Genomic DNA, 72,089 nt, shown 5'->3' with positions numbered 1-72,089 from the left:
TGCATGGGGCTAAATATCATGTTATTTGGGGTTGCTTCAACCCGCGGCAACAGTGTTAAAGGATTAGTTAACTTCTTAATGAAAATTTCCTGATAATTTACTCACCCCCATGTCATCTAAGATGTTCATGTCTTTCTTTCTTCAGTCGAAAAGAAATTAAGGTTTTTGAGGAAAACATTTTTCTCCATATAGTGGACTTCAGTGTGGTTCAACGGGTTGAAGGTCCAAATTGCATTTTTAGTGCAGCTTCAAAGAGCTCTACACGATCCCAGACGAGGAATAAGGGTCTTATCTAGAGAAATGATCGGTCATTTTCAAAAAAAAAAAAAAAAAGGTAAAACAACGATATCAGACGATTTTGAAGTTGGAAAAGATTATGTTTTTCGCCCTACCGCGGTACTTCCACCTACGTCAACTTTCATCGTAATGTGTGGCGCATCACAGAGCAGTGCAAGACGAGCATTTGTGGTTAAAAAGTATATAATTTTTTTTTTTTTTTTTTTTTTTTTTGAAAATGACTGATCGTTTTGCTAGACAAGACCCTTATTCCTCATCCGGGATCATGTAGAGCCCTTTGAAGCTGCACTGAAACTGCAATTTGGACCTTCCCCCCGTTGAACCCCACTGAAGTCCACTATATGGAGAAAAACCCTGGAATGTTTTCCTCAAAAACCTTAATTTCTTTTTGACTGCAGTTCTTTTTGAGTAAATTATCAGGAAATTTTCATTCAGAAGTGAACTAATCCTTTAAAGTAGCCCAATTCCCTGGGAAAACCGCGGACTTAGCAACAGTGGTACTAAACTATGCCACTGTACTTCGACTCCATTTGGTTGTTAACCGATGAAACTGGATCATTGAGTCAGTGAGTTGAACTCAAGAACCGAATCAGTAAGCAAATCATTTAGATCTGATCCAGAAACCATTGACAAAATCCAACTTAAAAGGTTCGTTCATGAATCAGACATCACTTCTCTTGTAAACGAGCCAAGAAGAGTAAGGTTGGATGTTTTTATTTTCATAATAAGTGAGCGTGTGTGATTGAATCGCTTGAATGAATTAGTCAATTGCTGAATTCAGAACTGCATACTAGCATACTACACTTCCGCCATAGAAAGATATTGTAAAATTAGTAGAGTAGTATGTAAGTATGCATTTCTGATTTTTTTTTTTTCCTGAATGTGTCAGTTTTAAAGGAATCTGTTGTTTGATTCAGTGACTCACTCATAAAAAAAAAAAAAAAAAAAAGTGTCTGTGTCCGAATTCGCATTCTCTCTTGAGTACTTATTTTGAATAAGTAATTACTTCACGACCACAAAAAAAAAGTACATTATAGTAAATGTGTGTATGTAATCCGAACGTACAATCAACATGCTGTCATTATCATGTGATCTACTAGCGATAGTTGCGTCGCTTCACTGACATTCACAAATCCTCTCCCATGGCCTTATGGGATAGTAAAGTGTCCATCGTATGCACACTACAGAATCATGCCGGAAGAAGGTCGTCTGGGTACTTTTGCCTAATCTTTTATGAGTACTGTGAATTTGGACATGATTCTTTCCTCACATACTTTTTTTTTTCACCTACTATAATAGTAGGGAAGTATGCGATTACGGATGCAGTCACTTTCTTTCCTGAATTTAATCTGTGTTTGGAAACGAATCAGTTGATTTAATGAATCAATGAATCATTCATTAGAGAGTTTTCTTTTTTTTTTTTTTTTTTTTTTGTCACTACCTACCTGCGTAACTATGTAGCAGAAAGAGTCACTTTATATAATCTCTCTTGGAACACGGTAACACTTTATTTTACAGTGCCGTAGTTACACATTACTACATGTACTTAATATAGTAATAATAGTAAATTATGCATAATTACAACCCTAAACCAAACCCTAACCCTAACTGTAACTCTATATTAAGTACATGTAGTTAATTAATAGTACTCAGTACTTAGTTGAGTAATTACAATGTAACTACGGCACTGTAAAATAAAGTGTAACCTGGAACACTACTTAACCAATCAGATTCGAGAAGCAGTGATTTATAATAGAAAGGTTGTGTTCCAAATTGGAATGACAAGATGGTCAGTAAATAATGACAGAATTTTATTTGTATTTTGGGTTGAACTATTATTCCATTCAAGGAGAAACGAGAGGTGAAACTAATACTCATAAATATATTTCAGAATGTCTGCTATCAACTGAAATCAGAAACAAATAACATAACTGTATCATTTCAAGTTGTACCAGTTAAAGGGATAAATTCGGTCCTTTACTAGGCTGAACAAACCAAGGCATTATTATTCCACATCCCATCCATCAAGATTGAAGGGATAAATGAAACAATTCTCCTTCTTTCCAGTTCCCAAACTTTGTGAGACTGATGTAGCTTCAGTAACTTTGTGGACATAATGCATTACAATGTATGTATTTGTAAAAAAAAAAAAAAAACACTTTAACAACAAGCATATACACCACAGATATGGTTATTTTACAGTTTCGTTTTGTTTCCAGACCATTAGTAGGCCTATATTCTGACAGCTTTGATTGGGTAGATCAGAATATGATGTATATATGATGTGCTCTTTCTCAGGATGATGTGATCAAAAAAAAGCTTACTTGATTAAAATCTTACCAAACTCTCCCTCTATATGTCCTCTGTATAAATTCTGCTTTCATCACTTGTTTCCTCTGAATCATTCTCAACCCTGAGGGCAGGCAACAAAAGTTGAGGCGCTCTGTCACAGTGTTTCGTCACTCTTAGGCCATGACTTCCTCATCTGATATTCTTCACTGTATTTTATGATACAGAAATACTTGACCCTTCGTCTGCTAGATAAATCATGTCACCTTAGGCAAGGTCTCTCCTGCAGATTTTAGAAGTGTATGTCCTAAAAAAGGACAAAAAATAGAAAACAATAACAAGGATTTGCTTACTTAAGGGAAACAGCAAAAGGTTCCGTTTGAATCGGGATTCAGGATCACAGATTTTTCATTTAAAGCACAGAGGGCCCTTTATCTCTGTCACTGTCTGCCTACACACGCACACTGTTAGACATTAAATAAATCCCACTGTACATTTCAATGGCATTAAATGCATAATTTTTGACATCTAATTTTCCACCACTATGTCTTTAAAGCAAACTCCGCCCTATAGTGACACAACAATCCCATGTGGCCATTCTTTAATCTTTTAATGCCCCCATGCTGTCAATTCTGATATGACACTTGGTGCAGATGCCGCATTCACACAGGGTTTAATGAGAGAAAGCGTGCACACGTATGTATCTGACATCACCAATCTTAGGAATAAGGAGTGTTAGGTGGACTGATTAATTACAGTGTTTGTTAGATACAGTATATTATTTACTTGAAGACACGCTGTCTAAATTAATCTTGTCATTTATTATGCATATGAGAGGGTGTCACTGATACCTTGTTGTGTTTACTAGGTGTTGCACTGCAACGCTAATGCTGCAATCATGTTGCTTGTCATGAAAAATATTTTTCAGACCAGCTCAGTTTTAACTCACGGTGGTGTTTTAAAATGAGGAGGCAAAGTCCTCACACGCACATTTTCACGCATTTTTACATTTACTCCAAAATAATAACTAAACGCAGTAACAATTTAAATAATACAATTTATTTATTAACTAATGCTCAGCTTTTCTTTTTAATAGTCAACTTATTTTCAGCAGTCATCAAGCTTGTACACACTGGTCACAGACACGAAGATGTACTTTTAATTTCCCCAAGCTGATTGCTCACTAAAATCCCCACAGTCATGTTTTCAGGCCATTTCAAGTTTAATTTTGACATGATATAAAGTTGTGATATCTAAGTGGCTGAGTTGTTTCCCATTAACGCCATCATTGTCCTCATTTAGGCCGATTCGAGAATGCGCACAACATCAAAAGGCGGGATTTATCGCACAAACCAATCATATCCAATCATAACCAATCACATCCAAGCGCAATGGAGAAATTGCCTCCTCTCACGTGACTTCCCCCCATTTATTCTCAATTACCCCCCACCAATCCCAGCGCACGCTTTAGGCGGTCTGTTAGAAGTCAATGGGCTCATGGGAGGCAAGCCTCCTGCTGTAACTTTACCTGTGTGCCGCTGTTGGACGGTGTTACTTTATACAAACAAGTGACTTTTTCACTTTTTAATGTCACATTTTTTAATATTTGCATTGTTTTATTTTTGTAATATCAATTAGTTTTTCATCCAGTTTTTTTGAGGAGAAGCTGCCTCCCTTGTCTCCTTGGAGGAAACACACTTGATATTGTTTATTTGGTTGATATATGTTAGATTATTAGAATATAATTTTCATAATTATTTATTTATGTTTTCAGATGCATAACCCTCTTGTGAGGAACTACTTCTTTCCGCCATGGACTCAAATCTCAAGCTGACAGTTTAACAGTTGAGCTCAAGCCTCTGTTGCCAATTCTAAAACGTCACTTTAGAACTAGTAATGAAGGAACGTTGAGTCGCTTCACTGAAAGTCATTGTAATATGTAGAGTGTTATGAGAGAGATTGCCTGGGTGAGCGAGTGTATTACCTGCATCTAGCTGATATTCTTCAGGTCAATCTTATATTCATAATCACAAAATCAGTTTGAATGTCCGCTTGCCTTTGTCCTTTTAACATTTAAGACATTCCCATGACAGCACTAGTCAGTGCATTTGTCAGTTGTGTCTCGTAAGATGTTTAAAGTAAAAACAACGTCCTTGTTTCCTTGTTTCAGTCCATTTCAATATAAAAGTCTTTGCGACTGACTCACTCACTCATAAAGACAGTCTTTTCCACCATCTCATGGTGTATTAATGTAACTTTCACTTAAGCCGAAATCACTAATGGACTCTTTCTCAATACCAAAAAATATGGCATGTTATTTATATAAAATATTATTTATTTAACAATAATATTTAAATTAACAACAATAGCTATTATAAGAAGTAAAAAAGGGAATAAAAACAAGCAAACTGTTCAGTCAAACATACAAAAGCAGCGCTCTAGTTAGTACAGGATTTAATTTCAATGTAAATATAAAGTTATGAAACTTAATATAGCCCTTAAGCCAAATCTATGAGATCTGGAACAAGTAATAGATTAATAAGACTAAAGATTGCCCATTTGATATACCCAAAATGAATTATACCTCATGTTTACACATTATCTACATAAGAGCCAGTGGCAAATTCCTGAAAGACTGGCCAAGATGAATCTGTTCTCTGTGGGTACATGAGCGCTGAATGGTCGCTGACGGCCTGGAAAGTGTTTAAACAAATAGGCACTATGTTTACATATAAATTGCATATCTGAACAACTATATTCTCACCTAAAAAAAAAACAAAACAAAACAAACAAACAAAAAAAACTCTTAAAACTACATTCCATTACAAAATAACAGTAGTATCAATAAAAAAATATGGTGGGTTTGCTTGTCCGCCATGACACTCGCTGTGAGAATGCTGACAGTGGATATTGGTAGAATATCGCATGACTGAAAAGACCTCTCAGCCAATCAGATTTGAGAACCAGAAAGAACTGTTGTATATATATATATATATATATGCATATCCTATTCTTTGTTTTCACTGTTCTGAAATTTAAAAAAAAGAAAAAAAAGAAAAAAAGAAAGAAAGAAAGGGAAAAAAAAGTATGAAATCAATGGCCCAGTCATAGCATTCTCATGAACTCCAAATGTGCATATCCACTGTCTGGGGGGGAGAAAAAATTAATAATGAATGTGTTGCTGCTTGAGAGTGTTAATCGTCTAAAGGATTCTCTTGAAATCACACATTTAATGATAATGGGACTTCATCCTCCCTGGAGCCCATGTTATGTGATGAAGATCAGGAGAAAAATGCACACGATACTGTGTTTAGTGTTTTAAACAGATCAAACTGTGGACACTGTGGCGGAGTTTGTGTTTCCTTTGGGATCGGTGTGTCTCTAACATTTTTCCCTAAGTGCCTCTCATCAATATATGAAAAAGGCTACATGTTCACTAAAGTAATTCAGAGGATCAAGTTATAATTGTGGCATATCTTAACAATCTTATATATGTGTCAGGCTTATGTTTAGTTACGTTCAGTTTCTTTGTGATTTTGTTTCGTTTTCCCTGTGTTGTTAGTTAGTTTCTGTGGTTACAGATTAAATTATGCACCTGTTTCATGTTCTGTTGATAAAAGCCTGGTTGAATCCAAAATCGCCCCCTAAACCCTCAATCATTATTCCCTACATTAGTCCACTAATACAGAACACTTGAAGGAGTGAATGAAAACGAGTGAGTGAATTCAGACAGCCGTTGAGTGTACACTGGTTGTACACTCATTGTTGCGGTGCAATGTGGGATACAATGAGTACACTTGATAACATTCACTATGGTTTTGGACACTACTACAAATGCCTGTCCTCTCAAATAATTGCCCTATTTGAGGGTATAGGGAGCGATTTCGGATTCAGCCCCTCTGTATAAACACTTGGTTCCATTTGTTGAAGTGTTCGGGCTGTCGTTGTTTTAGGTGGTTGTGTTCTATGCTTATTCTAATGACCTTCTTGTGTTCCTTGTTGGATTTATTGATTAAAGACTCTTTTTGTTTATACTCCAGTGTTGTGCAATTATTGCAGCCAATGTATGTGACAATATGTAGATGTTTAAATAATGTTTTAACTGGTCTGCAACATATTTTGCGGTCTTATTTGTTTTGCTTATTATTTATTCATTTACACCCTTTTTATATATAATGTGGCTGAGCTCCAGAGATGCAGTCGGGAGATGGGAGAAAGTTGTAGAAAGTCAACCATCACTGCAGCCCTCCACCAGTCGGGTCTTTATGGCAGAGTGGCCCGACGGAAGCCTCTCCTCAGTGCAAGACACATGAAAGCCCGCATGGAGGACTCCAAGATGGTGAGAAATAAGATTCTCTGGTCTGATGAGACCAAGATAGAACTTTTTGGCCTTAATTCTAAGCGATATGTGTGGAGAAAACCAGGCACTGCTCATCACCTGTCCAATACAGTCCCAACAGTGAAGCATGGTGGTGGCAGCATCATGCTGTGGGGGTGTTTTTCAGCTGCAGGGACAGGACGACTGGTTGCAATCGAGGGAAAGATGAATGCGGCCAAGTACAGGGATATCCTGGATGAAAACCTTCTCCAGAGTGCTCAGGACCTCAGACTGGGCCGAAGGTTTAGCTTCCAACAAGACAATGACCCTAAGCACACAGCTAAAATAACGAAGGAGTTATATATATTTGAGCCATTTATAACAATTCGTCATTGGCAAACAACCATTCGTCCAACATTAATATTCTTCACGGTGGAACCTGGAAAACACATCAAGTTGTCTGACACTTTCTCCAGTAATAAAAGACAGAGGTGTAATTATTACTTAGACAGGACATTTGCTTTAATGTTTTAGTATGCCTTGCTGCCTAAAAATTACATCTCTACCTAAAAACAAACCTCTCTGTCACTACAGATGTGTAAGTGCAGTAGACAAAGATGTTTCAATTCCTCTGAAAATACCCGAAGGCTACAGAAATCATCACTCTTTGCTCAAGAGAAATGGCATTTTAAATATTTTTAGAATAAAATAACAGATTCCTTTTTCTTTTCATTTCATTAAAAGCATTTTATGTTTGATAATCTTTGTTTTCTTCACACATCATGTCTCAGTTAATAGTAAGCGTGCTCTTGAGTGACACTGTCTCCTTGATACTTGTGAAGAAACTTTATTAGGAGCAAAACTGTTGAGTGTGATGGAAATTATGCCACAATTAGTCGTAGGAATTAGTGTAAAAATCAATCTAAACAAATATAGAAAAGGTTGCTGTTTATTTTAGGTTATTAAGAAAGAAGAAACAATAATGGAGTGTCTTTAAAACCCTCTTTTGTGCAGAACTACTTTAAATCTCAAATTGACAGATTAATAGTTGAGCCCAAGCCTCTGTTACAAAGTCTAAAACTGTCATTTTAGAACTAGTAATGAAGGAACGTTGAGTCGCTTCATTGAAGCTTATTGCATCATGTAGAGTATTTTGGTATAATGAGAGAGAGATTGACTAAACGAGGGTAGGCTATTACCTGCATCTGATCTAACATTCATTCTTCAGGTTGATGTCCATAATATTATATCCATTATAAAAAAAATAAAATAAAATAAAATAAAATAAAAATAAAACAGTTTGAATGTCTGCTGAGGAAAGCGATATCTTTGTCTTTGTCCTTTTAAAAGTTAAGGGGATTTCCCACAGCGCTAAAACAACTTCCTTGTTCTGACTCACTCTTTGCCATCATCTAATGGCGTAATAATGTTACTTTCACTGAAGTCCACGAATCACGAATGACGGACCCTTTCTCAATACCAAATACGGCATATTATTTATATAACATAATATTTACTGAACAACAATATTTACATGAGCAACAATATCCATTATAAAAGAAAATAGGAAATAAACACAAGCAAACAATTCAGTCAAACGTACAAAAGCAATGCTCTAGTGCGGGATTTAAATTAAATATAGCCTAAATATAAAGTTATTAAACTTAATTTTCCACTTAACCCAAATCATTTTGCTTTGGAACAAGTAATATATTAATAAGACTAAAGATTGCCCGTTTGATATACCCAAAACAAATTATATCTCATGTTTAACCACTATCTAGAACCAGCTGCAAATTCCAGAAGAACTGGCTGAGATGAAGCTGTTCTCTGCGGGTACATGAGCACTGAATGGCCACTGACAGCCTAGAGCTCACATCTCTGAAAGCGTCTAAACTATGTTTATATATGAGTCACATATTTAAGGTCTAAATTATACATTCTCACCTAAAGAACTCTTAAAACTACATTTCATGACACAACAACAGTATTTTTAAAAAATGTGGTGGATTTGCTCGACAGCCATGACAGTCACCGCAAGCGAAGTGGTACAAATGGTGAAACGGTTCGAGTGCTGATACTGGGGGACTATTTTGCACAGCTCAAGAACCAAAAAGAACTGTTGTATAAAAATACAAATAATATATATATTTATTTATTATTATTATTGTTTTTTATTTTTTTGATGATGAAGATGATTTAATCAAACTTGCATGCTCATTAAAAACAAACATCCCCTCCGGTAATCACTTTTGCCTATTATATAGTGGCCAATATTACAGTACTTTAATTTTGACACAATATTCTTTGAAAATATTCTAAGTGAGAAATCAAACACTCATTATTTCTGACTCATTATAATCAGTATTTGTACTACATACGTTGGCCAGTAAGAAGCTGGTGGGACTCAAGCATATCTCTCAATAATATTTTAGTGTATAATTTCTAACACAAACGACCTAGGGCCTGCAGGTATCATCAGAAACATACTCTCCCAGTATGTGTTTTATCACTGCTGTTAATTTTATGAGGGCAGTTAAGCAAAGTGGAGAAACGTCTGCCAGCTAGCATACAGCTACTCGCAGTGTTTTAGCTAAAAACAAAAAAACCAGAAGGCAAAGACAAAGATTTAGATTCAGAAAGAATTAGATTTGTGCCACTGTTATGAGACCCTAGGAGACTGATGATGCCAGGTTTCAAGTGCAACAGGATTTCTTCTCATGCATTATAATGTTCTCTCTGTCTGCCTCCGTCTCTCTCTCACTCGCTCACAAAGAAGCCAGTGTTCGGTATTGTGTGAGATGCATGTTTAAGTCCCCTGATGAGAGATGTTAACCCCTATAAGCTGCTTGTGTCCACAATACATGGTCTTGGAAACTGGTGGAATAGTTTGGTTTAACAAATGTTGGGAAAGCTACTTTGAAACTATAGCCTGTCAAGCTACAAGCTACTTAAAATTTAAAGTTCAGCTAGAGGCAAGGTTAAAAAGTAGTTAAAGGATTAGTTCACTTTCAAATGAAAATTACCCCAAGCTTTGCTCACCCTCAAGCCATAGGTGTATATGACTTTCTTCTTTCTGATGAACACAATTGAAGAAATAATAATAAATATATCCTTACGCATCCTACCTTTATAATGGCAGTGAACAGGGGACACAAGTATGAGCTGAAGAAAGTGCCTCCATCCACATCCATCAATCATAAACGTGTACTCCACACGGCTCCGGGGGGTTAATAAAGGCCTTCTAAAGTGCCCATATCTAGCTTCCACCAGACTGCCTTCCGTAAATTACAAAAAAAAAAAAAAAAACAGAACTGGCATTGCGTCAATTAAGCTTTTTTTCCGTAAGTTGAATAGGGAAGGCGTAGGACTTAAGCATTTTGAACTGCGAGAGTTTTACACTTTCTTCATAAGTAGAATACGGAAGGCGGTCTGGCGGAAGCTAGATATTTTACTTCATAACTTGTTAAATATGGATTTTTTTATTTTTTTATTTTTTTTCCACAAACACATCGCTTCACTTCAGAAGGCCTTTATTAACCCCCGTGTGGAATATGTTTATGATGGATGGATGTGGATATACAGCATAACTATGTTGAAACAATGGCAACAAACATAACCTTATTTATTTATTTATTTATTTGTTTATTTATTTTGGCATGGAAATAAAATGTCTTTGCTTACATTGAAATAAAACTAATTGAATTTGATTTGAAAAATCTCTTGTTGACCATAATAAACTTTAGTGATTTTACAGGAGTTCCTGTAGCATCACTCTAGCAAATATAACATTTGTGACAACCTCATATCTGGAAAAATTCACACAACCTCAGCAGTTGAGCCCAAACAATGCACTTTGACCTAAACTAACCTTCAGTTTGCTCAAGTGTCTCTCCATCAATGGGAATGAAGCAATTCCATGTACCTAAATTGGCTCATGGAATGCATCTGCAATTTCCCACATTGATTCATCTCAAGCACAATCATTTCGTCATGAGTATTTCAGTCAGTGACCCATGAAAATAGTGGTCAGAACATTGGATTATCCATTCAAATATACTTAAACAAATTTACAAATAAATAAAGGTAGTAAAGGCAGTGTTCTGAATACTAATTACTTAAAAATAATTTGTCCAGATCCAAGTGCATCAACAGGAAAAACAATTAGTCTCAGCACACATGGACACAATGTACAAACCATTAGACAACACATCACTACATGTTTATTCCTGCAACTGTGAGGTGCAGATATGAATATACATAATTAGTATTCATGGTTTTCACTATTTATAATGGGAAAGTATAAAAAAATAATAAAAAAACCCACAAAACTACACTTATGTTGAACATTGTTGATTTCCATATAACCGATTGCTTGTACACATTTGCAGTGTACTTTATAAATCAGCTTCACATTTAGAGGTCTTAAACTGATAGAGTGTGTTGTATTCAGTGCAAAGACTGTATTTTTGTTTCAATGAGTCATATAATGATGGTCCAAAAAAAAAAAAAAAAAAGTGAATTTGTGGGCGACAGGAAAACGTCAACTTAGACATGGTGGACACGGTGTGTTTATCGTCTATTGACCTGCCCAGTGTCAAGGAAGGGTGTGCAACACCAACGCTGTGCATAGATTACTTGATGACAGATACATCATTGTAAGAAAAGGGGTTGGGCAAACCAATTTCTTCCTTGTAACAATCCTTGACATCAGGACACCAAGTCAATTGGCATTTCTGTGTGTGTGACGGTATCTCAGCTTGCATCTCAATGCAAGGCATTTGTAGCCTTTCAAAACCAATCGAACAGGTGATGGGAATAAATAAATAAATAAATTAATAAAAAGCCTTACATAGCAAAGTTTGATCTTTTGGTTGTTTTGTAGGTCAGAGTTGGTCATACTGAATGATTAATGCATGTTTTGCAGCATATAGCAGTTTTTGATTCAGCCTTTTTCATTTGAAAAACAGACTTATTAGTTTTGATTTAATCACTAGTCAATCAGTAAGAATTGATGAAGCTGTACACAATTTGTAAGGAAAGATACAAGAACTTGCAGATGGGGATTGTCAGCAATCAAAAGCATGAATGTATCCCTGTGACAGATGAGTCAATGACAAATAAAGATGTCTGAGATGAAGAAAAGAAAAAATCATTTAAAAGCCTAGATGAATATGTGTGGAGTTCCAGGAATGTAATATTTTTTAAACTTTTTTTTCATGAACTTTTGATTTATCAGCTTCTAACATATCTAACATAACAGAACCCCCTGCAAATCCTAACATAACACAACATTAAACACTAACTTATGTTTCCTTATGTTAAAGGATTAGTTCACTTTCAAATTAAAATTAGCCCAAGCTTTACTAGGTGTATATGACTTTTTTCTTTCTGATGAACATAATCGGAGAAATATTAATACATATCCTGATGCATCCGAGCTTTATAATGGCAGTGAACGGGTTCAATGAGTATGAGCTGAAGAAAGTGCTTCCATCTACATCCATCCATCATAAACGTGTACTTCACATGGCTCCGGGGGGTTAATTAAGGCCTTCTGAAGCAAAGAGATGTGTTTGTGTAAAAAAAATATCCATATTTAAACAAGTTATTAAGTAAAATATCTAGCTTCCACCAGACCCCCTTCCGTATTCAACGTACGAAGAAAATGTAAAACTCTTTCAGTTCACAAAGCTTACACTACGTCCTACACCTTCCCTATTCAACTTACGGAAAAAGTGTAACTGATGCGACAGCAGTTTACACTTTCTTCGTAACTTGAATATGGAAGGAGGTCTGGCGGAAGCTAGATATTTTACTTCCTAACTTGTTTAAATATGGACTTTTTTTTTTTTTTTTTTTTTTTTACAAACATTCTTCCAAATATCTTCCTTTGTGTACAGCAGAACAAATTTATACAGGTTTGGAACAACTTGAGGGTGAGTAAATTAGAAATCTGCTTCAACTCAACTCAATCATATTAAGTTCAGCTTACTACAATGAAATTGAGTTCACAATACTTTTTTTTTTCTATTAAGTACAATAAACTTTCATTATTATTTGAGTGAAATAAACTCATTTAATTTAATTAATTTCACTGTTCGGTTTTGCAGTGCACTAATACATATACAGCAAGTTTAATACACCTCTTCTATAATAGACATGTTCTATGATAAACATATATATTTTATCACATGACACTTTTGGCACTCAGGCACGTTTGACTTCATGCCCAATACAAATATTAAAATGTATTTTAATTCAGGAACCAAAAACATGTTTATCATAGAAGAGGTGTATTAAACTTGCTGTATTAGTGATATTTACAGTGTATTTTTTTAACTAATTAATAAATCTGGACACAAAAAATAAAAGTCATCTCACTGAAACACAAACACATCAATCAATCAATCAATCAATCAATCAATCAATCTATCTATCTATCTATCTATCTATCTATCTATCTATCTATCTATCTATCTATCTATCTATCTATCATACACCTAACCCTAGCTCAAACACCAACCATATCATAAGCCATATCTTCTGCAGCAACAGAAATATTAAACACTTTCACATGAAAATGTAGCTGGTGCTTGTTAGACAATGTTAATGGGTTGCCAGCTTCAGAGAATAAAGAAAAAGTATCATAAACAAATCTCTGCTTTATGTACTTGTCATGTCATGCTCTCTGATCTTCAAGCATGTATATTTATAGCGTATAAAAATCGTGACTATCACAATAGCCTTACAAGAAAGTATTGTGGTGGTGGTACCACATTTTTTAGACATATTCTTTCAAGAACCAAGGAGCACTGTAAAAAGTGGTAACCTGCAGCTGTTTTTTACTTGATTTAACCACCCAAACTATTTTCCCAGGCTATTTTTGTCTCTGACCCTGTGCATTTTAGTGACTGTCCTGCCTAGAGACATACTGCAGCAAAGTATTAAAACAGAAAAAAGGCAAATGATGGATGAGCTAATCCAGAACATTTACCTAGTTATTAGTCTAAATCAAGAGAGTGTATGTCGTTTGACCTAACAATTGAATTGTTTTCAATTTGTCTGTTCCTACAGGACAGTGAGCTCAGCAGTAGCAGATCACCACATTGGGCTGTGAATGACTCCCCAGTGGGCTGTCTGTGTTTGTTCATTTTATGTTTGGCTGTCAAAGCTTCACATTGACCCTGAATAAGTTTCACTGCTACGGCTTCATAAAGCTGTTTGGCCTTGATGTGAGATCACATCATGGATATATTAAGAAGAGGCAACAGCCTGCTTTCACAAAAAAAGACTGTTGTTATATCAGCATCAAGTAAAACACAAGTGATTGTTAGACCTATTATAATAAGCATTGTCGTTAGCTTTCAAGGCTTCTAGAGTTTCCCTACCTTTAATGAACAATATAATGGCCAATGTCTCTTCAAGTCAAACAGGAAGAAAATTCAGTGTAAATGTGCAAGATTGTTATTTTCCAAACTACACCAGTGCCCCCTAGTGTTTATAGAGGGTACTGCACAGAAACAGGAGTTATAAAGACACTAATTCAGCATTAATGTTACTTTTTCTTTAAATGAGCAAACACTTAACATTCTGATCTAGTCTATTAGATGTCAATGAGGCTTATATTTAATTATCATGGCTATTTGGCAGTGGAAATACAATAATCAGATATTAAACAAAAAATGCATTATTAATTCCTGCATCTGTAGACTGATTGTAGTTGCATTTACTGTCATACACTCACTGGCCCCTTTATTAGTTACACCTGTTCAACTGCTTGTTAATGCAAATATCTAATCAGCCAATCACATGGTAGCAACTCAATGCATTTACATGACTTTGAACGTGGTATGGTTGTTGGTGCTGCTGATCTACTGGGATTTTCATGCACAGCTATCTCTAGGGTTTATAAAGAATGGTGCGGCTGTTCTGTGGGTGAAAATGCCTTGTTGATGCCAGAGGTCAAAGGAGAATGGCCAGACTGGTTCGAGCTGATAGAAATGCAACAGTAACTCAAATAAGCACTCGTTACAACCGAGGTCTGCAGAAGAGCATCTCTGAACACACAACACGTCCAGCCTCGAAGCAGATGGACTACAGCAGCAGAAGACACACCGGTGCCACTCAGCTAAGAACAGGAAACTGAGGCTACAATTTACATGGGCTCACCAAAAATTGGACAATAGAAGATTGGAAAACATTGCCTGATAACACACCATGACTGCGTCCGAAATCGCGTACTGTTGAGTAGGCACTACATTTGAATTTAAATGTACTTCACGACCGTTGAAAAAGTATGTTCTATATAGTACGAATGCGTGTAGTATGAATGAATTCGGACGTACTACATCCGCCATGTTGTTACTGTCACATGACCTACAGCATCAGTTACGTCCCTTCAACTCCATTCACAAATCCTCTCCCGTGGCCTCATGGGATAGTAAAGTGTCCATCGTATGCACACTTCAGAATCTCGCCGGAAGTAGTAAGTCATCCAGGTACTTTTCGCCTACTGTTTTTCAGATAATATGAATTCGGACATAGTACTCTGTTCGCATACTGTTTTTCGCGTACTGTAGAAGTATTCGATTTCAGATGCAGCGCATGCCACAAAGCTTAAATCGTCTCAAACTGGTTTCTTCAACATGGCAATGAAATCACTAAACTCAAATGGCCTCCACAGTCACCAGATCTCAATCCAATAGAGCCGCTTTGGGATGTGGTGGAAGGGGAGATTCACATCATGGATGTGCAGCCGACAAATCTGCAGCAACTGCGTGATACTATCATGACAATATGAAACAAAATCTCTGAGGAATGTTTCCAGCACCTTGTTGAATCCTTACAAAAAAGAAGTATACTTCAAGTTCATTTTATGAAGTATACTTAAGTAATGTTCAAGTATATCTTTAAGTATACTTTATGTATACTAATGTCAATGTACTAGTAGTAAACTTGTAAGTGTACTATTTCTGTACTGCTTGGGACTAAATTGGCCCAAATTTAGTATATAAAAAGTATAGATTCAAGTATACTATAAGCGTAACAATTGTAAACTTTAAGTGTTTCTCATTTGTACTGCATCTGCACTACAAGTGAACTTATAAGTATACAAGTAGTTTACTATCACTAGTAGTATGTGTATATAATATATTATATTATAGGATGTATTGTATATTGTACTTGAAATATACCTTTAACTGTACTTTAACTAATTTTAGAAACATTTTATTCTACCTTCATGCATCCTTTTTATCAACACTTGAATGTGGGTAAGTTTCATTAAAAAAGACATTTTAAACAAAAAGCTGAAAAAAGTTGCATTTTTGTCAGACTTTGTCCGGATATGATTCAGAGCGCTGATCAAAATAGATGGAGTAGATCGAGTCCATCAACACCCCCAAAGCTTTACAGTCCTATAGCTCGTCCTGGGTTGACATGTCATTAAGTAACATTAGGCAGTTTTGATTTATATGCTGTTTAATTCCCGATGATCGCGTTATTTTTTACATTTGCACAAACAATCTTCTATCACTTGTTTCAGCTTCTTCTTCCCCTGTGTTTTGATCCGGAGATTCTGTAGCCTACTCTTTTCTGCCAATCTCATGTTAATCTTGAGTACCTATAGAGTAGTAGTGCATCCTTCATATCTCTGAAAAGTCTTTATTTTTATCATATTTATAAAAGATACATACGCTGTACCGAGTCTTTCTGAAAACAGCTGAGCGCCTGGAGGCATGTCGTGTGAGCAGAGCTAAAGAGTGATGAGCTGTCACGAGCATGCGCAGCTTTTGCGTATCGATCGTCTGCAAGCTATCAATGGTCAGCTAATCAAATGTATTTAAGCACACACAATACACCATCGCATTATCCCTGGATAACTTCTGAATCACTATAATGAAAATAGCGTATAGTGAATGATGAATAATGCATTTATGAATTCACTGCATTCGTGTTGTTTACATTATATGCACTTAAAGAACAAAACAGACATTTGAAGCAGTTTTACTCACCCACCTGTGGTTCCGACTCATGGCCGGGATCATTATCGCTGTGACCGCTCCATCTTTCAGTTTCAAACGATCTGTAAATCCAGCGTAGAACTGGGCTTTGTTTATGAAACCATAAGCACCAATCCTGAGGGCTCGAGCAGCCACGGAAAAACACGAGATATTCTCCATTTGTATTAACCAATAAAAAAGTGCTTGCAACTATCAGTTTCTATGGTTATTTTAATAACAAATATCGAGAGTGCATCAATGTAAAGCGTGAGCACAAATCTCTCAGCTCCACTTAACACTGGGTTCTTTGGGAAGCAAGGTTATATTTCCCTCACAACCAAAAACACACTTCTTTGGTGACATTGTTGATTTTGTGGTCTAAAAACAAAGTTATAAATCTTTCTCGAGCAAGTCCTGTGCAGGGCTGTCGACAACTTCCGTAAAGCTGAACTCGCGTTGAAGGGCGTGCTCTTGCTCTCTGGCTCTGGTCAACGTGCACGTGCGCTCTTCCAGGAGAAGTGTCCGTACAAGGAATTCCGACCTTTGTGACGTTACAAAGGCCCAGACTCGAAAAAAAGATTGTGAAATTTATGAGGATTTGGAAGAGTATTTTTGGCACAGAAATACTCTGTCATACGTCCAACTTGTGTTTTGAAACTTTGGCCATGTTTAGCATGAGAATCCAACTCTTTAACAGTGTAAATAAGTCAGATTACATGAAATAGCTTTATAGTACTTTCAAACAACATAAGTTTATAAGACTGTTTGTAAAACTATGTAAAAAAAAGTATATTTAGGCTAATCCATCAAAAGATTAACTACACAACTACAAGCCAAGTATACTTAGAATACTTCATAATACTTTTAAGTATACCTCAATCAAGAGATTGAGTCCAAGTATAGGCCAAATATCCTTAGACTTTTCTGTAAGTATAAGTCAAGTATACTTAAGTGAAATTTTATTCTTTATATTTCTGAGAAGTATATAAAAAGTAGACTGAAAGTGTTTCATAAGGGAACCTATGCCATGACGAATTAAGGCAAAAGGTCCAAACTGATACTAGCAAGGTGTACCTATACGTTTGAGGTTGTCGCACACACGGCCCAATGGACAAATAGACGTCCTCTCTGAGGAATTCATCACACAGGACGTTTATTTGTCCATAGACCCGTGTGCGCTTCTTCTTCCACCTACACGCACACTGCTGTCTGACTGTTTGTCACACAACCTTCCCTTGGGTATTGTCTTATAATTATTTCTCCACATTTTCTTGCCCAAAGCACAATGGAGAGTCAAGCAATACCCGTGATACTCAAGGTAACAGGCAAGGTCAGTACAAAAGGACGAGTTCGACAAGCTTCTATTAAGCAATTTGAGTTAATTAGCAAGTTATTCCATTATTCATGCGAGATCTGTGTTTGTTCTCTGTCATAAATTAATCCAAAGTTTAACAAAGTCACAGAGTATGACTTAATGATGGTTCTTCAATGTGTCTATTTATTTTCCCGACAAATCTGATGATGGCAATGTTTGTCCTTTTTTAACGGGGGACAAGACATCTGTTTATTTATCTAATTATTTATTTATTTAGTTTTCTTTGCTTCGGTATCGTGAACATGACCCAGGGTCCATTAAGTGAGTTATCAAACATATTTTACATAATGATTTTCGTGTGTTATTTGATAATTAGATGACAAATCTCAGCCTTTAACAGAGCGCAAGCAAATAACTCTCGTTACTAATTCCGCTCATTACTCTAATGAGATGATTTCATTATCTTTAGAGGACTTTGCCACCCAACAAGGACAGATTCAAGTTCTACAAGGTGTGTATCATGTTGTGTCATGACAAAAGTCTAATCACTGATTCTTAAGTACTTGGACCAGGGGGTCAAGGCCATTGAAAAGCTCTTTTATTTATCATTTTCTTAGAAAATGTTTTATTTTGGTCTGTCACTGATCACATGATGGGACTGACACCATCAAATAATGACATAATTTGGACTGTCATGTCAAATATTTATTATAAATATAGACAATTCTAGCGTTAAACTGTCTGACAGATCCACCTATTAAAGATATTGAAGATGTCAGAGATGACAGTTGACAGTATTGACCAAATTGACATATTTTGCATGTATTAAATGCAGAAACTCTTGATGTTGCTAGATCCTAACATAGAACCTATTTGAAATGGAATTAACGAAAAAGCCCCAGTAATAATTGACATATATAATCGTGACACAGAATATACAAACATATTACTTAAAGAGTTAATGGGGATGCTGGGGCATGGGGCTGGTATGGGTACCCCCTTTTTCCCTTTTTTAATTTTGGCCTCTCTGGGCCTTTATCCCAAAATGTTTCCAAAAATGAAAATGATCCCATAATTTACTCATGCTCAAGCCATCCTAGGTGTATATGACTTTCTTCTTTCAGCCAAACTCAGTCGGAGTTATATTAAAAAACATCCTCGCTCTTCCAAGCTTTATAATGGGAGTGAATGGTACCCGAGATTTTGAAGTCCCAAAAAGCGCATCCATCCATCATAAAAGTAATCCATTCTGCTCCAAGGGGTTAATAAAGGCCTTCTGAAGTGAAGCGATGGGTTTTTGTGAGAAAAATATCCATATTTAAAACTTTATAAACTATAATCACTGGCTTCCGGTAACAGAAGTACGCAAGTTGTCCCGACAGAAGAGTGACCTGTGAAACGGATGAAGGATGTAGGAGTAGCGTAAGCTTAGGTGAGAGTAGACGCCTTTTGCGGTTCAAACAAATAGGGCTGGGCAACAAACTCCTCCAAAGCTCCTCTTCTCTTCTATCAAAATGCTTGTTTTAGACTTCCGCTTCCGCGTTCGTCAATAAATCATGCGCCAGGTCAGAGGTCACTGTTCTGCTGGAACTAGACTTGCGTATGTCCTTCGCCAGTGATTAAAGTTTATAACGTTTTTAATATGGATATTTTTTCTTACAAAAACCCATTGCTTCACTTCAGAAGGCCTTTATTAAACCCCTGGAGCCATGTGGATTACTTTTATGATAGATGGATGCACTTTTTTGGGCTTCAAAATATCAGATACCATTCACTCCCATTATAAAGTGTGGAAAAGCGACGATATTTTTTAATATAACTCAGTTTGTCTGAAAGAACAACCTATCATGATGATATACACCTATGATGGCTTGAGCATGAGTAAATTATGGGATTTTCGCCCAAAAATCATTTTTGGGCGAATTAACCCTTTAAGTAATGTGTTTGTATTTTCTGTGTCACAATTATATATGTCAGTTATTACTGGGGCCTTTTGCTAATTACACTTCAAATAGGTTCATATAGGATGGCTTGAGGGTGAGTAAATTATGAGCTAATTTTCATTTTTGGGTGAACTAACCCTTTAACATTAACTATAATATATTAATACAATACAGTGCATGTGATGTTGCTGAACTCATAGCATTTGCAATACGAGAAGAGGAACTTAAAGGGGTGATTGATTATGATTTCACTTTTTAAATTTAGTTAGTGTGTAATGTTGCTGTTAGAGCATAAACAACATCTGCAAAGTTACGATGCTCAAAGTTCAATGCAAAGGGAGATATTTTCTTTTAAAGAATTTGTTTAAGGACTACAACAAATGGCTGGTAGGGACTACAACGAGCTTCTTCCTGGGTTAGTGACATCACTAACCCTAAAATTTACATAAACCCTGCCCCCGGGAACACGCAACAAAGGGGGTGAGGTCATGTTATTGCAATACAGTATGTAACACAAATGCAATAGCATGTCATAAAAGCAAGATGACAACCTGACAAGTTATAACCCTAATTAAACTAAACTATACCTGTTCTATCTTCATGCAGCATATATTCTCTGGTTCTGTAAGCATCTCACAACAGTTCCCACACGAGCGATTTATAGATTATCATGACAGAATATGCTAATCAATGACTTTAAGATAGTTAACTCCACATCAGCTACGCATTCTACACCTTGTCATTTCTTCTTGAGTCTCTCCATCATTGTCCGACTCCTTTTTGAACATAAAAGGCTGAAAAGTTTCTAACATTTTCAGTGAGTCTGCGTGAGGTAATGTGAGGCACTGCTAACATGAGCTCTTGAAACTCCGCCCTCTTCTTGGGAGCAGCAGCTCATTTGCATTTAAAGGGACACAAAAACTGAGCGTTTTTGCTCACCCTCAAAACAAATTGTGACAAATTTAACATGCTATAAAAAATGATCTTTTGAGCTAACACTTCACATACACACTCTGGGGACATCAGTGACTTATTTTACATCTTGTAAAAGTGGCATTATATGACCCCTTTAAAGATGCAGGCAGACTTTGATATTGCCTGGTTTTATAAATGTTTTCATTAAATTCTGGCAGTTTTCAAAACTTTCTTCTGCTAGTTCATAGAAGAAATACAAAATACATATAGGCAGACTACCATTAAAAAGTTTGGTATTCAGCAGGGTGCACTGAATTGATCAAAAAATGAAAATAAATACATTTATAATGTTAAAAAAGATTTATATTTCAAATAAATGTTGTTCTTTCTATTTCTAAGGAATCTTGTAAAAAAAAACGTATCACAGCTTCCACAAAACTATTAAGCAGCACAACTGTTTTCAACATTGATAATAATCAGAAATGTTTCTTGAGCAGCAAATCAGCATATTAGAATGATTTCTGAAGGATCATGTGACACTGAAGACTGGAGTAATGGCTGATGAAAATCGCAATAGTATTTCACAATATTACAACTTTTCTTGTATTTTTGATCAAGTGCATCCATGGTGAGCACAATATTTGCAGAATATAAATGTTCTTATTTTCAAATCTAATTGCTGGTATATTTGTGTAACATATCAGTGTGAATTCCTACAGAAGAAAACAAGCCAGCTTTGTCAAACCTCTGTGTCTGATGGCAGCAAACACACTCCAGGTGGCGGCTTTCTGCTGGAGATCAAAACATTAAATGATTACCTTCCCCTCACACTGAAGACTGCCTCAAGTCAACATTGTCTCTGACCTCCAGTTTCAGCAAAACTAAACTGGAGATAAAACGCTGTAATTGTTTCATTGGAAGTCCCACCTGAGACCGTTTAGGCTGGGGGATAAACGCTGCGGCTGATGCCCGTGTTCCAGTAGCTTGGTCACGTATTGGGAGATTTGGAGTGAAAGGGGAAGCTCTGGCCTGTGCCCAGGGGCCAAAACATTAGCATTCTGTGCACTAGTAAGGCTATCCAGGGAAAGGCTCCCGAAGTCACAGAGCAAGGGATAAAGGTAATTGCTAATGGATGTGTGCACCTGCGACAGTGGGCCTTGAGTCTGTCATGAATGGAGAGACGAGAGAAAGAAAGGACAAGGAAGAAAAGAGATGGGGAGGGGAATTAGCAGAGCTTTGAGAGTGAGAGAGAGAGAGAGAGAGAGAGAGAGAGAGAGAGAGAGAAAGAGAGAGAGAGAGAGAGAGACGTGTTTTTGGCCCCTTGTCAATTTACAGCCCCGGCACCAGATTCACTGAAATACACACATCCTATTTGTGACTGACTCATCCCAGAAGAAATTTATATTGCTCACACTATGCTGTTTCTCACAAAATTCTTCATGAGAAGTAAAAATAAACACAAACAAGTCTATCTATCTATCGTTATATCTGTCTATCTATCTATCTATCTATCTATCTATCTATTTATTGTTCTATCTATCTATCTATCTATTTATTTATCTATCGTTCTGTTTATGTATTGTTCTGTCTATCTATCTATCTATCTATTAGGGGTGGGACGGTTCGCTGTAAAAAAACGGTTCGGCACACGCTTGCACCGCGGTTCATCCCAAATCTGACGACGCATCTATAATATGGTTTGTTGAAAACAACGTGCAAAACAGACAGACGGATTCGGCTAATGTATGTTTCAGTCGATGGATATGCATTCTAGTTTCCCAATACGTTACAACAGCGATTATCAAAAGAGCATGGACAAAACAGTCACTCGTAACAACAAATGTTCAATGACGTGCCGAAAGCTATCATGACCAGTCATTTACGCCGTCATCACCCGGGTGTTGATAGCGCGCGACTGAACAGAAGTGAACATATGCTATCTGTGTTTAAACTAAACTCATTTAAACATTCATCCTTAAGACGTGAAAGAGAACTCGCTCGCGCTGTGAGGAGATTTGTGTGTACTCACCCGAAGCGCTTACATGGAGAGCCGCATCACAGCTCGCAAATACTCTCGCGCAAATTCTCTCAAGTCTTGCACCTAAATGGACAAATTCACACAAAAATTATGTCAACATGCCCATCTTAGCGAGTATCCTAACAAACATACTAAGTTATGTCTTAGGAGAAAAACGAGACAGACAACGTGTCAGTGTACTGGATCTTTGAATTTTGTCTTAAAGGGACAGCAGTCTAATATTCCTGCTCTCTGTGTTTTAATGTTAATCGAACAACAAAGCACAAAGAAATCACTCTTTGACTGGATAGCTTTTGTAACTTCAGTAATGTTTCACCTTTATTTAACTATTCAAAGAAGTTTATTTGATTACTTTATTCAATTTCTGTACTTGAAAGCTGTTAAATACCTGAAAAACCTATAAAGCATTGTTTATTTTATTTGTATCTTAGCTCTCATGTATTTATTTGTGCTGTTTCTTGTAGTTAGATTATTTATCTTTATCTTTATTTGACAATTGTCCTTTTTTTTTTTTTTTTTTTTTTTTTTTTTACTGAACATGGCACATACCGAACTGTACCGAAACCGTGATACAAACCGAACCGTGAGGAATCTGAACTGTCCCACCCCTATCCATCTATCTATCTATCTATCTATCTATCTATCTCATCTGAGTTTTGTTTGTTTGTTTGTTTTTCTTTAGCAGTAAACTGCACTAGTCTTTGTTAGTCTCTGAGCAACCGTGTTTCTGTCATGAAACTTTCTAAATGTGAGGCAGAGGAAGTGCACAGCATACATCCTTAATGATGAAGTAGCAGCGATCCAATGTTTTGTTGCCCTTGTGGACGCAGAAACATGCTAGTGGTTTTATAAGAGACTTTCTTGAAATCTCAGCCAAACAATAAACTCAGTAAACAGTTAATAGTTTCTCACATCCTCTTGGCAATGAATGTGTTCAATGCTGGTCTACAAAGTAGATATGTGACAGATGCATGTGTGAACGGTTTTGTGAATTGTTCATCTAAATGTTAAATGAGTCATCTTCAAGGATTTTCTGAACAACCAGTCATATATATATATTTTTTTTTTTTCCACTTAAGGCCCAAATTTACGAGGCCCTAACCTGCATTCTGTTAGTGAAAATAAAATAATAACTTGTGACATTTCATGCTTTGTGGGATCTCGGTTACATTCTAAAATTGTCTAAATAACATGCTACAAGTTACTTTAAAGTGCTATAGCATAATAACATAATTTGCTGTATGTTTTTGTTAAAGCTGAAATAAAATAGAAATATTTGATGAAAATCATAAATAAATAAATTGAGAATTGTGCCTTGGCTAAATTAATTGAAATAACTAAGTTTAAATGGAAGTACTTAAACTGAAATAAAAATAAATTCAATTGTTATAAAAAATAGAAAAATGACAAAAGCACAAAACAAAATTACTAAAACTAAACTAAAATAAAAAAATATATATATAATAGTATGTTATTAATATAACAAATAACAATGAAATAATACTACTACTACTAATAATAACAGAGCTGTGGGAGGCCTTTTACCAAATGCAATACTGTCAGTGTTTGCAAATGCCTGATACTGACAAAGTCACATCTGATCTAAAATATATCAGCTTTTCATCAGTCGATCCCATTGACTGACACAGATTTAAAGGTATTCAGACATTCACATTTTACTCCTGAAAAGTCAGGTAAAGGCATTCTGCACTTCCTGTCTCTTATCAGCACTCACTCTCAGCCACAGATAATCTCGGTAACACATGTCACTCTCATCGCTAACCGAGCTTGTCAGTAACAGAGCAGACACCTGTCTTTGGCGCCACGGCGCGGGAAGCATCAGCATTTCACTCAGGTGTCCGGATCATGGAACAGGCCCTGATGATGTCCACTGTTCTAAAGCGGTGGGGTCTGTTCCAGACTCTGATTTCCCCAGAGACTCCTTGAATTGGTGCGGAACAGACTCCATAAACTAGATCAAGCCGTGCCCGTTCAGTTAAAAGTGGTAGTGCTGCAGGAGATGGACGAAATGTGAGGAAAGCTTGTTTTTATTTCATATTGTGTGTAATGACTACAAAATCATTCAGACCATTAAAAGCATATGGATAAAGGTTTTCAGTGAATGTGATATATATATAAAATATAATAATATATAAAAAATCTTTCACAGCCGTTGCACACAGACTTATAGCCGGGCTTGTTGGCACACTCGTTGGGTTCTCACTGATTTAATATATGAAAAGTACAAATTTAAAAGAAAAAATACCAAATTATATGCATTTTAAATGTATTACTTTATATGTATTTTCAGCAATGACTTAAATTGAAATGACAAAAAACTGAAGCATAAGATAAAACAAAAAAAAACCCCTTTCAATTAATGAACTGTAAAGCTTTTCAAAATATGAAACACAAATTGCCCCATAATTATATTTTTAAGGAATTATATATATATATATATATATATATATATATATATATATATAATAAATTAAAGCTTTATAGAAATCTATAAAAAAATACAAAAATGACAAACACACACACACACACACACACACACACACACACACACACACACACACACACACACACACATTTTATTCAAAATAACTGTGATGATTGTGACAACTTTCCCATGTGACAGCTAGCCTGGTCTATAATAATAATAATACATTTTAATATGTCAATATTAATAATAAATCATGGTTTCCACAAAAATATGAAGCAGCACAACTGTTTTCATCACTGATAATAATCAGAAATGTTTCTTGAGCAGCAAATCATCATATTAGAAGGATCATGTGACACTGAAGAATCATGTGACACTGAAGACTGGAGTAATGATGCTGAAATTTCAGCTTTGATTGCAGGAATAAATTACATTTTATTCAAATTAATAAAATAGAAAACAGTTATTTCAAATTGTAAAAATGTTTCAGAATATTAATGTATATCATTATCCATATACCCTTGTTTTAGCCTCTGATAAAACACTGTTCTTTAAATCTGAGGTTTGTAAGCTGTTCCTGGACACACGCATCTCAGGTCATCGAGTACAAATCTGAGTTAATTCAGCTATAAAGGAGACATCCAAAATGCAGTGCTGGCGAAGCTCCAGGAATGGTTTGAAAACCCCTGCTTTAAATCACTGAACAACTCAATTATCCTATGAACAGACCATATTGCAGTAGCATTCCTGTGCTTACTTGCCAGAAGAGGGCGTTGTGAGACAGACAACCATGTCCCTTTTGAGCAGAATGTGTCAGCTCTGAAACATGTCCTGATATATTCTTCATTATGTCTGGAGGCTGGAAACACTTCCACCCCGTATAATTTGGTGGGAAAAGCACATTACACGGGCTTCTGTTTTTCGGGTTCAGCTATTTACTGAGAGTTAAGCCTCAGAGAGCTGCGCACAACAGCTCCAAGACATGCATTAAAGTTAACCGGTACAGTCAGCAAATATGTACCCGCCACAAGGCCAGAGTGAGTGGGGGGTATTTTTTTAGAAAAAAAAAAAAAAAAGAAAGTTAGTAAATTAACAAACAATCAAGACAATAAATATTTGAATTACTTTACTATGAGGGTTATTATAAGATGGTGCAAGTGAACCATTGTTCTCCTATATAAATGGATGTTTCTCCTGCATGCACATAAATTTTAATCCTTTATATATCATCAAATTCATCATTGTATGACATTTAAATAAAACAAAGTAGGCCCATTTATAGAGAAAATGTAATGTGGTTAAAAAAGTAGCTGTTCTAATAAGTAACAAGAGACATTTAATTGCTATTTAACTTTGTAATAGTGAATGGAAGATGAGCAATAATACCCTTTTCCACAATGATCCTCAGAAAAGCCTGTCGGTGGGCATGATATTAAAGGGATCTTCCAGGTTCAATACAAGTTAAGCTCTATTGACGGCATCTGTGACATTAGGCTACCACAGAAAATAATGGAGACTCGTCACTCAGTTTGTGAAAACAAACAATAATCACACATAATGCGCTTAGTGTAGCCTACAAGCGGGCAAGGCATAATACATGTTAAAATACACACCAACTGGCGAGTAGCACTGTTTCATGTACTCGTCAATGCCGGTTCTTACGCCGTTACCAGATTTGCACAATTTCTTAGTGGATCGAGTGCTAACAAATCGGACTGCATGTGCACATAAGAGCCACTCAGTGAACACAATTCATTGTGTCAATTCCCTCCCTATTAAAGTCTATTTCACGTACGAGCCATTCCACCAAATGCCATTTTTGTCCCAAGGACATTTTCCCTCAGTTTCACAGACAAGGCTTAAGCTAACTAAAATGCATGTTTGAGCTGTTTTAACTGAAAGAAACTTGCACTGATATATCTTAAAAATGTCAGTGCCACTGTTTTGTATCATAATGCACACCGTTAATGTTTTTTTGGTTTCGTTTTTTTCTAAGGCACATTCATAAAAGCTACTTAAATGTCCTAATTGAACTAAGGCCTAAACCTGGCTTAATCTAAGCCCTGTCTGTGAAACCGGGCCAATGTGTATAAATATGCATAAAAATAACTCTAAAATTTATTTTTATTATTTGGTAACTAATAAAACTGTAAATTTAAGATCAAAAACATTGAAAAAACAGCATTTGTTATCTTTCTAACATACACTTCATAATGAAATACTGTATAGTAAATAAAATCCTTTTTTTTTTTTTTTGCCAAAATTATTGGTAACAATATTTTTATTTTTAAGGTGACGTAGTTACACGTTACTACATGTACTTGCTACAGTAATAACAGTAAATTATGAATAATTACAACTAACCCTAAACCAAACCCTAACCCTAACCATAACTTGGAATAAAATAAAATTTGTTTATTTTAAAAATAATTACATAAATACACATTTTTGGTAAATCACTAGAATTTACTCAGTCTTTTCCTTTATACTGAGACTAGCAATAAGCGCACACAAAACATTACTTCACATTTAAACATTCATTCATTCATTCATTCATTCATTCATCCATTCATTCAAATTGGTGCTTTGGTTCACCTATCAAACTGACCAAATCAATTTCAGCAAACAAAGCTTTGTTGCATTATTGTTTCGAAGCTTTGTGAAATATCTGTAAATAAGCAAATGAACAAAAGACACCGTACAGACAATTTATATTTTCAGATGTTTTATAGAACATTGTTGAACACATTTTCCTGCGCTCTCATTGCATTTAGTCATCTTTAACCAGCAGACGTCCTCAGCGTGCTGAGATTCAAGCACTTTGAAACAGTGAATCATTTGATTCAATTGATTCAAAGTTTCAAAAAAAGCTCCCATTACTCCATTAAATAAAGTGTGATAAAACCACATACTAACCTTCTTATGTGCAAAGTTAAATTTAAATCTGCTGTCATGAACACATACGTTGGTAAACCCAAATTTTACGGTACATTACCACAAACGGACTGTTTATAGAGCAAACTCCACTCAGGAAGTGTTCATCCACCTAAAAAAGTAGTTCTAGTGCAATTTTTTTTTTTTTTTTTTACAAACTGTGGAACATGTTGAAATTATTTTCTGTCCAACACAATCTCATGGCAATTCATGACTATTTTGCTAAATTGCTGGCTAATTCGTATAATCTAATTCGTACGTTTTTGTACGATCTGCTTACGGCCCACTGATGTTTAGGTTTATGGGTAAACCCTCACACTTACTTTTTTTTCTTTCTAAAAATCATGTTTTTTTGTACAAAAACGCCACTTCATAAAACATATATGTTTTCTCATGAGATCGAGTTGTCATTATTGACAGCAAGCCACAGATGCTGTTGATAAAACTTGTACTGAATCCAAGTCATTCAAACTGGAACAAACCTGGATCTTTATTTCAGAAAGCATCTGTCATTTGTTTAAACTAGATCACGTGGCTCAATCTTGGTCCGTGATTGACCAGGTCATCACTAATTTGCATCTCCAGGACAAGCTGTCCCCTTTTGTCCATCCACCGTGTGTCCATCTGTGTCAGCAGAGGTTAGCAAATCCCGTCCCTGAAGGACGTTGAATAGACTTTGCATGCGAACAAAAGCTTCTACTGTTTGCGAGACAATGCATCCAAGTTTTTCCACAAATTCAGCACGAAGCCTCTGAGCTTTAGATAAACATGACACATTCATTTTTAATTTGTTGAAACACAGCCAGACAATTGACAGGATATGACTCCAGTGTAAAGGCAGGTCATAAAGCTTTGTTCTGCAGTGCCATGAGAAGAGATATGAGCTCTCAAAAGGTGACAACCTTATGTTGTCTGCGATCTGCCCCAAGGTAGGTATCAAATGATCTGCCCTGCAGATAGAATGACAGTCAGAATGCTCACCTACCTTGAGGATAAAGTTTAATACAATAGATGTTTTAATATCTCCAGACACACAACGTTCTGTGCCCGTTTGATCAAAACATACCATGTGAATCATGTGGTGGCACTGGCCTGATTATCAAGTGCGGCATCAGTTGGGTCAGAAACAAGGCTTTGTTTAAGTCACTTCGGTAAAGCTCAGGGGTGGTCGTGATTAGAAACCTTTGACTTCGGGGTGTACTTGAACTTTTTCTAGTTTGACAAGGAACCTTACAGAGACCTTCTCAGGTTTTCTTCTAAATAAAGAATCTATAAATATATATTAAAGGGATATTTCACCCAAAAATGAAAATTCTGTCATTAATTACTCACAGACAAACCCACAAGACTGTTGTTCTTCTTCAGAACACAAATGAAGATATTTTTAATGAAATCTGAGAGATTTCTCTCCCTCCATAGACAGCTATGCAACTACCACTTTGACGCTTCAAAAAGTTCATAAAGAGATCGTAAAACTAATCCATATGAATTGTGCGGTTTAGTCTAAATTTTCTGAAGAGACAAGATCGCTTTTATTCACGAACCAATGAGGTTCATTCTTGTGTTACGCATCACACTTGTGTTTCCGCAAGAACCAATGAGGTTCATTCTTGTGTTACGCATCACACTTGTGTTTCCGCAAGAACCAATGAGGTTCATTCTTGTGTTACGCATCACACTTGTGTTTCTGCAAGAACCAATGAGGTTCATTCTTGTGTCACGCATCACGTTTGAGCTTCCGCAAGAACCGATGAGGTTCATTCTCGTGTTACGCCTCATGTTTGAGCTTCCACAGGAACCAATGAGGTTCATTCTCGTGTTACACATCACGTTTGAGCTTCCACAAGAACCAATGAGGTTTATTCTCATGTTGCGCAGCACGTTTGAGCTTCTGCAAGAACAAAAGAGGTTCATTCTTGTGTTACGCATCACGTTTGAGCTTCCACAAGAACCAATGAGGTTCATTCTCGTGTTACACATCGCATTTTAGCTTCAGGAAGAACCAATGAGGTTCATTCTCGTGTTACACATCGCATTTTAGCTTCAGGAAGAACCAATGAGGTTCATTCTTGTTACGCATCATGTTTGGGCTTCCCCAAGAGGTTTGTCCTCACACATCAAGCAGGTTCGGTTGAGCTTCTGTTTATGTTCGGTGATCAGTGTTTATAGGTGAATTTGAAGCGTCAAAGTATATATATATATATATATATATATATATATATATATATATATATAACGGGATAAATATTACAGTTCGAGGGTTCTTTAAATAAATCCTGCTGTAATGTGTTTGCGCTTCCTATTGGCTACGCTGGAGGCGCTATAGCCCACTGAGTTCAAACGATCTGCAGCAGAGCTAGAGTGAACTGCTGTGGGTGAGTTGCTTCTTTTGCAGCTCCTTGTTAAAAGTGAAAAGTTAAAAATATGAGTTTCTTATCGAATGTTAGACGATGTATGAAGGGGATTGCACACAGTGGACACTAATTGATTTCTAGAGTGTGTTTTCTGTCCATATTTTCGGGTATTGATAGTTTTATTTCCGTTTTCATGAACTCGATCTTCCCATGTGCGCCATTTTCCCATAGGCTTTCTAACAGAGTCAAATGTTTGTTTTTTTTTTAAATATAGTAGTCAACATTTGAAGTGGATCAAAAAAGTTAATAAAAGTTGTCCTAAGAACTAAGTTGTCCTAAGAAGAAGGTTTTAGGACAACTTTGATGAAAGGTTTTGATCCACTTCAAATGTTGACTACTGTAGATGGAGCTGTATCTATACGACTCACTATTCTCTCCTTTCCCACTGCTCTGTGCAGGAAAATAAATTCTAAAATCATCCACATTCTGAGTGTGTGTGCTGTTGAAGAATGGGGCAAACCGGGCCATATTAGCTAAAGATCACACACACACATATATATATATATATATATATATATATATATATATATAAGTAAATATATATAATTGTTGGTGAACTTATTTCAGTAAAAGCTGGACACCATAACCCAAAACAGAAATTAAAGTAGGCACCTTTGTGGCACATTATTTCATAAACAAATTTTGTTCTGCTGCTGTGCTGCATAGTTTTATTAGTTTATAAATATGTCTTATAGATGGGCAGGAGACTTCATCACAAACCTAACTGGAATGATTGAAGGCCTCGGGCTCATAAACATCGGAAAGAATGTCCCTACTGTATGCAAAGTATGTACGTTTTGAAATGTTTCTAAAAATGCATGAGAGATGTCAATAAGAACTGAGCATAATTACCCTCTCTTTCAGGATCAAAATTCTACACCCTGCAAGGAAATAGAACACATTTTCTGTGGAAATATTGTTCTGCATGGACAGTTAGTATAAGAAGTGCAATTTGAAAGTATTTGAATGTTATGTAATAGTAATTCCAATGGGACTGGAATGCAGATATACACAATGTTAAATCAAGATGTAGATATAGGAAATACACATTTAATATATAATTCAAGCAATCATTTTCAGCCTTCAAATGATTTAAATAAACTATGATGTATTTGGTGTGATATTGAAAGTATTGTGCTGAAAAATAAGGAAGCTCTGCAGAAATTGGAAACCGTGACATAGTTCTACGCATCTCCACCCAATGCATGTTTGCTTGTTAAATATTTTAAATAACTTGGTTATACTTTCAGCTGCTTATAAGACACGCAACATTAGTTAGAGTCAACTGAGATAAGGTTTTTTTGTACAGGAATAAAAACAACACTTGTTGCGTGTGATCCTTAACCACACACTCATGTTGTTCAATGTTGTGCAATGACAACCTTCAAAATAACAGCAAGAAAACAACAAAACAACACAGAAATGATGCCTTTGACCGGATTGCTGCTTCATTCCAGAGAATTCCTACCTGATCATTTTGATAAGCAGCATGTGATTATTCGTTCCGGGAGCTGTTTAAACATGTTGGAACACGTTCTGTGGCATTTGTTGACAGCTCAGGTGATGTTTGCATATAGCGTGCGTGCCTCTAGGTGACAGCCTGCCCTCTAATCTCCCTCAAGACCACACGACATGGTCTCATCCTGAGCAAAACAGTCTATATATATATATAAAAATATATATGCACCATTCCTTCAGTATAATATTGGTTATTGTCTCTTTCAAACTTCCTTATCTTTTAAGGGTTTTGGGTAACATTTCCTTTCCTGTTCAACAATTAAGTTTTCTTTGCATGCCGAGGCAAGGCACAAATCCTTTACTCAGTACTGTTCAACTTTGCATACTTTAGGTTTTGGGATTTGGTTTGGGGTTAGCGTAAGGTAAGACATTTGAAAAAGAAAAAAAGTCATAAATCATAATCAGATGCACCACGATAACTTTATATATCTTTCCCACATGCAAAGACAAGAAGTTGTCTACAAATATTAGGCCTACTGCAAATCAACATTTGTAAGAACAAAATTAAAAAATATATATATATATGATTTTTGTTGGTCAACAACCCTCATAAAAACAAGCTATCAACAAGAAATTAAAATATAAATTACATTAAATTATTATTTTGAGTGTATATATATATATATATATATATAAAAAAAGTATAACTACTTTTTTTACATTTTAGAATAACATAAAAGTCAGTTATTTTTATATATAATATATAGCTTAAAGTGTGTGTATATTACGTTTTAAATTAAAAAAAAAATAAAAAAGTAAAAAATAGTCCAAAAATCTTCATAAAATGTAAAATATAAGTTATATAAAAATAAACAAAATATATTACATTATATTGTGTGTATATATATATATATATATATATATATATATATATATATATGAAAAAAAATCAGAACTATAACTACTATATATATATATATATATATATATATATATATATATACATATATATATATATATATATATATACACACACACACACACACACACACACACACACATATAATTACATCACTGCCCTTTTGCTCTGTAGAGAGATCATTTGCATAAGTAGCAGCAGGTGCTATATTAGTTTAGTTTTCATATATGCATTCTTCTTATTGTTCACCTCAGGCAAATAACCAAATCATTATGGTAGGCTCTTTTGTTCTGAATGTTTAATCAAACACATGTTCAGATAATTCAACACATGTTAATCAAACATAGGTTTAGGTAAGAAAACCCCTCATACAACAGCTCTGTGTTTGTCCTCCCATAATCTCACCCACATGCAAACAACCATTTCTTTGTCTATTCGGTGAGCTATTGCTTTAATTTCCGATCATGCCTTTGTTTGTTAATTTAACCTCACTGTCCTTTTCTGTGTATATTTCTCTTCTTGTTTTATTATTTTACGCTGCAGGCGTGTCTACGTGACGCAGAACATTTCCAGCTGCGTGCGGTTCTTAAACATTACATGACCAGGTAGGGGTGCTAATCCGAGATGGTACACTACAAGCCCCAGGTTAACAACAAACCTTAATGCCACGCAAGTATTTAAAGTTTATGGCTTGAGTTTGTTCTTGACTTCAAAGTGATAGTAGAATTGCTGATTTAATTGGATTGAGAGGTTAACTGTGTTTAAATTTGTGTTGTCACAAATGTCAAAATATTTTTTTCAGTACAATACCCTGTATGTTGCTAATGAATGATGGAATCCTCTAATATGCATACAAATACACAGCACACACAAAATAGACCTGGATTAAAATATTTTTTGTTTATACTTTCTCGTATATTAAACAAAGCTTATATAAGTTATATATGTATTCATGTATATATACATACACAACAGTTAGTTCTGGTTCTACAATCTGATTGGCTAAAAGCTTTTTTCAGCCATGCGATATGGACCCTATTCACAGACTGTAATGACGCATTTTCACAGTTATCAACATCGGAAATCTAGTAAAGTTTTTAATATTTTCATTATAAAAAAAATAATAATAATATATTAAAAAAAAAAAAAAAAAAAAAAAAAAAAAAAAATTTATAACACTAACTTTGTGTTATATTACCTTGGCAGTAAATGAAAAAAAAAACAAAAACAAACAAACAAACAAACGAATTAACGCTGCTATGAGGGTGTTTCTAATAGAACGGCTAAGGGAGTGACATCTTTCAATCTTATGACTGCTGTAATCATTCTCTCTCTATTTTGTTTTCTTCTTTTGGAAAGTCATGACAACTGAATTTATTTTGCTACTAGAGCAAATGCAAATTAAAAAAAATATATATTTGCTGTCGTCACCACTATAGAAGTTTACCCAACTATGACGACTTCCGCTTTTGAGAACCTTGGAAATGTGAAAAGGGTCCATTCTACTAATATCACACGGAAACCGTTTCACAATTTGTATCACTCCGTTTGTTTCTGCCTGATCTATAGTGGCAGCATTTCTCACAGCGAGCGTCAATGGTGGAGGAGCAAACCAACTATAATTTTACAAATACTACTGTTATTGTGTCATTGAATGTAGTTTTATGCATAGCGTCATATCGTCTGTATGAATATTTGTTTAGACATTTTTGAGTTCCAGGGTGTCAGCAACTGTTGAGTGCTCATGTAGCTGCCAAGAACAGCTTTATCTCAGCCAATTCTTTGAGAATTTGCCACTGGCTGTTACATAGATAGTGGTTAAACATGAGATAATTCATTTTGGGTTATCACATGGGCAATCTTCTAAGTTTTAATGTAAATGATTGTAATTACCTCTACAAACTATACTACATCATTAAAAAGATCACTACTAAGACTCAAGCTTCAGTATTTGATCTATATTTTATTCTGAAAAACTTGACACTTAATGACACTTAATTTGTATCAGTAGTTATGAAAATGAAAAACAGAGTTGATACCTTTTAATATTAATTATGAGCATCAGCAGCATTAATTCATTCATTCATTCATTCATTCGTTCGTTCATTTAAAAAAAAAAAAAAAAAAAAAAAAACTCCTGTACGGTCGTCATGAAAATGCTTGATAAAACAACATCCCTCAGGGCTTTTAGTTCAAAAGTGTGTGCATTTTGAGAAATATTCATAGATTCTCATATATTTATGTCAAATTTTTATAGAGAGGAGTAATATTTTTTACACTTTTACCCAAAATGCGGTGATTTGACTGAGCTTGTACACAACGCTCTCATGTACTATCTGTTTCATTCGTACTGGAAAGTCCAAGAGTGAGACTAGAAGTACAGCCAGATCATGTGACATTCCAGCAAATACATTTTGGAGACAATAAACACACAATTGCAATGATATATGATTTATCTGTGTTCTTCAAGCATTTTGGGTGTTTTCATAATAATGGATTATTTTTTTTTTTTTTATAATGCAACGCTAATCGACATTGCCTTTATCAATGTGCAGAATACTATAAAAGAATATAGTCTCATTTTTGATCTGAAGCCACATCAGGTCATAGAAGGTTATTTAGAACACTTGACTTGCGTAATAAAGTGAGTTTGGAGCAAAAACGTGGTTTTAATATCATAAATTGTTGTGTTTTGAAGGTGTGCTAAGCTAACATGCTAGCTAGCCCCTGTGCACCCGTTCCTATAAATTCTTTTTTTCAAGAAGGGCATTTGATACAGTTTCAAAGAAGGTGAAGTGAGAAGTTTGATCAAAGAAATGAGGGATTAAAACAGTGTGAGTAGAAAGTCATCAGTAATTATAATGAAGACAAAATAAAAGAATAATTAGAGCCATAACCAGACTGGAGAGGTGTGAATGTGTGCAGGGAAGACTGAAACTGAATGGGGCAGTTTGTACCACAAACAATAGAGTGGATGAATGCTTAGAAGATTACAGAAACATCAGGAAGCATTTTAGAGTCTTCTTAAAATAAAACCATATGACATGGTCTTGAAAACATTTATTAAAACTCAGAGTTTTAGACGTATCTTCAGATTTGAAATATAATATGGTCAGGTATATGTGGCTGCAGTGCAATTCTAGATTAAAACAAGGCCAACTTCAATTTTATTTTCATAAAGATATTTCATAAAAATAAATTTCTAATAACTTTACAAAACTTCGAAGCTGTTTATATATATATATATATATATATATATATATATATATATACAAACCCGATTCCAAAAAAGTTGTGACACTGTACAAATTGTGAATAAAAAAGGAATTTATTCACAATAGGTAATATAGATTACGTGTCAAATGTTGAAAGTGAGACATTTTGAAATGTCATGCCAAATATTGGCTCATTTTGGATTTCATGAGAGCTACACATTCCAAAAAAATTGGGACAGGTAGCAATAAGAGGCCGGAAAAGTTAAATGTACATATAAGGAACAGCTAGAGGACCAATTTGCAACTTATTAGGTCAATTGGCAACATGATTGGGTATAAAAAGAGCCTCTCAGAGTGGCAGTGTCTCTCAAAAGTCAAGATGGGCAGAGGATCACCAATTCCCTCAACGCTGCAGCGAAAAATAGTGGAGCAATATCAGAAAGGAGTTTCTCAGAGAAAAATTGCAATTTGAAGTTATCATCATCTACAGTGCATAATATCATCCAAAGATTCAGGGAATCTGGAACAATCTCTGTGCGTAAGGATCAAGGCCGGAAAACCATACTGGATGCCCGTGATCTTCGGGCCCTTAGATGGCACTGCATCACATACAGGAATGCTACTGTAATGGAAATCACAACATGGGCTCAGGAATACTTCCAGAAAACATTGTCGGTGAACACAATCCACCATGCCATTCGCCGTTGCCGGCTAAAACTCTATAAGTCAAAATAGAAGCCATATCTAAACATGATCCAGAAGCGCAAGCATTTTCTCTGGGCCAAGGCTCATTTAAAATGGACTGTGGCAAAGTGGAAAACTGTTCTGTGGTCAGACGAATCAAAATTTGAAGTTCTTTTTGGAAAACTGGAACGCCATGTCATCCGGACTAAAGAGGACAAGGACAACCCAAGTTGTTATCAGCGCTCAGTTCAGAAGCCTGCATCTCTGATGGTATGGGGTTGCATGAGTGCGTGTGGCATGGGCAGCTTACACATCTGGAAAGGCACCATCAATGCTGAAAGGTATATCCAAGTTCTAGAGCAACATATGCTCCCATTCAGACGTCGTCTCTTTCAGGGAAGACCTTGCATTTTCCAACATGACAATGCCAGACCACATACTGCATCAATTACAACATCATGGCTGCGTAGAAGGAGGATCCGGGTACTGAAATGGCCAGCCTGCAGTCCAGATCTTTCACCCATAGAAAACATTTGGCGCATCATAAAGAGGAAGATGCGACAAAGAAGACCTAAGACAGTTGAGCAACTAGAAGCCTGTATTAGACAAGAATGGGACAACATTCCTATTCCTAAACTTGAGCAACTTGTCTCCTCAGTCCCCAGACGTTTGCAGACTGTTATAAAAAGAAGAGGGGATGCCACACAGTGGTAAACATGGCCTTGTCCCAACTTTTTTGAGATGTGTTGATGCCATGAAATTTAAAATCAACTTATTTTTCCCTTAAAATGATACATTATCTCAGTTTAAACATTTGATATTTCCTCTATGTTGTATTCTGAATAAAACATTGAAATTTGAAAATTCCACATCATTGCATTCCTTTTTTATTCACAATTTGTACAGTGTCCCAACTTTTTTGGAATCGGGTATATATATATATATATATATATATATATTTTTTTTTTTTTTTTTTTTTTTTTTTTTATTACGACAATAATTAATTCTGACTTTACAATAAACTGCCAAGTGTCTGGTTTCAATTGAGACTATACTTATGCTTTTAGAGCAAAGGTTTCATGAGCTATATCTGTTTTAGTTTGGGTATGCCATTTATGGGGATTTTTCCAAAAGCAGTGGTCAAAGCTGACAGATTAATCTATTAATTGTCCCAGAGCTAATCGATTTGGCTAAGGGCAAAGTTAAATTTCATTTTTATTTAACTTAAAACCTGTACAAACCTGTACGAGCACTTCTTTTTTTCTTTTTTTTTTTTTTTTTTTTACTGAATTACCGCATTTACCAGAGAGCAGTGATTGCATCGAGCTGAACATGTCTTAACTCAGCATTCATTAGCAGCTGCTGACTCCGAACTTCGGAATGGCGCTTCCTAAAGAATCTTAGTGTAATTCAGCCTAAACAGATGGCAAATGCAGATGCCCTATTCTGCAAATCAATTACATGCATTGATAATGTGACTCTATTGGCCTGAATTCATTTGCAGTGCATAAGTAAAATGTAAAATAAATTTATTCTACTATTATATACAGTTGCATTGAAACACACACACACACACACACACACACACAGAGAGAGAGAGAGAGAACAAACACACTTTTCACAAGTTCAAAAATCAGTCACTTTGTTATCCTCAAGGTCTTCAAATAAGCCCTGTGGACTTTCAGAAAGTAAACTCCTAAAATACACGTTCACACCCTAGCATAGTATTTAATTTGTCTTCTAACAATGTCTAATATATATCAACACATCGCATAGAATTTATATATATATATATATATATATTTTTTTTTTCTGAAAATCATGAACATTTACATCACAATGTCATCATCTCAAATTATGTTTCATTGCGTGCTTGAAATGAAATTTTTGTGATAAAATGGTTGACTTCTTTGTCTTGCAATATGGCTAATTTCATAGGTAGCATTTCATGCATCCTATTTGCATGCAATTAAATCATATTATCACACCTTCTACATAACATTTTACAACACTGTAGCTTGAAAATGGTAATAATAGCCATAACAGGTTCGGCGGTGTGATATTTACTTTGTTTGTTTTTACTCACTTTTGATCAAACTTTATCTGGGAAAATTGTTGCATCTGATGCAATTTGTGTAAAAAAAAAAAAAAAAAAAAAAAAGATATTTCACACAACAAAAAATCTATGCATATCTCATTAAATGATCAGAGTTTATTACATTTATCATTTTTCATGCCTTCATATTTTATGTCTGGGTCTGAGAGAAGGGTGAAACAATACAATTTATACATAAAAGGAAACTAAAGGGTTGCAAAGGTGAAGGGTGAAAGCATATCTTTTCTCATGTTTTCAAATATAATATTTGTATTCATCAAAAGCATGTCAGAATATTGATTTATGTCAGCAACTGAAGAACATGTGAGAGTTGACTCTTGCCTCTCACGTGGGTGTACTCACCTTACGTAATGTGGATAGAAAAGGTGTGGGCTGCTCAGGGTGTTTGCGCAACACTACCTGAAAATACATGAATACAAGAGAAAAAAAAATCAGTGTTCTAACACAGCTGACTTCCACTTTTCTGCTCAGGTATGAGTGATTAATATTAGTGGTCAAATAGATTGCAACTAATACTTAAATGTGATATCTGTAATGGCAAGTTTCAGTTACATATAACAGTTTCACAGAATTTCACTTCATGACTCATGATGAGCTTTACATGATCTTGTCAGTCTGGCTGATGAGTTAGTCATGATGAGACAGGGAAAAAAAGTGTGTGTGATTGGGTGGATTCTAAGAAAACTGAAGAAAATATGATTTTATATTAACATTTTCACTAAACTTTCTAAACTAAACTCATTTCACCATGATATTGGTTTGCACATCTTGTTGACAAGTTCATATTAAGAGGAAGGTTAGAACATACTTTAAATTAATTACTAATATATTACTAAATATACATAAAAATAATTATTCATATAATGCTTTACCTTATTTACATCAGTGAACAGTGACAGCAATATTTTTACAAGCTGTACAGCATCTAAAAAATATTTGAAAACATTTTAGAGATTTTTATATAATTATCATACGTACAGATTTTAATTAGGTCTACTACAGTAGTTTTTATTTAATCGGCTGTAATAAGTTTTCATTAATGTCAGGTTTTACATGTTTTAAACAGTGTTTTATACATGTATACAATTTACTAATTACAATATTTGTCACCAAGACTATTTAATTTTATTTCTAAACGTTATACTGTTTAGCTGAAGTCATTGTATATATATATATATATATATATATATATATATATATATATATATATATATATATATATATATATATTTACCAAACTTTCAGTCGAGTGAAACTTCTCTCATATAGAGTGCAGTACACTGCAGTACAAAGTGCGAAAACTTCCCTCAATTATTCACAAGGTAACATAACTAACGGCTGAGGTTAGTCAGACCTTTACAGTCCTGCAGAAGTCCTGCTCGCGCTGCGCAAGGATGCGTTCAGGTCTTCTCTCTCTCTATTCTCCCCATATGGAGGGAGGAGCTCTAGCGAAGTGAAGCTACAGCACGAGCTCATTCACTGGGCAGATCGAGAGGCTGTAGAATCTGTGCCTCCATCATACCTTCTATAAGAAACCGCGGGGGTCAGGCGCTCTCCGAAGGGACGCGGACAGCTGAATTTTAATCGCGGACTTTTATCCTCAACCACTGGACTATCTGTGAGCTGAACACTGAGACGTGAAGTCCCAAAAATGCGGTCGCAAAATATTTGAAAATCGCTACTGGACACATGAATATAAATGATAAAACAAATCATCATTGCGCGATGGAGAGCTGAGGGCAAGTTGGACCTGGACTTGTTCCATGCGTCTTTTTGCGCGGTGGGCTCTTCCGTGCCAAGGAAGCCTTTTGAGAAGTCCAGGCGTCCTGTTTGTGCTGCAAAACTGGGTGGTTTTGTTTGATCCACAAAGCACAAATAACTTGGCCAAGTGGAGCTACAAAGACTCCTGCGCTGCGTAATTTGGGTAAGAGTGGCTTACTAATGGCACATCCAAAGTCAAAGCAAGCATAGTATGATTATTTCATGCATTTCTGTGTCTCTTTTTCTATAGGACTGAAAGTGTTCAGGATGAATGCTAGGTAGTATTACATCAGATGCGATAGATTTAGTATTATAAACATTTGTTAAAGATATACAGGTTGGCACAACGCCTAGATTGCAAGAGCACTTGTTTGTCCTTTGAACAGTTATAGTCTCTAATGCACCTCCTCTTACAGTATATTTTTATTTTAATATGAAAGCATTTCAAAAGTACAATAGGCAGTGCTAATGTAACACCGTCTCCTTTGATCTCAAGGACACCTTATAAGGTTTATTTTACTTATTCATTCCCTGCAAATTCAATCCCTGTAAATGAAACTCTGGTGACTTCATTGTGATGTAGCCGTCTGCAGCACAGATGCTCGCCTTCAAAGTCACATTTACACAAAGGCATAGACACACACACACAAGCACTCTGCCAGACATACCTACACACACAGACAACGCAAAGTCTTAATTTAATGTCTCGAGAGGCAGAGTTTACAGCACCCTCTCTAGATGCTCAAGAGAGATTGATATGCAGAGTCCACATTGCATCTATCATCATGCTTAGAGGGGTTTAAACTAGTCTGAATGTATTTATGATTACCACGTGAGTTTGTTAAAGATAAACATTGTTTTGTGTCTAAATTTATTGATTTTTTTAATGCAACATACAAGATAAGTTCAAAGCCACATTATATATATATATATATATATATATATAAACATACTTAACATTGCAGTATCATGTTTAGTGGCAGTTATACTAGCGACACCAAAGTCATGGGTTTGATTCTTCATGCAAACTGATTAAATGTAATTCACTTTTCATAAAAGCATCTGATCAGTGCATACACATTTGGGTAACAGGCTGATATTGAATGACTTTTGCCTAAAAAGCACTGACTATGAGCAAAATTTCAACTTAATGACATACACATTTCTGTTTGGGTTCTTGGAGACCTCAAGTATTTAACATGAACAGATGCAATGCATTTTCACATGATGACATTTTCCAACACACTGTACAGTACCTGCCAAATAGGATTTGTTTTATTGCATTTGTAATGTTACAATATGTTTTGGCATGCATCAGATTACCTCAGACAGAAGCAGTTGAAGTGATGCAATAGAACCACTAAAGATTTTTTTTTTTTTTTTTTTTTTAAATAATCTGAAGAACCTTTTTCAATATAAAGAAACTTTTGTGCAATGGAAATGTTCCATGTTGAGAGTTTAGATAACAATTATACATCTGCAATATAACAGAGAGTTAAAGGATTAGTTCACTTCAGAATTTAAATTTCCTGATAATTTACTCACACCCATGCCATCTAAGATGTTTATGTCTTTCTTTCTTCAGTCGAAAAGAAATTAAGGTGTTTGAGGAAAACGTTCCAAGATTTTTCTTCATATAGTGGACTTCACTGGGGTTCAACGGGTTGAAGGTCCGAATTGCAGTTTCAGTGCAGCTTCAAAGGGCTCTACATGATCCCAGACGAAAAATAAGGGTCTTATCTAACGAAACGATCGCCATTTTCTAAAAAAAAAAATATATATATATATATATATATATATATATATATACTTTTTAACCACAAATGCTTGTCTTGCACTAGCTCTGCGATGCGGCACGCATTATGTAATCATGTTGGAAAGTCACGCGTGACGTAGACGAAAGTCCGATCAAGTATCTACAAAGCGAACGTGCAAAGACTAAGTCAAACAGCCTTTACGAAAAAAGGTAAAACAACAGTGTCGGACAATTTTGAAGTTGGAGAAGAAAAACTATTGAGTTTTTCCCCCTACTGTGGTACTTTCGCCTACGTCACGTGTGACCTTTCCAACGTGATTACGTAATGCGTGGCGCATCGCAGAGCAGTGCAAGATGAGCATTTGTGGTTAAAAAGTATATAATTTTTGTTTTTCTTTAAAAAAATGACCGATCGTTTCGCTAGATAAGACTATATGAAGAAAAATCCTGAAATGTTTTCCTCAAAAACCTTAATTTCTTTTTGACTGAAGAAAGAAAGACATAAACATCTTAGATGGCATGGGCGTGAGTAAATTATCAGGGAATTTTAATTCTGAAGTGAGCTAATCCTTAAAGCATCAATAATATCAATCTAATGGTCAGAAGTACATATTAAAAATAATTGCGACTAAAATGAGAGATTTTACATGTGTATGTAAAAACAACACTGTTAAAATCAACAGAGCATGAAGGTAAAACGGTGTACTTTTACTAATAGTGAAGGCTATATACACTACGCCACTCCATATCGAGTGGGTGAGTTTATTAGCTTCACAGGACTGTGGGCTTTTTTTTTCACCTCTGTTCTTATATGTGGGTGTTGTGGTGTCTCCCTGGGGCTAGCACATCATTTCCTTCATAGTGCCACAGACACAATGAAGAGGCCATCTGCGCTAGCCCACTGATTTGTGCAGGGTAAAATGGAGCATCACTGATTCGCTCATCGCTTTGCCCCAAGCCCAGTATACACTCTTTCTCTTCATCTCCCCATCCCTCATTCTCATGCGCTGGATGTTAAGGTCCCCCCAGTGACAGGCTGCGGATGGCAACCTGCAACAATCTGTTGTAGGTTACTTCCCTTTATGGTGAGCTATGTGCTTACATGCTCGACATTGACACAAACATCACCAGTGCGTCAAAACAAGAGCATTGGATCTTGATACCTGGCTAGATCTTATTCAAATTGGCAAAATTATGTGTGCATTTCACAAAGTATTGCGACAGCACTTGATTAAAATTACATACTTGGTTAAAATTAGGATTTCACTGTAATGAGAAAAAGATTTTTCAGTGGTGCTTGTCAGATGCTTCAGATGGTTTCAGATGCTTCAAAGTTCTGAAGGTGGTTGCAGGGACATTGCTTTGGTTGCTAACGAGTTTGGAATAATTTTAAGTGCATTGTTGTATGGTTGCTAGGTGGTTTCTTACTAGCCCAAGTTAAAAGATTCCACTCTAGAAATGGCTCAGGTGCTTCCTTCAATGTCAGTCAGGGGATTTTTATTTATTTCTTGCCTGTTTTATTGACCGCCTGGTGAAAAGCATAAGTCTAATTGCTCTGGAAAGTAGTGGCACACAACTGGAGTCTTTTGTGTCTGTAACAAAAATGATGTTGGATGAGTTATATGCCAAATTTTAGTACTTAAAGGGGACCGATTATGCAAAATTCACTTTTACATGGTGTTTGAACATAAATGTGTACACAACCACCATATAATGGTAAAAATCTACCCTCTTCTTTTTTTTAATCCCCATAAATCATAAGCAGTGTCTCAGAGCAAGCCCTCTTCTGGAAAGTGGGGTGGGGAGCAGCAGCTCATTTGCATTTAAAGATACATGCATGAAAACAGCATGTTTTTCCTTCCACTCAAATATGGGCATTTCACATGGTACATTAAATAATCTTTGTGGTATTTTGAGCTGAAACTTCATAGACACATTCTGGGGACACCTGAGACATATTACATCTTGTAAAAAAGAGGCATAATTGGTCCCCTTTAAAGTTTAAACAAACCCCTAAACCATGAGCAACAGTAAAAGTGATGCTTGCCATGCTAGTAACAACTATCCTCAACTTTGTTGGGAAGAAATGCACCTGTAATATCAAAGGCTGTTTGCTCTTTTTTTAAGACAGTGTCTGTTGATGAAAACAACACTGAGAAAATTAAATCATCGATCTTCTTTCCCTGCATTGAGCTAATGGTTGCCCTTGTAAATACATGTGATTGTCTAGAGGATTCACATTGTGCAGTTAGAGGAGTTAGATTTATTGAGGCTGGGCAACACTGAAATACTTTTTTTTCTTGGCCTTTTTTTTTCTTGAGAAAACACTAGGGAAGAGCACTAACATGAACAAACTATAGATGCACCGATAATAAATTTCCCTGCCAATGTCGATTTGATTTTTTTTTTAAGGGAAAAAAAAAAAAAAAACACTCTCCAAAATAATGCTGCAAACTATACAGGGAACCCTCACATTTAGTACATTACTATAATATTTGAGGTTAAAATTAACAACAGAGCCCAAACTATTATATTCAACTGCTATTTATTTTCAGATATAATTACACTCAAATAAAAACTGAAATGTTTGTATGCGACTCGGTTGCACACAAGGTAGTTTTATTGACTTCTTTCTGCAGTTGAAACACAGATTGAGCGATTACAAGACATGATTCATATCTGTCAACATACCTTCTGATGTTCATGCATATTTTGTTCATGCTGTAATTAAAGTGGAAGGAAAGACTCATGCTCCGCGCTGCCGCTTGTACTGAGGCACTACAGTGATCTGTCATGTCACATTTAAGAGCATCAAAACGTGGTAAAAATGGACAGATTTTGAAAGCTGACACTTTGTTTCTCATCAGAAGTGACAAAGCATGCTACAAATAATATCTGGCGTAGCGAAAAACCGCAGACCTGGCAACCCTGGCTTAAACTACGGGTGATTCGGTCAAATAGAGCCTTCTTTAACTATTTTTGTAACTGTTAATGCGTTATTGTGACATTCATTTCCCTGAATTCAACACAAGAGAGACTTACTTCACACACAGCATGAGTTGCAGTTCTGAAAACACTTTTCCACCCCTTTTTGATTGACAGGATATAATCGGCCCTGATCATGGGCTGTTTTTAAAAAATCTGCCTTTTATTGGCCAATACCGATTTTTGGCCAATACATCTGTGCATCTCTAGAACAAACAATGAACAGTTGTATTTTTTTTTTTTTTTTTATCAACTAACGTTAACAAAGATTAAGAAAATAGTAACACATGTATTGCACATTGTTAGTTAAAGTTAATCAATGCATTCATTAATGTTATCTAATGGGAACTTATTGTAAAATGTTACCGACTAAATCTAGCTTTAAGTGCAATAAAAGGAAAACATTTGAAAAGCTGTTAAAAGTGATGGCTATTTTATTAAACGATTACATCGCTGTAATATCTTCTGCGTTTGTCTCATTAGCTACGGTCTTTTTCATAAGCTTCAGGCAAAACTAAATTCACAGAGCTGAACGACGTGAACACTCATATGATTCATCTAGAAATGCAGCACTATATAATTTTAAGATGTCAGCTCTGTGTCAGACCCACTGCTGTCATTCTTCCACTTCATTTGCGTCGGTGACCAAAGAAATTATATAAAGTTTTGAACAACCATTCAATATTTATACATATACATCTTTTTCTTGTATACATGTAAGCTAACACCATATTAGACTTCCCCCCCCCCCATTTTCTTGAGAAAATATGAATGGTGCTTGCCAATGCAAAACGCTAGGGTGATTGGGGATGGGGGGGTGTCAGACAAAATCAATTAATCACTTCAAAAAGCAATAGTACCCTTCTCAATTTTAGTATTTTACAACAACTTAAGGTACAATTTATGTCCATTGCACAAGTGGCATGAGTTTTGCAACAAAAGTTTAATACTTTGGGTTAGGGGTTTGTTCAAATCACTAACCCTGAATATGAGCAACATTGATGCTTGATTTACTGTAGCATGTACCAATAAAATGGGATCACAGAAGCGTGGTCTATTAGAATAAACTGCAGTGAAGGGGAAAATCAAATGGAGAGCAGAAAAAGTGAGAACAACTTCCTGTTGTGATGTTGATTTGCAGGGAGAGGTACATCTGTTATATGCAGATGTTTGATTCTGTGAGCATATTTGGTTCCATCCGGTAGATCTAACTGCTAATTCCTTTGAAATAATTATGGCACATTTGTTTAGCAACACATTTGGAAGAAAGCATGCAACACTTCCTCCCCTCCTAGCTGTGATAAATTCATTCATATCATATATGATAAATGACAAATGTAATGATCTATTGGTTCCAAAACCTACATGGGCATTATAGGCACACTCACAACACTAAGGCTGTTCCAAAATGTATAGGCAGCAACATTTTGTTGTCTTCTTTACTCTTAAATATAAAGGTTCTTTAGGTATATATGGTTACATGAAGAACCTTTAACATCCATAGAACTTTTTCATTGCACATAAGGATCTTTATAGTGGAAACAGGTTCTTTAGACTTTTAAAAAGACGCTGTGATTGTAGCTGTGATTTTGTTGTGTATCGTGGGTTTCGTGATAGCAGAGATGGAATGTAGACGTATACTGTAAGTTATGCAATTGAAAGAGCAAAAAGGAGGGCTAAGAGGTGAAATCTCCTACGACAGCTTGCAGTGCTACATATCATCAAGGCTGAGAAACGAACACAACGCCACAGACAAAGGTGACAGTTAAATGCCGTTAACATTAGCTTTCTGTATATTTATGTCTTATCACTGTTTACCTATAAACTGTGTGTTTACACAGCTTTTTTTTTTAAATGGTGGGTGTCGGTGTTTCGTATGGCATGTGTTCGTCCAATTAACGTACACTTACGTCATTGGTAGTTCCTATCAGTGTCGGGGGTAATGCATTACAAGTAATGCAAGTTACGTAATCAGATTACTTTTTTCAAGTAACTAGTACAGTAATGCAGTACTTTTAAATTTACAAATAAGTACCAAAGTTACTTTGTTTTCCATTTTTTGACTGCATTTGCATTTCCTTCAACCTGAGGCTTATTCATTTTGCATTAGGTGTGGAAGGGCCTTTACATTTGCCAAAAATAGAACATTTTTGTTGTTATAAAAAAAAAAAAAAAAAAAAACAGCCCAGCCCAGACGAGTAACGCAAAAGTAACATAACACATTACGTTCCATAAGTAATGCAACTAGTTTTTTTTTTTTTTTTTTTTTTTTTTTTTTTAGGGAGTAACGCAATATTGTAATGCATTACTTTTAAAAGTAACATTCCCAAACACTGGTTCCTATTTTGCTGGGTTAGACCCTACTCTGAAGTGGGAGCTAATTTAGTCCCCCTAACAGGCATTCTTATAACTTAAATCATTCCCAGTTCCTGCAGTGCGAACACGGCAAAAAATGGGTACTTCCGCCAATAGTTATAGGAACTATGAAAATGCAAAGGCCCCTATGAAAACCCCCTTATGAAAACTTTATTTGTAAGAATGTAAATAACTTGTTTTAACCAAATTCTAATGCAGCATTGCATGTATCGCAGAGAAAGCAATCAAAGAAATCACTTCGATCCGACTTCTAAAAATTCAAAGATGACAGAAATTACATTTATAAATTAAACACCAACAAATATAGAATGATTTTGTTATCATATCAGTTGGTAGTATACAGCAAAACAGGATTTGAAACAGAGCCATTTTTAATTTATGCATATAAACTTTGACCCCAGGATCAAATGTTTTATTAGTTTAGATGAAAATGATAGTCACCTTTTAAAAGTCATTATGTTGTACCTTGGGTGTGGATATTAAATGGTGTCCTGATTTTTAACATACCTGTATAATGGAAGCTTACTAGACCTAAATTATTTTACCTGGAATGAGGTTGCAACCCCAACCATATTGTCTCGTAAAAATGTCACGATTGTCATGTTCAAGCTTGAGGACTCAGTTGGTTTGACACCAATTCCACAGCAGACATAAAAGATAAGACAATACTTTTGAAAGACAGGGAAAATTAAAGTTGTACCTGTCCTTTAAATAGCATATGGTAAGCAGATTATGCAAATGATGAGATGGCTTTGTGGTTGGTTTAAGCAGTTGATTTGCTCCTGTGTGACAGGACCACAGCCATTGATTGCCATGCTTCATTGGCCAACCTTGTTCTGGTGGTGTTTCATTACTGATCAGATAAATAATGAATGACCATCCCTTAGAATGGTGTCCAAGCCAGCAGCCATTCTCTCAACCTGCTCAAGCAAAACAATGCATGCTGTCTATAAACAATATTTCTCCTGGGACTGGATCAAATATAATTTCCCTTTCAAAAAGGTTAGCGTCATGAGTTTCTACAAAGATGCAAATGAGCTCCAAATAATAAAATAATTAAAAAAAGACCTAAACACTTTTACTTTGCATTTTGCAGTTAGTTGCAAACTAGCTCTGTCTAGATTTGTTCTACTGGGCAGCTTGCTTGTGTTGCTGTAGGCTTGCAAGCAATTGGAATTCAGCATTGCAGGTAAAAAGCACATATAGGGCTATACAAAAAAAATGTATTGCCTCAAAACAAAAGACACTGAATTGTGATGCCAAGATAAGATAGTGGAAGCGAGAAGCACGCAATATATTTCTTCTGTTATGGATATATGAAGTGCTCAGCCACAAACAAGTTCACTAGAGTCATATAAAATAGCCTTAAGGGTTATTTTTTCTTTGCTTTAATTTATTTGAACATTTCACGGTTCATATAACGTGGTATGTCATCAAACATTCACCAATGCACTGCTGTGATGGATTCTTCAGATTCCATCCGGATTCTTTTGCATTCTGGTCTAATGTTCAGTGGAACTGGCAACTTTGCATATATATATATATATATATACATACATATTTGTACAAAAATCCTATGAAATGGCATGATGTGGTGTAGATACAGTATGTCTATTTATCTCTTCCATTCTCACTGGGTCAGTTGTTTCTCTTAGACATCCTTGGTTATAATACCTTAAAGAGATAGTTCACCCAAAAATGAAAAAAATATCCCATGATTTACTCACCCTCAAGCCATCCTAGGTGTGGATGATATCTTCTCTCAGATGAACACAATTGGAGTTATATTAAAAAAACATCCTGGCTCTTCCAAGCTTTATAATGGTTGCTCGAGATTTTGAAGCCCAAAAAAGTACATCTATCCATCATAAAAGTAAGGTTAGAGGACACTATTCCGCCAGAACTAGACTCATGTACGGCCATTGCCGGAGGCCAGTTATTATAGTTTATAAAGTTTTAAATATGGATATTTTTTCTTACAAAAACTCATCGCTTTGCTTCAGAAGGTCTTTATTAACTCCCTGGAGCCATATGCATTACATTACATATGCATTATAGGGGGCAGTCATAGCCTAATGGTTAGTGAGTCTGACTGGTAACCCAGTACCAGCACCAGCAGGAAATTACTGAGATGCCCTTAAGCAAGGCACCTAACCCCCAATCGCTCCCAAGGTGTGTGTGTGTGTGTGTGTGTGTGTGTTCACTACTCACTACTCTGCTCCTAATGTGTGTGCACTAACTTAGATGGGTTAAATGCACTCTGACAAATTCCGAGTATGGGTTACCATACTTGGCCTTCACTTTTCACTTTATGGATGGATGGATGGATGGATGGATGCACTTTTTTGGTCTTCAAAATTTCGAGCACTTAAGGTGGCCATGTGAGAGAAAATCCCAAAGGAGATCACTGTAATATCTTAATTGTTTCTCCAATACAGCAAAGAGATTAAATGGAAAGCAAATGGAGATATTTGCCAAGGTTCCCTGCTTTTTTTAGGTTATTTATTTTTCTACTGGTAAAAAGAACCAAATTAATATCCAAATGTATCTACTCTAGATTTTCAAAAGAGAGATTTCTCAAACTGTGTTTGGGTTTGACAACATAAGTCTGCAAATACAAGTTAGAGATTTGATATAGAGTTAGAGGTTGATATAAAATCAAACATTATATTATATACATTATAAAATCAAACATTACATTATAGTACTATCCTCACCATTTTACAACTCTATAACCCTTTTGTACACTCTTAAAAACAACGGCTCTTGGCATATATTTTTCCGTTAAAGAACCATGGAACATTTCCATTGCACAAAAAGTGCTTTATAGTGGAAAAAAAAGGTTCTTGGATTATTAAAATGTTCTTCACATTAAGGGAAAAAAGGTTATTTTGAGAACTGTTTAATGAAACCCAAAATGGTTATTCTATGGCATCACTGTGAAAACCTCCTTTTAAAACGTTTATTTTAAAGAGTGTATCTCAACAGTCGTTCTCATTTTCTATATGAAGGAGTAACCTCCGGGCAATGACATAGCAGACTTTGACATTTTGGACAATCAGAGCATGACATTGTTTAGATTTCTTCTAAAACTAGTGGATGTGAGATCATAGGGTCTATTTCTTAGTATAGAAAAAGTCTTAAGCAAAGATCTCCAGTTGTTCTACATATAATCTCCTCACTATTTAGGAGGAGAAACAATTGAGAGATCAAAAAGATCTCATTCGTGACATCTCTTTCCTATGGGATGGCCTGTGCTTTGGGTAACCGTGCGAGAGAAAGACAGGAAAATTTGCTGTTTCAGGACAGATGTTCCCATATTCCCCTCCAAGGATGTGTGGAGCGGGTTAGACAGGCAGGGTGGGCGGAGACCTGAGGGACGAGGATTCACGGGTTGAGCTATATGTGCGTATGCGTGTATATAGATAGATAGTTAAGTAGATGGATATTAGGCCCTGCTTAAATGCATGAGAGCGCAATATGTAGGCTTCACTGGCTTTTAATGGACCACAAATTCTCTCCTCACTGTCAACCACACACTGCTTGCTAAAAATAGGAATGGGCCTTTTTTTTTTTCTTCTTTGTCCTGTCATCTAGCATGACATGCAAGCATTCATTTTCTCCGCAGTTTTTGTAATCTTTTAATCTAATTTTATTTATGCCCCCGCCCCCCTCTACTGCCGTTCTACCTACATCCTCAAGAGAGTCGACGAAAACCATCTTTGTTGTTTTCACACGCTGTGTTTGCTCAGAGCTGTCAGCGCACGCAGCCTGTGTCGGTGTCATGTGGCATGCCGGACCACTCAATGTTTGATTTCATGTCAATACAATTGGGAAGCCTTTCATTCCTCGAAGATTCACTGGGACTCTGGGTGTTTTATGTTTCAGTCAATTTGCATAGAACTGTGTTATGTCGCTTTAAATGACATTATAACAAAGAATAGTGTGTGGTTATTTTCCTTTAATGGAAATGTACGAGGAAGTGGTTGTTATTTCATATCTCCCGGGATTATTTTTCATTTAAATATCAACTTTGTCCTAGACGGGTCTCATAAAAGATAAAAATAAACAACTGTTGACATATAGTATATAGAATTTAGAGCTATAAAATGAATGTGGATAGCAGATCAGATCATTTGGTCTTAAATTTTATGAGAATGTTTGAGATCTCTTACTTTTGATTGTAGACTTGAAGACATCGTCTTCATCAGTCAGATATTTCTCCTGAAATCCCTTTGGACAATGATTTCTTAGAATTTAGAAAAATTGTGAAAAAGAACTGCATTATTTTTTTCTAGTCATGAGATAAGTTCAGTAATAAATAAAAGAACCCAATTATAAGGGTTATTCGCCGAGGAGTCTGAATAATAACTGAATAAGAACCAATTCTTGGCTCCTAACCTATACAAATAAGACAAAAAATATAGATCTACAGCATTACTGTGGAAGAACCTGTTCTTGCAAGAATGCTCACACTGAGATCCCTGACTTATGCATTGTTTACGGACAACGCACTTCTGTTTCATTCAGATGAATTCTGAGGTTTGTTGGCATAATGAGAAGATTATAGGACACATCTTAAAGCACACTCATCCAGATGTTAGAGGTAACAGGGTCAGGAAAACCAGTCTAATTATGCAAAGAAAAGTCTCACAGGGTGTCTGCTGCTGTAAATTAAGCATCATTCAGTTTGTCATGGTAAAATATAGGCTATGCATGCATACAAATTATTTGCCTTTGTTAGGAAAAAATGGTGAAATCATTTGTTCAGTTGTTTGATTTACAAATTATGAGGCATATAAGCATAAGTCTGTTTCTTGATTAGAATTTAATTATCCCAGTAATTTCAAATACTTAATTATTTCCCTAATGTGATATAATCACCACTATTATCATCACCATCAATGATGCAACCAAATTATTCATTTAGGACTATTACTGTGCTAGTTATAAAGTGTTCCACTCGCTGCTTGTATGCAATAAGAAAATGCAATGCTTTTAATAGCTTTAATAACTTTGCAACTTTCTGAATATCTATATTTATGCACAGATTAGAAGGTTTTGTTTTTTTTTTTTTCTCCCAAATTATATCCTGATTAGTTCATTAGATTCAGCACTGTGAACTCCTTGCAAAAAATTCCTATAATTCAGTGTTCTACACATAGCTATTTTATGAGTTTGCTAACTGCACTTAGTAATTACCTTTCCTTCTCTCCCCTGTGTTGTCTTTTTAGATTCACAGAAGGGGGGGAAATGCTGGCCAGGATTATTTTCGTTTGCTCCTTCTTTGCTGGTGCTAGTCTTGAAGATACTGAGCCCAAGGTGCTGTACGATGGAGCTTGCAAATCTTTGTGCACCTGTGAGGAGAAAGATGGACAGTTGTACATCAACTGTGAGGAAAGAAACATAAGTAAAATGTCAGATGTTGAAGTACCATCAGATAAACCTTTTCATCTAAATTTATACAAAAATGACCTAGTGGAGTTACTTGCAGAGGATATAGATGCTTTCAAGAACGCCATCACTTTACATCTTGGTGCCAACAGCATACAGGAGCTTGAACCTGGCATGTTCAGTGCGCTGGGATCCCTGAGGAAGTTGCACATAAACAGCAATTTCCTTGTCATGCTGAAGGAGGACACATTTCAAGGCTTGGTAAATTTGGAATACCTTCAGGCTGACACCAACTTCATCCGGGTCGTGGAGCCTGGGGCCTTCAGCAAGCTTGTCCGTCTTAAAGTTCTGATCCTCAATGACAACTCCATCGAGTTCCTTCCGAGCAACATTTTCCGCTTCGTGCCTCTGACACATTTGGATCTGCGTGGGAACAAGCTGCAGACACTGCCGTACGTGGGTTTCCTGGAGCATATTGGTCGTATCATGGAGCTCCTGTTGGAGGACAATGACTGGGTGTGTAATTGCGAAATCTTACATTTAAGGGTCTGGATTGAGAACATGCGAGCACAGTCATCCATTGGCGAGGTGGTTTGCAACTGGCCTGAAGATCTTAGGGGCACCAGTTTGGCTAGGGTCAAAAGGGATTTACTTTGCCCCTCTCATATTGACATCAACCTCGAAGAGCCATCGAAATCTCTAGACATGGTTGTCACCCCATCCACTAAGGTTGTTCAGATACCGAATGCCAAAGATGATGCAAAGATACCAACACCTGCAAACGGCCTAGGGACATTTTGCGTGTCAATGTGCTCTTGTGACAAAATGGGTTTTTTAATGCAATGTGAGGACAAAGGCATTCAAAGGATATCTGATCTGGGCATTCTTGAACGAAGCCCAACTATGCTGGTTTTGACAGGAAATATGATACAAAGACTTTTCAAATATGACTTTGTGACGTACGACAGTTTGGAATTGCTCAATTTGGCAAACAACCAAATAGACTACATCGACAATGAAACTTTTCTGAGTTTGAGCAATCTGAAAAAGCTGTACCTGAATGAAAACAGGATAGGGAAAGTCTCTGCAACAATGTTTCTTGGCCTTCACAACCTGGAATATTTGTACTTGGAGCATAATGTCATCAAAGAGATCGAGGCTGGATCGTTCAACCCTTTGACAAATCTAAAGCTCCTGTTCCTAAATAACAATCGACTCAACACTCTCCCTGCACAAATATTTCGTAATGTGCCATTGGTGCAATTGAACCTAAGTAAAAATGTCTTGATGCACTTACCAGTGAGTAATGTGTTGGACCAGCTCAATTATTTGGAGCAAATTTATTTTGAGGACAATCCTTGGGACTGCACTTGTGATTTGGTCAGCCTCAAACAGTGGGTGGAAAAGCTTAGCAAAGACATCGTGGTGGGCGCCATCTTATGCCACACTCCTCAAAAACTGTCTACTGCTGATGTTAGAAACCTGAAGCATGATGCTCTCTGCCCTGGCTTGGTAACCTATGAGTCCACAGAGGGTGGTATCCCAGTCACGACTGCACCGGAAGGCGGCACCAGCAGCTTGTTCCGGTCCCTGACAGATGCGGTGCCACTATCGGTGCTCATCCTCTGCCTTCTCATCCTTTTACTGACCATCATTTTCTGTTCTGCCGGGATTGTCGTGTTTATGCTACACCGTCGCCGGAGACAGGCCAAAAAGAAACAGGCCGAGGAGCAACCTCGCGAGAGCAGTCCCATCCACCTGCACTACAGCATGTATGGCCAGAAAACCACCCACCACGTAACTGAAAGGCAAGGACCTAGCATGTACGACGAACCTTCCCGTAGCCCCATCGTTCAGGTCTGCAGGAACCCTAGTTACTGCTCTCAGCACAAAGAATACGAGTTAGATGACTACGACAGCGATAAACCTAAGCATATCTGCCATAGCATCCTTGAAAAGGACAACGAATCCCTCCCTAACGTGAAGTTCAGGGCCGTCACCGACTACCCTGCTGAGTTTGTGAGTTTGGGAGATGCGAACTCCTTGTACAAGAACATCTTAGAAAGGGAACGGGAGCGCCAACAGCTCAGCCTCACCGAATATCTCAGGAAAAACATATCACAGCTACAACCAGCTGTGGACAACATGCAAGTCCCCAACCACCACAAAGAGTTGAAACTAATGGAGACTCTCGTTTATACGAGGCCGAGGAAGGTCATGGTGGAACAGACTAAAAATGAGTACTTTGAGCTCAAAGCCAACTTACATGCCGAACCAGACTATTTAGAAGTCTTAGAGCATCAATCGACTTTCAACTGAGATAAGTACACATACTTTGATTTGACAAATGATACTTCAAGTGCCTTGACAGTCCATTCTAAGTTCTGATTTAGCCCGAGAGATATAATACAACAATGTCAGAGTAGAGGCAATTCTTATGATACAATCATTTGACGCTGACACAATGCCTAATTTCAGGTGGACCTTTAGCGTTAGCATGCTATTGGACATTACAGATGATGGATTATACATTCTAACACAATTTCAATCACACAGAAAGAGTCACAGAGTTACATCTTTGGACAAGATTGGCTTTGATACCAGAACATTTGTTTTGCATTGTGGTTAATGTATTCTCTTTATGTTTGCTACATGGTAGGGGAGACTAGCATAGAGTCACTTCACATTTCTATCTGTGTATCTCTTATTATGTATGTGACAGATCTTTAAGCTCTGTTTATTTGTAGCAATGGAAGAAAACATGTTTTCCTTCTTTTTTTTTTTCTGTCAGACAGAACATTTATGGTTAGTTAAAACATTCCCTGATTTGCTAAGCTTTGAATTAAACATGCCCAACACAGTTTTTGTTCATTAAATATTAAATAATGGTGGTACTTAGATCTCAAGATGTCTGAAAATTGCATTTATTAATAAATAAGGCGTCATCAACAGCAAATAGCTTGCCAAGTGGCTATTGTTTTGACCCTGAGGTTAGACTTTATGACTGGGCTCATTTATCATGCCTGAAATTGGCGTCTCACCTGGAATTGTCAACACGCCTGGAGAGTTTGTTCAGAAATTATGTTATCCAGACCCACTTGCTCATTACCACCACTGCTTCTGATATGGACAAAAACTCTGCTGGGTATCCTTGGTGAAAATGAAAAGAAAATAATTGCACTACTTAAAATACCATTTAAAGGTGGTTGATGACAATCACGTTGTCGGGCCGCACAGTCTATGCCATTTTTTCCCATAGGAAAACCGAGTAGTGTAGCTTCTGGTTTGTAAAATAATGTTGTTTAAAGTTCCTTTCGACGCAAATCATATCTGAATATTTTCTTTCAGCATGACAATTATGCAGGGTGTTTTATCTTCATTATGTGGCTGGAGAAGAAAAAGAAAATATATATCTATATATGTATATGTATAGAGAAATTATGCACACAAATTATTGTGTTGAGCCTTGAAATGTTTTACTGTATGGAAGAGCACCATAGCTTTATTTTGTACAAGTGTGGATGATAGTTATTTATTCTGTATATTTGTACATAATTTAACATTTATATGTTTGTGTGCCTTCAATGTGGTACCAATTACGCTGTAAATAAAAAAAATAAAAAAATAAATCGAGAACATTGCAATATTATGGCCAGTAACACGAATAGTACATGGTACAAGTAAATAAGTAAATGAAATAATGATGAAAAAACAATGGTGAAAAAAAAGAAAAGTCCAATTATTTTATGCCAATGGTTCTTAATGGGTGGATGACAATGTAAAAAACGTTTGATAGCATCTCAGACCTTTAACCATTCAATTTGTACAAAGTTAGGAGAAAACAACACAAATTTTCCAATTAAACTCTACAATACTTTGGGGCAAATGCATCTGTCACTTGGTAGAAGCTAGTAAAATCAGACAGTTGCCAACAAGGAGAGATTGCTTGACATGTCTTCATCCTCAAACCAAGAGCAAATGTATACAAATTAAAGGAAAATATGACCAAGACCACGTAAAATATGGGTTACACTGAAGCAAATCAAGTCGTGAACCACAGATCTATAATTTATACTTTTTTCTGGTTTTTGAACTAACATACACTCAGCTTTTTTATGAGAATAAACATATAAATGATGTTGGATTGTGGAAATATGATTTATTTAAGATTATTTCATGCCAAATAACAGTGAAATAGTTAATCACATCCAAACATCCTACAAAAGTCGTTCATGTCAACACAGTGTTTGTGAACTTGACAGTTTGCCATTGCGAAACATGATTCTGTCAGACCCGTTTCTCAAAAGAACCTTTCTTGAGTGTGCAAGCAGCGTGCAACATTCAGTTGCTCCTCAGAACATTGAAGGCTTCTTTTCATCCTTTCCACACTTTCATCTTCCCCTTCTCCTCGCTTAAGTGGCTTTCCAATATTTTCCATTAACCATCAAATAGAATCATTCACATCAACCTGAGTAATTTCCGCCCTCCCTTGAGAAAAGGAAGTCACCTAGGCAAGAAAGACTAAGAGCCTTAAACAAAATGGATGGTTGCAAAAGGACGGCCAATGACTTTTGACAAGTCGGTTGTTGCAACTTCCAGTAAAGTGCAAAACAGTGTTCACTTTCAGGACTGGTTTTCTTTATTTTCAAGTATGTCAATTATTGTGGTGTGAATATTTCAGCAAGGAAACAAAGCTCCTTCACATTGCTGGAAATGAGTATTGCTACTACCACTTACACTTGATAGATCTGAATGCAGTTTTTTTTTTTTTCTTTGCATGCAAGGGTACACCAGACTAGGCACTGAGAGCTTGGCATCTACCATCTATTCTTTATTATGCCCTCTAAATATCAGTTTTAGGCCGAGTCCTCTGCGCTTCAGTGAACATACCTGATTTTTTATCCTGAACTCACCCCACATAACAGAAATTCCTCTACAGAAGTTCTGCAAAATTGGATTGCAGAATCGACACAGGTCATTTATGTTGATGATATTCAAAGGGAACAATGTTGCTTTACTGAAGCCTGAGGTTTTTCACAACCTTTTTGCAATTTTGCAGATATTTCACATCCTGATTTTAACTCTCAATGGCATTAAAACATCTCTTACCTACAAATTATATTAACAGAGCCAATTGAACATGGTTTATGTAGACCTTTAAGTCAAATCGTCAGAGGCTACATGACTTAACGGTTCTCTGTATAAGCACATAAAGGTATGTGTAAATGTCTGAGAGAACTAAATGAGAGTCATATGCAACTAGTGGGCTCTGCATGTACGGCAGCAAATAGGCATAGCAATATCTCCTTCTCTGGGGAGATCTTTAGTAATGAACTCGGCATGTCTGCCCTCATGGTCTATAGATGAATCGTTCCTGTTGTATGTTGCCAACAAATCCATGTAACCTCTAATGCACATCAATGCATCTTTGATAGAATAGATTTAAACTGAAACATGCTTGAAATGATTGGTAGTGGCAGGTCTGTTTTAGCTTATAATGTACTTTCAGACCTGCTGTTTAAGCATACCAATGTCTGGACCATATAGTGCTGTAAAAAAATTATAAACAGTGTCTATATTCAGTCTGCTCAAACACAGAAATTAATAACCAAAAAATTAAGCATATTGTTCTTGAAGATTTCCCAGATATAGCTGAAGAGAATTTGTTTGACCATTCAAAACACACACACAGGTTTGTTTTTGTGAACTGTGGGGACATTCCATAGGCGTAATAGTTTTTATACTGTACAAACTGTATTTTCTATCGCCCTACACCAACCCTACCCCTAAACCTACCCATCACAGGAAACTGTGCACATTTTTACTTTCTCAAAAAAAAAAAAAAAAAAAAAAAAAAAAAAAACACCTCACTCTGTATGATTTATAAGCCTTTTGAAAAATGGGGAGATGGGGTAATGTCTTCATAAGTCCCCCTTTCCTTGTACTACCTATGTCATACCCATGTTCAAAAAAATAAATTTCACAGTTTTATGTTATACATATCAAAGTGCAGATTATATAACGTGCATTTATAACCAACTAAAGCAAACTATGCATTTACGTCTGTTTTGCTCTGTGCACATTTAAAAAAAAAAAAAAAAAAATTTGATATGTAATTTTAATATTGATATTAAATATGGAGTCAGATAAATGGAATTATCTTAATACCAGTTATCGATAATATTGATGTTAAAATTCTTAAAAATTATAATTGATATAAAAATTATAATTGATGATAAAATATAATACTTTTTAAAAGTATTGTAAAATTAATGGGGAAAAAAATGGAAAATATATATATATATATATATATATTTTTTTTTTTAACATAAAAGTAATTTTTGTGCAAAAAGTCTTTACACCTGCTTTGCTGTGTGCATTTTCAAATTAATAAAAATATTAACTTTTTTTGTTGTATTGTTAATATGTAATGTTAATATTGATATTAAAATTATTATAATAAAATATAATAACTTTTAAAGTACTGTAAAATTAATGTCAAATAAATGGGAAATATTAAAAAAAAGTAAAATAATTTTGTGCAACAAGCATTTACACCTGTTGTTAATAGCCTATTTATATTAAAATTATTTTAATAAAACAATACTTTTTAAAGGTACTGTACATTTTATGAATCACTGAATGAGCATGGAGTCAACTTCTTGAAAATTAAACGGAAACAAATTAAAATTAATATAGCTTAATATCACTCCAACATGAATTAATAAAGCTCTAACATTTTTTTTTTTTTTAAACTAAATCAATATTTGTAATTGTTTGTAGGAATTCATATTAATCCAATTATAACTGCAGTTCATTTACTAAAATATTGAAGAGCATACAGCACCAATGGATATAAGTAACAATCCCACAGAAGGCTAGTTTTCTAGTAGTGACCCATATAACTGTAGCCCTCATTTGACTCCTTTATAATGATAACACTTGCCAGTCAAATATCTGTCTGAAGATGCTGTGTGAATCAAGTCATCAAACATTTTATTTCTTGCCAACATATCACTTATGCTCTTCTCCTCAATAACCACATTCAGATGTAGAGTCACGCAATGCCATGTTGCGACTGGTTCAGCGCATACTTTTAGAGATTATATGAGAATCAAAGCATCTTTTGGCAAAAGCTGTCGTAAGCGGCTGTGTGGTGGAGTAAAAAACAAGCCTTGAAGTCTGTTTTCCATCCCATTGGTGATAAATTGGAGTCCAATGAGTTCATCTCCTGAGGCAAATCTACAAAAAAAGAGAAGCAGGGGGAAAAAGAGAGAACAAAACAACTGTTTCTTACAACATGGTGAATCTTCTGTTAGATGTCTGTAAGACTTGTTCTACTGAATGATGTTTAGAAATACAGTACTTATTACTCATGGCTAATTTGCTTGCTGTTTTTAGTCACTGACAAAGTGGCAAACTAGTTTGACGGTGTAAGGGGCAAGTCATCACAAATGCCTGCTCTCATATTCCTTCCTGTCAGTCGCAGCAGAGTTGCTTTGGGCTACCCCTCAAGTGTTTGACAGATTTCTCACCAGATCTTCTCCTCCATATCTGCCTGAGCCAAATGAGAAGCTCTTTGCTCCCAAATGTCATAGTCCTTACCCTTGACCTCTCAAGACAGGAGTTTGTCAAGTGACATCTGCTAATGGGTGGCTACTGGAAAAACCTGAACACGTCGAGCAACGTTTCCATCAAAATGACTGTCCTTAAAAGTTGTCCTGGTTTTCAAAATACAGATTTTCTTCAGACAATGTAAACCACAGAACACCACAGTAATGACGAGAGAACATTGCAAACACCACATTAAGCTTTTTAATATTAGCACACAAGCTAATTCGACAGAAATATATAACTTCATTGGACATGTTTTGAGCATGACTGATATGTTGATATGTGAATGCTATGCTATGTAAGCTTGTTTCCGCCACTGAATAAAAACATTAAAAAGGTAATTGCGACTTTTTATCTCACAATTTTTTTTTTTTTTTTTTTTTTCGCAATTACTAGTTTACATCTCGGCATTCTGACTTTTTTCTCAGAATTGTGAGATATAAACTCACAATTGCGAGAAATAAGTCAGAATTGAGAGACAAAAGTCAGAATTGCGACTTTATATCTCAGAATTGCGACTTTATATCTCAGAATTGCGACTTTGTATCTCAAAATTCTGTATTTCTCGCAATTGCAAGTTTTTATCTTCTTAAATCAGTAACATCACTTTGTACAGGCCGCGCCCACAACTGTTGATGGACACTGCCGTATTAGCATAGACCCCGCCCTGAGTGAGTTGTACACTGAGCAGCTGTAGCGACAAAAATGTGTGGTAAGCGATTGAGGTGTTTTGTTGTTGGATGTAAGAGTGAACATAACAGTCCTGACATCTGAGCCGCTGAAGACGCAATGGATTGGTTTTATTTTTGAAGGGAATGTGCCACAGATATAATATACACATGTGATTTCTGTCCCTGCTGTTTACATTCACAGTGTGTTTGTGAACTTTGTGTGTTTTTGACATAACCTTGTGCACTCAGAAAATGATAAATTCGAAGTTTAAACTGATATAGCTTTAAAACACGCAGATAATAAACTAACATGATGAAGAAGAACTGAATGTTTTGCTAGCATTTAGAAATGGACATTTACAACATGGTATTATTAAATGATCTGTGGGGTATTTTGAGCTGAAACTTCACAGACACATTCTGGGGACAGCTGAGTAAAAAGGGGCATAATAAGTCCCCTTTAATTGGTATAACACTAAAATAACACTGATGGCATGGTAATTTGTGTGGCTACTGAAGTATTTTGGTGGTTGGAAAGGTGTTCTTTCGATTTCAAAGGATTGCTAAGGAATTTTGGTGGTTGTTACACATAAAATTGTTAAAATGCTGGGTTGTTTCAATTCATGTTTGGGTCAAAATTAACCAACAGTTGGGTTTGTCCATATTTGACCCAAACATGGGTTGAAACAACCCAGCATTTTTCAGAGTGTATGATGTTCTTGTGGTTACTAGGGTGTTGCTAGCTTGCTATGATACAGAACATCCACAGAAGTGTTAATAGTATCTCATTTCACAGATTTGAAAGATTGTTTCTGTATTGTTTCAATATAAAAATGTTGATACAAAGTAAAGTATTTTGTTTTAAATTATTTTGTTCTATGCTTGTTGTTGTCATCTGTTACCGTTGTACCGTTGTATGTGTACCGTTGAATGTGGCGGTTGGTCGGTGTGGTATTTGTCCTGCCCCTCCTCCACTGTGATTGGACGGCTGGGTAAATAGTGCCAGTGATGAGCGCTGCGTTTTACCCAAAGTTGAACATTCTTCAACTCTCAGTGACCGGCAGTGTTGCCAAGTCCGCGGTTTTCCCATGGAATTGGGCTATTTTAACACTGTTGCCGCGAGTTCATGTCCATGGGTTGAAGTGACCCCAAATGGTATTTAGCCTCTGGAATGTGAATTTTACCGTGGGAACCCCGTCAAAAACGTGGAGACCCCCGGTAAATTGGCCGGGTTTTGTTGTGAAAACCTGGCAACCCTGGTAACCGGTAAAAAACGCAGAGCATTCAGAGCTCAGCGTGAAATAGACTCTCAGTGCCTCGTCACGCTGCTGGCATTCAAGCGCTTTCATTGAAAACAATTGGTAAAATACGCTAGCCTGGGGAAAAAATGCTTTGGTCGACACACGGCCTAAGTAAATCCACTTCACCAGCTAATTACTCTTCAACAGCGATGCCATAGGAATATACAGATCTACCGCAAAAATGGAAGCTCAAACACAAAATTCTAAAGATGGCTGTGTGCTTGTCTCACACATAAGGTCTATCACTACATCTTTTGCTCTTTCTCTCTCTGTTAGATACATTAGTATTCAAGGTCATCTGTAACTAACAGATTGTATCTCATTTCCCCTGAGACAGCTGATGAGTTTCTACTCTAGATGCGCCGTCTTATGAATGTAATTGATGCAGTCCTCTATCAGGGAGCATGTGTTAACATTAGCTTGACACGTTACCTGTCCTGTGCTCTTCTTGTTTGCCATGGGGAGACATGTATTATGGCATGCATTTTATCCCTTGTCAGCAGGCAGCTTATTCAGGAATTCAATGCCCACCTTGACTCATGAACCACTGCTGCCATGTGCTTTTTGCTACATAGTATGTTGACAGATGATGAGAACTGTCCTTGCATATGAATCACAAATGCAAATAGTGCTTGTCTGGGCAAAACTTGTTGCCATGATGCAAGGTTGTTGTGCCCGGTTGCCAGGCTGTTGCTATGTGGTTGCTATGGATTCTTACTAGGATGTTCAGTGTTGTAGCTTTAGATTGAATGATTCCACTCAATCGGTCTTTATTGGTTATGATGAATAATGAAGATGTCTGAAATGGGCATACACACACACACACACACATATATAGTCTTAGGCATGTCAATATTTATATATTTTGCTGTAGTGTGTCAATAGAAAATATCAGTTTACATTTCCAAACATTCATTTTGTCATTAATTGTAATAATCCAGTGAGATTTTTGAATATACAAGGAGTCTGACAACAGCCGGTGCTCCACATGGAGATCTGATCTCACCATCATCAAATCTGTCTGTGATTACATGAAGAAACAGATGAAACTGAGACAGTCTAAATCCAGAAGAACTGTGGCCGTGTCTCCAAGACGCTTGAAGAAACCTGCAAAGATGCAGTACTTTGAAGAGTTTTAGGCACTTGTGTAAAAATGCTGTAAAGTGATTTAATAAAATAAATTTACACATCATTATTCAACTTTAACATCCCTAAGATGCAATAAATCTCACAAAGAGTGATAAGAAGTTCAGATGAGAAGATAAGATTAATGAGAGCATAACTATTAAATAGATCTGTTGAGATGAGATTTAGTGACATCGATGGCCAAGGCAAAAAGTAAAAGGAGAGAGGATGACATCTTATCCCAGAGGCCTGAGCAAACGAAAAGAGTATAAAATGCATAAAATAAAGCAGCTCACTCAGTCAGGTTTGACAGAGTAACGAGGCCGCTCACAAAACCAAAGGGTCAGCAATAAAGGCCCACCGACCTTTAACCTCCGTTCCACTGCAGAATTCCCCAGATTTAAAGGGCAAGTGGGCACACGCTTAAGCGACCCCCCTTGAACTCTGTGCTGTCACCCACTTCGTCTGGAGTTTTTGTGGTAGACTGGCCTGTCAGTCTCAGTTTGAGATCAGCACTGGACACCAATGTCAGTCTCACATCTTCTCCTTAATTCACTACTGAGTCTGGCCCACTCACAACGCCTGCCTGACCAGCCCCACGGCTATTTTTAGCTGCTTCACTGCACCTCCAAAATGAGCACCAGCCTTTTCTTTTTTAGATTAGATAGCCTAATGCAGCCTTCCTCTTTTGATAGTTAAGGAAAGGGGGGTGATCAATTCATCTTGCATATTACGCAATCATCCAATGCACTTGAACTAACTTTGTGGTCTCACGACTTTGCTTCTCATGTCACATATAATTTCCTCTAACCCTATCTTGATTCATTGCCTTGGCTTTGGTTCTTTTTATACTTTTTTTTCCCTTCCCTAGCTGGATTTTTTTTTTGTTCCGCTCAGCAATAATTCCTGAAACTTCCATTTCTCTGGGTACCTGATGGGGATAATCTCAGGATTAAGGCTTAAAGTGTCAGTGATCTCAACTGTCAAAATTCTCCTGTAGTTACAAGTGTAAACGTATGATTACCTTTCGTCTGAGATACCAGTGTAAACACAAAGGAATTATGAAAGCCTGATGGAGGTGGGACTGCATGACAAGACAAATGTGAGTTTTCTTGTCGGGGTGTGTCCTTTGTTGAGCTCTCGCTACAGGGCGAATGTAACTGTTGTTTATCTGAAAAGTTTGGCGGCATGCGTCTGGACAGTGTCCAAAAGTAGGTGCATCCTCAGAGTGTGCGCTTGAAAGATTAATGTATATTGTGGTTTAAATAAATGAAACAGGAAGATCAGGCGAATTCAACCTGTCACATGATGCAGATGACACAAGTTTGAATCATTGCTACATTTCTCTCCACCATCCTGTCATCCTGCTATGAATAACACTGGCAAAAGGAACATATAAATACATATATAAATGATGAATTAATCAATGAAATTGATCAAAAGTGACAGCAATGACTTTTACTTTAACTTTTTTTTATTTTTAATTCTGTTATTTTGAACTTGCTATGCATCAAAGAATCCTCATAATTACCACAAAAATATGAAGCAGCACAACTGTTTTCAACATTGATAATAATAATAAATGTGTCCTGAGCAGCAAATCATCATATTCGAATGATTTCTGAAGGATCATGTGACACTGGGGTAATGATGCTAAAAATTCAGCTCTGACATCTAAGGAACAAATGAAATGTAAAAATATTCTAAAATAGAAAACAACTATTTTAAAGCAACATTATGTTGTTTTTCTACCTTAAAATAATGTCTCTAAAATTATTTCAGTGGTAGAACAACTCTTATCCGGACGAATTCTACTGCCGCTGCTACCTGAGCAGCCTCCTAGCGGCCACAACCACACTCTGCAAGTTTCGTGTTCGGGTCAGTACACACAGCCCCGCCCATCCCCTGCCAGCGGAAGAGTGCGATCTGCTTCAAGGCATAGGTCACATATTTTACTTGTAGCCTGGGTGGAGTTAGCCAACAACTAACTATAAGACGAAACGATCTAATATGCAAGTTTCAAAACCAATGCCATGGCAACTTTACCTGGTTGGTGGACATGGTTTCCAAACAAAGTTTCTGCATTCGCTGGTTCCGTCAGCTTAGTCAACAAATACATGTGTATTGCACTGCCCACGGGGAAGCTTATACAGCGACAGTATTTACGACACTGGTAACAGACAATTGCACTTATCAACCACATGGCGGAACCGTGAGCAAATGTTCCATGGTGCTGCTTTAAATTGTAATAATATTTCACATTGTTACTGTTTTTACAATATTTTTAATCAAATAAATGCAGCCTTGGTGATCATAAAAGACTTCTTTCAACAACATTACAGATCTTACTGACCCCAAACTTTTGAACAGTACACTTAAAACCTTTTTTGGCATCATAACCTAATTGTCATGACTTTATGCCGGGTTTAGACACAGTTTTTTTTTTTTTTTTTTTTTGTCTTTTGCTATAGTCATTGTGCCAGATTATGTGATTTTGATTCAGAAATTCTTGTTGTGTTGTGGACCAGAAACATATCAGACTACACATTGCTTCCTGACCAATCATGCTTGCTGTCTTTATCGCCGTGTGTGATGTCATCAAGAAGGCGGAACTAGTGACTGACTTAAGTAAACAAGAGCGTAAACAAACAATGGTGTGTTAGCTTAATGCTAATTCCATTACTCACCAGGTTGCTGAAGCGCCTCCGCTATCGTTCGCCAGCATTCATCTTCTTTCACTCTGTCGTGGTAGTCCATCGAAACATCATAAAGGCAGGAGTATTGCTGCCATAGCTCCAAGAACCTTTCGTCCATTGCATAATTCCACCTAGCAGCACCAATATCATTGTCTCTCTTTCGTTTCGCTATGGCTGCATCCAAAATCGCATACTTCCCTACTATATAGTCTGTGGAAAATAGTATGTGACAAAATAAGTATGGCAGAATTCACAGTACTCACAAAAGAGTAGGCAAAAAGTACCCGGATGACCTACTACTCCCAGTGAGATTCTGAAGTGTGCATATGATGGACACTTTACTATCCCATGAGGCCACGGGAGAGGATTTGTGAATGGCATTGACACAACTGACGCTAGTGTAGGTCACATGATAATGAACACATGGCAAATGTATTACGTCTGGATTACATTCATACTACACAAACTCATACTATTAAAGGATTAGTTCACCCAAAAATGAAAATAATGTCATTTATTACTCACCCTCATGTCGTTCTACACCCGTAAGACCTTTATTCATCTTCGGAACACAAATTAAGATATTCTGATTAAATCCGATGGCTCAGTAAAGGCCTGCATAGCCAGCAATGACACTTCCTCTCTCAAGATCCATAAAGATACTAAAAACATATTTAAAACAGTTCATGTGAGTTCAGTGGTTATACCTTAATATTATAAAGCGATGAGAATACTTTTTGTGCACCCAAAAAACAAAATAACGACTTTTCAAAAATATAGTGATGGGCGATTTCAAAACACTGCTTCGGAGCTTTACGAATCGAATCAGTGATTTGGATCTCCTATCAAACAGCTAAACTGCTGAAATCACGTGACTTTGGCGCTCCGAGTCACTGATTCGATTCGTAAAGCTCCGAAGCAGTGTTTTGAAATCGCCCATCACTATATTGCTGAAAAGTCGTTATTATTATTATTATTTTTTTTTTTTTTTTTTGGCGCACAAAAAGTATTCTCGTCACTTTATAATATTAACATAGAACCACTGAACTCACATGAACTGATTTAAATATGTTTTTAGTACCTTTATTGACAGAGAAAGTGTCATTACTGGCTATGCAGGCCTCACTGAGCCATCAGATTTAATCAAAATATCTTAATTTGTGTTCCGAAGATGAATGAAGGTCTTATAGGTGTAGAACGGCATGAGGATGAGTAATAAATGACATTATTTTCATTTTTGGGTGAACTAACCCTTTAAGATACTTTGACTTGATTGTTCTTCTGTTGGGCGGTAATAATAATAAATCGTTACATTTATATAGCGCTTTTCTGGGTACTCAAATCACTTTACATATAGAAAGGGGAATCTCCTCAACCACCACCTGGATAATGCTTGGCAGCCATATTGCACCAGAATGCCCAGCACACACAAGCTCATTGGTGGAGAGGAGACAGAGTGAAGAAACCAATCAGTATATGGGGATGATTAGGAGGCCATGATGGACAGAAGCCAATGGGCAAATTTGGCCAGGATGTCAGGGTTACACCGCTACTCTTTTTGAAGGACATCCTGGGATTTTTAATGACCACAGAGAGTCAGGACCTCGGTTTAACGTCTCCTATCGGTTGGCACATTATACAAAATTGTCGTTTACGAATCATCATGACACCTTACATCAAACAGATCATGCCAAAATCTGGCTCATTCTGTGTAGCCTGAACCTACTTTCACCCCATTTTGTCATTAGTGCAATGCTTCAACAATGTGTGTGTGTGTGTATATATATATATATTTTGTCTTACATGCAGTATACTGTATTGCATGGACATGTTTCTATGATATTCAGCCATCCTTAAAATCTAATATTAGTCATCTTTTGAACATTATCTTTAATTGGCATGCTCACAAAGCCAGAGCAGAGAGCATCTATTAAACTGTGGAGGGAGACGTCGATATGTTTGTGACCCGTACAGGGCATTATGTTACGCAGGTGTGTGACCAGAAGGGCTGCTGGCAGCTGTCTGTTAAAACACAACAAAAAGCACGAGCCCTCCGGGGTTCCACACACCAAACCACAGCCAAACTAAAATGCTATATGAGATCAGAACGACATTCCTATGTCACATGACACTGACAGTCTGCGTAGGATTGCACATCAAACAGAACAACACATTCCGCCCTGAAAAGGAAAGAGCTGTGATAAGTGCTGATAATGTGATGAAAATTATCAGCGCACATGTGTGTGCATGCTATGTCAAATCCAGGTCACTGATTACTCTGATGTGAGAGAACAAAATGAAGCACACGTAACTATATATTAGTGCAACACCCTCTTTTTTTTTTTTTTTTTTTTTTTCAAAAGGCGTTGGGTCGGCACAGATTATTTATTCTTTTTAATCTTTATAAATGGCATTATGTGATTCAGTCAAGAAAGCTTTTACGGAAAAAAAAAAAAAAAAAAAGGAGTGCCATAAAACTGACGTTGACATAGGATTTTAAATACTAATTTTCTCAATGAACTCATTGCGCACAAGCTTTTGAACATCTTAATGCTTGTATACACTGGCAAATGATGTATGGAAGCATTGAGAATGCATTGTTGTGGGTTTAATGTGGTTTGGTACTCGTCATCTATTGCTGTCTTTCTTCTAAAAACAGTGTAGGTGTAGAAGTCGGGGTTGGGTGGAATTTAGAATTTAAGAACTGGCCCTTTAATTTATGAGTTGGAGTTTGAATTGAATTTGAATTGCAGGAATTGGAATTAAAGTAGTGGCATTCTGGGAACTGAAGTGATCCACATTGGTCCAAAATTTATAGATCTGTCTGTAAGGTCTATAAAATATTTAGCAACTAAAAAGTATTCTTAATTCTTAAATTATTGACGGGGACCTAATATGCAAAATTCACTTTTACATAGTGTTTGAACACTGATGTGTGCCCCTAGTATGTGTAAACAACCAGCTCACAATGGTAAAAATCCATGACTGGTGACGGTCTGCCCTATTAGCATAGATCCCACCCTGAGTGAGCTTCACATTGTCCGCCATGTTTATATCCTCATTATAGCACATATTTGAACATAAGCTGAACACCACTACTGACAATTTCTGACATTTTGGCTACGTGAGATTCTCTAGTTTTGTTGTTGCTGGAGTATCTGAAGCACAAGCTGTAAAGGCTCCACTCTCTTCTGGATAGGGGGAGGGGAGCAGCAGCTCATTTGCATTTAAAGGGACACACACAAAAACAGCATGTTTTTGCTCACACCCAAATAGAGGCAAATTTGACAAGCTATAATAAATAATCTGTGGGGTATTTTGAGCTGAAACTTCACAGACACATTCTGGAGTGTAAAAAATGGGCATAATAGGACCCATTTAAAGTTTTTTTTTTTTTTTTTTTTTACTGGATGGATGGATGGATGGATGGTCGGTCTTCTAGGTGACTGCTTACTTTCCTGGGTCAACAGTGTCCACCTCTACGAAATTCAAGTCAATGCAATCTGGTGGAATGCTTTGCTGTTTATTGTCTACTAGACAAAAATCATAAAGTCCAATTACTTTGAAAAGTAACAGCACATCTCTCTTCAACAAGATATTTGATTTGAGGTATTCATGTCTGTAGAACAGTGTAAGGTAAGTTACACACTAAAGTCTAATACTTAAGGTCAATGTCTTTGAAAAACCCCTAACCCCATGTGGGCGTGATAGTAATCGCAATGCTTGCCTCAGCAAACGGCACTAATGGCATTATCCTTCAAAAACTAAGGACTGCTGACTACATCTAAGGATTTTTTGTGGAAAAACCTCCCGGGCTGAGACTCGGCCATGCTACTTACATGTATCTGTGATTCAAAAGGACACAATACAATTGTCACTGAATGATTTTCAACATTATTATTGAATCAACAGTCAGTTCTCCGCTACATTTGAACAGCGCTTTCTACTGAGCATTAATAAAGAGAATTTCCCATCGACTTTTCATAATTACTTCATCCATTACGTTCCCCAGAACGTGATGAACAGAAAAATAATCCGAAAAGACTGAGAAAAATGTTCTAACAAGCAATGTGGAAATTACAAGGTTTTAGCACTCATGTGTCGGAGCGAACGGCTGACTATTAGAGCGATCAGTCATGTGGAAAAGTCAAATTTGTGGCGTGGCTGCACTGGGATACAGTGAAATAGAAGAAGCTCGCTAGGTTTATGGGTTGATATGTATGTATATGTGAGTGTGTGCGCCAGTCGTAAGGTCCCTCATGCGAATCTAACTATATCCCTTCTAAAAACCGAGTGGACAGTCAATGTCACAATTCATGTCTCTCTTGCAGATTCATTTGGCTGCTGTGTCAAGTCCTCGGCTCCCTTAAAGTTGCCTACGCGCTGCTTTATTTGCTGGCCACTGACGGCGGGTTGGGAATGATGAAGCAAGTAGCTGTAAATTTAGACGTCTACAGTTGGAAATGAGCATCAGATGCCCGTAGATAAGCTGCAGATATAAGCAAGATATGAGATTCCCATCCGAAAGGTCATTGTTACCGTTTCACAGATTGGTGTTTGAAATGGCACTCTGGTGAACCGTGTCGCGATCTGCCAAGAGCCATCATCTTCCCCTGATGGCAGGTCAAAATATCACCAGGCCATCATATATGGGGCAAATACTTCTTTTTTTTTTTTTTTTTTTTTTTTGAGGTTTGTAATGATTGTGACCAGCACAGTGGCAAAATTTCGTCTTAGTACCCAAGTATTTCATCATATCTTGTGGTTAAATAGAGACATCTGCTTACTGGATTATTATTTTACTTTGGTCTTCACATTCTCATTACTACAGTTTTTGGGTGCTGTTTAGCATGATGCAAAGCAAAGGAAAGGAATTTACCATGGTAACGGTCTCTGTACTGCACTGCCTCGAGATGCTTTATTGCTTTTACAAAGCAGAAAGAACAGTGGATATAATAAAAAGATAACAACTTTAGGGTTAAGGTTCAATAATAATAAACACAATAAGCAATTCTTCTGCCAATTAATATAGTTAATGAAGTTGATATTATAGACATTTAGACTTAGCTCAGTAATATAGTATTAATTTGACGTGCACTTCC

General features: G+C 36.4%; 1 protein-coding gene across 1 annotated transcript; it reads left to right on the top strand.

Annotated features, from left to right (window-relative positions):
• Window positions 1-40,756: 40,756 nt before the first annotated feature.
• Window positions 40,757-57,229, top strand: slitrk6 (SLIT and NTRK-like family, member 6). Its single transcript, XM_051894077.1, has 2 exons — window positions 40,757-41,232; window positions 53,421-57,229. The coding sequence occupies exon 2, from the start codon at window positions 53,440-53,442 to the stop codon at window positions 55,897-55,899; it is 2,460 nt and encodes an 819-aa protein (XP_051750037.1). The 5' UTR covers window positions 40,757-41,232; window positions 53,421-53,439; the 3' UTR covers window positions 55,900-57,229.
• Window positions 57,230-72,089: the final 14,860 nt, after the last annotated feature.

The sequence above is a fragment of the Ctenopharyngodon idella genome, chromosome 1 (genome assembly GCF_019924925.1).
Source record: "Ctenopharyngodon idella isolate HZGC_01 chromosome 1, HZGC01, whole genome shotgun sequence".
NCBI classification, from domain to species: domain Eukaryota; kingdom Metazoa; phylum Chordata; class Actinopteri; order Cypriniformes; family Xenocyprididae; genus Ctenopharyngodon; species Ctenopharyngodon idella.
The sequence above is the reverse complement of the archived record's forward strand: the minus strand, read 5'-3'. Positions and strand labels throughout refer to the sequence as shown.

Excerpts from the sequence above, each read along its gene's own strand:
- slitrk6 (XM_051894077.1), top strand. The coding sequence starts at position 53,440 with ATGCTGGCCAGGATTATTTTCGTTTGCTCCTTCTTTGCTGGTGCTAGT.